This window comes from Rhinichthys klamathensis, unplaced genomic scaffold (genome assembly GCF_029890125.1).
Source record: "Rhinichthys klamathensis goyatoka isolate OS25496 unplaced genomic scaffold, OSU_Roscu_1.1 h1tg000107l_1, whole genome shotgun sequence".
Classification (NCBI taxonomy): domain Eukaryota; kingdom Metazoa; phylum Chordata; class Actinopteri; order Cypriniformes; family Leuciscidae; genus Rhinichthys; species Rhinichthys klamathensis.
Genome location: NW_026606645.1, coordinates 2,268,578 through 2,340,509, shown reverse-complemented (window position 1 = coordinate 2,340,509; position 71,932 = coordinate 2,268,578). Strand labels below are relative to the sequence as shown.

General features: G+C 38.9%; 5 protein-coding genes across 6 annotated transcripts; 4 read left to right on the top strand and 1 right to left on the bottom strand.

Moving 5' to 3' along the window:
- Positions 1 to 22,640: 22,640 nt before the first annotated feature.
- junba (JunB proto-oncogene, AP-1 transcription factor subunit a) lies at positions 22,641 to 24,028 on the top strand. Its single transcript, XM_056253632.1, has one exon. The coding sequence runs from the start codon at positions 22,914 to 22,916 to the stop codon at positions 23,871 to 23,873; it is 960 nt and encodes a 319-aa protein (XP_056109607.1). The 5' UTR covers positions 22,641 to 22,913; the 3' UTR covers positions 23,874 to 24,028.
- A 2,592-nt stretch (positions 24,029 to 26,620) lies between these two features.
- prdx2 (peroxiredoxin 2) lies at positions 26,621 to 33,394 on the bottom strand. Its single transcript, XM_056253631.1, has 5 exons — positions 33,257 to 33,394; positions 32,957 to 33,110; positions 28,832 to 28,954; positions 27,556 to 27,686; positions 26,621 to 27,035 (listed from the first exon to the last, which is right to left on the bottom strand). The coding sequence occupies exons 1-5, from the start codon at positions 33,357 to 33,359 to the stop codon at positions 26,953 to 26,955; spliced, it is 594 nt and encodes a 197-aa protein (XP_056109606.1). The 5' UTR covers positions 33,360 to 33,394; the 3' UTR covers positions 26,621 to 26,952.
- Positions 33,395 to 37,256: 3,862 nt separating this feature from the next.
- On the top strand, positions 37,257 to 40,335 carry rnaseh2a (ribonuclease H2, subunit A). 2 transcript variants are annotated; one of them, XM_056253531.1, is made up of 9 exons: positions 37,257 to 37,262; positions 37,776 to 37,914; positions 37,998 to 38,069; positions 38,154 to 38,280; positions 39,203 to 39,290; positions 39,368 to 39,505; positions 39,594 to 39,681; positions 39,854 to 39,977; positions 40,117 to 40,335. In XM_056253531.1, exons 2-9 carry the CDS (start codon positions 37,788 to 37,790, stop codon positions 40,274 to 40,276), a joined length of 924 nt encoding a protein of 307 aa, XP_056109506.1. In that variant the 5' UTR covers positions 37,257 to 37,262; positions 37,776 to 37,787; the 3' UTR covers positions 40,277 to 40,335. The 2 variants fall into 2 exon arrangements, with proteins under 2 accessions (XP_056109506.1, XP_056109505.1); XM_056253530.1 differs by lacking the exon at positions 37,257 to 37,262 and having other exon boundaries at positions 37,752 to 37,914.
- Positions 40,336 to 41,010: 675 nt separating this feature from the next.
- Positions 41,011 to 44,172, top strand: snrpb2 (small nuclear ribonucleoprotein polypeptide B2). The gene is made up of 7 exons (XM_056253529.1): positions 41,011 to 41,038; positions 41,252 to 41,329; positions 41,427 to 41,599; positions 42,921 to 43,052; positions 43,159 to 43,200; positions 43,290 to 43,378; positions 43,737 to 44,172. Exons 2-7 carry the CDS (start codon positions 41,266 to 41,268, stop codon positions 43,894 to 43,896), a joined length of 660 nt encoding a protein of 219 aa, XP_056109504.1. The 5' UTR covers positions 41,011 to 41,038; positions 41,252 to 41,265; the 3' UTR covers positions 43,897 to 44,172.
- A 17,158-nt stretch (positions 44,173 to 61,330) lies between these two features.
- prokr1a (prokineticin receptor 1a) lies at positions 61,331 to 68,287 on the top strand. The gene is made up of 2 exons (XM_056253528.1): positions 61,331 to 61,841; positions 67,521 to 68,287. Exons 1-2 carry the CDS (start codon positions 61,375 to 61,377, stop codon positions 68,224 to 68,226), a joined length of 1,173 nt encoding a protein of 390 aa, XP_056109503.1. The 5' UTR covers positions 61,331 to 61,374; the 3' UTR covers positions 68,227 to 68,287.
- Positions 68,288 to 71,932: the final 3,645 nt, after the last annotated feature.

Below are 71,932 nucleotides of genomic sequence, written 5' to 3'. Positions count from 1 at the left end.
GCCAGTGCGTCACAGAGCCTATTCCCAGACTCGCATACGCACTCGCTTCACACACTTCTGATCTGCCAGGAGTTAGGAGGGGGATTGTCTGTACACCTCAAAGTGACAGCAGGAAATCTTGTGCCACTCAGATGTCCGCCTTAATTTCGTTTTTTTTCCCTCCTTATTACATCACGATCCCTAATTTCATCTTCGCAGGCCTTCTGCCCGTAACCACAGCAACATGGAGACACAGGCTGCGTTCGAATAAGATAACTAGCATATTATTTACTGAATACTGCACAGAATACTGCACTAAAGTATACACTCTAAAAAATGCTGGGTTGTTTTAACCCAATTTTGGGTCAAATATGGACAAACCCAGCGGTTGGGTTAAATTTATAAATTGCTTTTTTTAATCCAACAATTGGGTTTGTCCATATTTGACCCAAAATTGGGTTAAAACAACCCAGCATTTTTTAGAGTGTATATTTAAAGTCGGCTTGAAATGAAAATCAACAACCGTTGCATGGAACCAAGTCCTGTCCTACTTATTTATTTTTCAATAGTCCGTTTAACTCGGACGCATGTCACAGTTCAGAAGAAAAGATCTTCGCAACTTTGAATAATAGTGCATTATATTATTGCCACATGACCTCGGCATGTTTAATTCAGTGTTAATATTTTGCCGACTTGCATGTCAACTCTTGGCAGTCCAATCAGATAACTCAGGAAAATACCACTTGATATTATTTCCTGTTCATCATATTGGAAATGGAAGTTCAAGTCAAGTTCATCGCTTCTCTGTCTGGCAATCCGATGGGACGGTTTCCAGGAAAACTTGCCCGACTGCACTGTGCCAGGTGTAACGTTTGGTGGAGGGGATTATGGTGTGGGGTTGTTTTTCAGGGGTTGGGCTTTTCCCCTTAGTTCCTGCGAAATGAACTCTTACGATGCAACTGTATATTTTGGCAAATGCAGGGTATTCCAGGCAGAAAAACAGCAAATGCTATAATATACACAGCTAGTATGCTATTCTGAACATATCCATGCTTTCTAAATGATCCGTTTGGTAAGTTAGTTATTCCTTCCCTTTTCTCGTACATAAATTTCAAGAGCCTCTTTTGAGCGCTGATTCAGGAAGTGTTTCTGAGGAATGCAAAAGGCATTCTCTCTCTCTCTTCTGGCCTTCACCACAAAGAAAAAGGAAGTGAAACACAGTAGCCTCTGTATGCAAAGGAAACAGTTAGAGCCATTTCTGCACAGTCCACAGAGCATTTCTCTTCCACAAATGACACAAGACCTAATATCAGGCTTGAAACGCAATATGCAGACTGGGATTGCTTTGAGGTTAAAGTACACGTGCACCTGTTGAACCGATATGAAGAAATAAAGAGTATTTCTTTGAATCAATTGAGCAGAGCAACTCAAGGGGGACAATAAGTGGCAGCAAGGATACATCTGGGAAGCCAAAAGCAAAGCAAATTCCCAGAAGCCTAATGGAAATATAATGGAGTGCAGAAGAATCATCATGAGGAGCCACTTCTTTACAGGAAGTTTTATTGTTCCCAATTATATGAGGCTCAGAAGAGTTCCACATAAAAGCCTGTTGTTTTAATTAACAACTACTTTGTTTACGGTTGTCTTTTTCCTCCTCCTTTAAACGCAAACTGTAAAAAGTAAATGGCTGTGTACTAAAGCACAAAACCACCTCTGGTTTCTCTAGTGCAAACGGTGTCGATCTGCAGAAAATGTGCCGACAGAAGCTCTGGAGAAGGAAGCTCTGATTCATGGATTGCTTCACTCATCTTTTGTCTTCTATTGACGTCAATAACCGTAATGAAAAAACTCTCACCTGTTGAAACATTGAGCCGAATGTGCAAAAGTTTACACATCTGCTCTGCGATTATTGGGAACTTGGAGTCTGTGGTGGTTTCAGAGAAGAAAACATTTTGAAATCATTGTTTCCGTGACTGATGGACCGGCGTAAAAAAATCATATATGTATTTATACACCTTTGATAAGTTTAATAGTATGACAAGACGTGCGTCAACATCCTCGCAAGTACGGCATGAGAAAAACACTAACAAAGATTGATCTGAAATGTCAACTTCAGTCTGCACATCACTTTCATTATCTGATTAATGATGCATTTGCTTTTGATCTGTTGTCAGTGCAAGAATCTACACACACACACACACACACACATAAGCCACTAAATCAGTGCACTGTGAATTAAACATAACAAATAAAAATAATCATATTTTAATTGTATTATTTAATAATAAGAAACAAATATATAAATAAATAAAATTAAGTAAAAAGAATATCAAATAAAAGATAATTTAGTATTTATTAATAGTAGCCATTAGTAATATAGAAACTGTAGGCTGATCAGCGTTGCCAAGCAACTCCATAACATAACATAACATAAAAATAATTAAAGTAAGATAAAAATATCACAAATTCAGTAAAGTTTAACATTATTAATGAGGGGCCGTTTACACAACACCTTTTTCAACTAAAAACAGAACACTTTTTATGCGTTTTTGTCATTAGCCGCGTTTCCACCGCAATTGCCCGGAACAATTTGTCCCAGGAACTTTTTTCCCAGGAACTTTTTTTGCCCCAGACCGGTAGCTTTCTGCGTTTACATCGCGGTCTAAAGTACCGGGTAAACTGCGCGCGACTGCTCATTGCTTGCTTGTGACGGACAGTAGACTGTAAAAGACAGTAATCAGTTTTGAGCGCCACATTTATAATAAATATGGAAGAGATTCACACTGTGCTGCAGTTGTTTGAGATGTATTGGTTTACTAACCAGGTAATTAACAAAACGGCAGAAAAGAGACGAGCACTGATACTAAAGCGTGTTCAGAAAGCTCGTAATGCTAACGTTAGATCTAAAATTAGACAGCGTATGTTATCAGCTATTGCGGACATTGACCGTGAGAAGGCTGGGACGAACGCGCAGAAAATTTCTCTTCCGCAAATACGCTTAATAAAGCCTGAATCTCGTCGTCGGTCCAGCTGCCTTTTTTATTTTTATTAAATTCCATATTTGCAGACAGACAACTCTTACTGCATGGAACTTCATTACTGCATGAAGCCACGAACTGCAATAGATTCTAAAAATTCCGGTTAAAATAAAATGCTGCGCGGAGTTATCCAATCATAATGCGGCGTGAACACAACCAATCAGCATGTTCAGCGCACAAGCCCCACCCGCGAAAGTTCCTGAACTTTGAAAAAGTACTACCTCGCGAGCAGGGACTTTCGGAGGGGGAAATATCTACCCGGAACTTCATTTAGACCCTGGTTCCTGCGGTGTAAACACACCGAGTACCAGGCCAAAGTTCCTAGTTCCTGGGTAAAGTTCCTGCGGTGGAAACGCGGCTATTCATTTACATTAGAGCTGCATTTTGGGGGCCTGAAAAACGCAAAATTTTGAAAACGGGTTTCAAAGTGCAAGTTATTAAAAACCGTTATCGTCTACAAAAACGTGAATCTGTGAAAACGGTGAAATCATGCGCTTGTGTGTTAAACTCGTTTTTAGTACATTGTTGTTGCGTAAACGTACCCTACAATAAATAGTATTTCATTTATAGCTCTTCTGGTTCAGTATGTGAAGTTTGCTGCTTGCTTGTCGGACGGTTCACAGCATTAGGCGGAGGTTACGAACGCTGTGTCGTTTCGCTGACGAGGGCCATATACCTTGTTGCCATGGCAACGATGACCACCGCACAGAGGCGGACTGATTAAAATTGGGCAATTACGCAGGTGCTCGTTACAGCTTGTTAAGGCTAGCCCCTCTGATGCAGATTAACGAGACAGATGTTTGGCCGGTTTAATTAGGACTGGAATTGAGTGCGAAATTTCACTTGAAAGTGAGCGTCGCTGTATCCCACTCGCTGAGGGCCCTGAAGGGTGCAGTGAAGTCTCATATGTGCGCATTTGATACGTGCATCCTATGTCACTGCCACTTCTCTTTGAATTGGTATGTTACATTGACAATGTTGTGGTCTTGTTATGAACATCTCATCTGTGCATGTTAGTCTGAATAAAAACAAGGTTCGTCTTATACCCTCAAAATGTGACAGCCTGCATACTTTTCTTTATGACTTAGCCCCCCCTCCCCCTTCTTTTATTTCAAGTTCATTTTATTAAGTATACTTAAGTAAAGTTCAAGGATATTTTTAAGTATACTTCATGTAGGAAGTATGCTGATATCAATGGACTAGTATGTGTACTGTTTCAATACTAATTGGGACTAAATTGGCCCACTTTTTAGTATATAAAAGTATCATTTTAAGTGTAACAGTATAAAGATTGAGTACACAACTACCTTACAACTACGTTTTTCATTTGTACTGCAACTAAACTTTAACTAACAAGTTAAATACTTGTAGCACATTTTTTAGTTTATGAAAGTACACTTTGAAGTATACTCTCATTAAACTACTTCGTTATTACTTTTATACTGCAAGTACACTTGTGAGTTTGCTTTAAGTGAAGGTATTCATTTTTATACTTGACAGTTGACATATACTGTACCTTTAACTGTACTTTGATTTTGAAGTAAAGTTTAATTGTATTTAAAGAACACTAGTGGACCACACAAAAATTCACATACACTCACCTAAAGTATTATTAGGAACACCATACTAATACTGTGTTTGACCCCCTTTCACCTTCAGAACTGCCTTAATTCTACGTGGCATTGATTCAACAAGGTGCTGAAAGCATTCTTTAGAAATGTTGGCCCATATTGATAGGATAGCATCTTGCAGTTGATGGAGATTTGTGGGATGCACATCCAGGGCACGAAGCTCCCGTTCCACCACATCCCAAAGATGCTCTATTGGGTTGAGATCTGGTGACTGTGGGGGCCATTTTAGTACAGTGAACTCATTGTCATGTTCAAGAAACCATTTTGAAATGATCCGAGCTTTGTGTCATGGTGCATTATCCTGCTGGAAGTAGCCATCAGAGGATGGGTACATGGTGGCCATAAAGGGATGGACATGGTCAGAAACGATGCTCAGGTAGGCCGTGGCATTTAAACGATGCCCGACTGGCACTAAGGGGCCTAAAGTGTGCCAAGAAAACATCCCCCACACCATTACACCACCACCACCACCAGCCTGCACAGTGGTAACAAGGCATGATGGATCCATGTTCTCATTCTGTTTACGCCAAAGTCTAACTCTACCATCTGAATGTCTCAACAGAAATCGAGACTCATCAGACCAGGCAACATTTTTCCAGTCTTCAACTGTCCAATTTTGGTGAGCTCTTGCAAATTGTAGCCTCTTTTTCCTATTTGTAGTGGAGATGAGTGGTACCCGGTGGGGTCTTCTGCTGTTGTAGCCCATCCGCCTCAAGGTTGTGCGTGTTGTGGCTTCACAAATGCTTTGCTGCATACCTCGGTTGTAACGAGTGGTTATTTCAGTCAAAGTTGCTCTTCTATCAGCTTGAATCAGTCGGCCCATTCTCCTCTGACCTCTAGCATCAACAAGGCATTTTCGCCCACAGGACTGCCGCATACTGGATGTTTTTCCCTTTTCACACCCTTCTTTGTAAACCCTAGAAATGGTTGTGAGTGAAAATCCCAGTAACTGAGCAGATTGTGAAATACTCAGACCGGCCCGTCTGGCTCCAACAACCATGCCACGCTCAAAATTGCTTAAATCACCTTTCTTTCCCATTCTGACATTCAGTTTGGAGTTCAGGAGATTGTCTTGACCAGGACCACACCCCTAAATGCATTGAAGCAACTGCCATGTGATTGGTTGATTAGATAATTGCATTAATGAGAAATTGAACAGGTGTTCCTAATAATCCTTTAGGTGAGTGTATGTTTTCATATCTATAGGTACATATCTGTTTTCTTTATAAATCAATATTTTCAAACACTGTAAGTTTATAAGACAGTATGTAAAACTATGTGAAAAAAGTATTTAATATGCTAATCAATCAAAAGAGTAAACACAACTACAACAGTATGGTATACACTACTTAGAATACTTAATTATACTTTTAAGTACTTTAAGATTGAGTACAAGTATAGGCCAGATATACTTAGACTTTTCTGTCAGTATAAGTCGAGTATACTTAAGTGCAATTTTAAGTATGAGAAGTGCATAAAACGACTGAAAGTATACTTTTTTATTTTTAGTTTAAATGAAGTATACTAAAGCACACTTGAATAAACGTCTTTTTTGTAAGGGTTGGTTTCATTTATTTGAAGTATTCAGCTACAATAAAATAAAATATAAATATAAGATGAAAAACTTAAACTTAAAAAAATAGAATTAGAACTCAAATAAGTTTATGTACTAAAAGTACTAGAGATGAAATAAAAAGAAAAAGCTAAATAGAAATATTTCAAATAAATAAATAAATAGTAATATTAAATGAATAAAGCACAGAACAAAATTACGTTTAATTGGAAAATTAAAATGAAAACTGAAAATATAAAAATAAAAACTAATTAAGAAATATTAACATAAATGCTACTAAAATAACACTGGCAAAAAAGTGTGCGGGAAACCTGTTTGAAAACAATAACTACTTCTGCAATTCCATTTGGTGATGGTAATGATGCAAAAATTCAACGTTTCACATCCAAACTTGCCATTTTGTGGGCTTCTTGTCTAGAAAACGCACACTGGATTTGAGAAACTAAAGCAATTACACTGTAAACACACACACACACTAAAGTGTCACTAGGTGACATTTTCCCACCTTCAGCCTAAACCTGGCATCTACAATTCCAGTATACAAGACAAGAGCACACATTGGGCTGTCTTTCTTATTCTTACTGTAAAAGCAGACACGTTTCCTTATAAGGTGAATGATCTGACTGTACAAAGTGAACAGGGAGAGCTATACACTTTAACCGTTTGAGTGCCGGACAGTTTTGAGTGTCCTGTGGTCTGATTGACTAAAAGCTCACCACGTTTTTGTTTCTCTGTCTCAGTCTGAGAATTGCCACCTCTCTCACGAGACCACCAAACACCACACGCCCTGATGCGCCACACCTGCTTTCTGCAGCTCCTCTGACAAATATGCATGAGAGATTGACATATTTAGTCATCGCTGTGCTGTGAAAAAAGACACAGCACTTTTGGCTTTTATATAACTCTTTTAGTGTTATATGAGTTTAGAAAACACAATTAACCACAAAGGAAACATCTTATAAAATAAAAGCATTCTTTATGTATGAGATGTTTCTTTTGCTTGCCTTGAGACTCTTAACTTTGTTTCTCAAATATATCTCCCGTGAGTAAAAATAATAATAGTCTCCTCAGGAGTTTCAAAAGAGATCTCAATAATGTCTCAAACTGTGTTTAGACTCGATGAGATACCAATGTCTGCAACCAAAATAAGAGATCTCAGTTTCGCATCAAAATCTTCCAAGATCAAAATAATCTGAGCTATTCACACATTAATCTTACAACTCTTTACTCAAACGTAATTTTTCATAAGAAATTTTAGACCAAGGTGAATGAAATGTTTCACCTTCATATGTTGTTCTATGACTGAAATTTCTTCTATGGGACAAAAATACAGTGAAAGTCAATGGGGTCCAACAACCTGATCTCGTACAAAAACCTGAATCGTACAAAAATGTACGATTATTAGAAAAAAGTAAGCATGAAGATCCAGCCCAACCAGCTCCTGTCACTGGGACGTAAGTAGATCGTACGAAAACGTATGAATGAGATCATACAAAACTCATACGAATTAGCCACCAATTCGCCAAAATGTAATAGTTACTTTGGACCACAATGACTTTCATTGTATAGGCAAAAACATTAGATAAGCTATCCTTTCAAATCATACATACTGGACTCCATTAAAGGGGACCTATTCTGCACCTTTTTACAAGATGTAATATAATGGCGCTTTTCCACTGCATGGCACGGTACGGTACGGCTCGCTTCGGCTCGCTTTAAATGGTACCACCTCTTTTGAGGTTCCAAACGTACCGCACCGATACTAAAATGTGATGTGAAAACACACTACACATCACTGATTGGTCAGAGAGAATCATCACTACCAGCGTCGTTGGATTTGCAACACGAGACACCAAACCCGATAGATAGTCAGCAACAGCCACCGCGGTATTATTTGTTCGCACAATTTTTATTAAATGACTTGCTTGAAAAAAGAAAAAAAGAAACTGGAAAAAAGAAATGGCTGAATCGTGGTGACTGGTCAGTAAACGAGGTGCAGACGTTCCTCTCTTTGGTAGCCGAGGCGCGGATCCAGCGAGAGCTGGATATTGCGACGAGGAATGAAAATGTTTTTCAGCAACTTTAACGATCAGTCTACATTCCCACCCACTTTGAAGCGGTACTAAACTGCAGTGGAAAAGCAAACCGAGCCAAAGTGAGCCGAGCCGAGCCGGACCGTACCACGCAGAATGTGTCTGTGAAGTTTCAGCTTAAAATACACCACAGATCATTTTTTATACCATGTTGTAAATGCCCATTTCTTAGGGAAAGTAAGAACCTGCTGTTTTCGTGCATGTGTCTTTAAATGCAAATGAGTGAAGTGGGCGGAGTGGGCTTTCCAGAAGTGGGCGGAGCCTTTACAGCTCGTGCATCTGATACTCTGCCAAAACATCTGTTTGGTTTTGATTATTATCTCTATCGTGGTCACGCTCATGTGACATTGCTGTTCTTCGTCATCGTGAACGTTTTTTATTTGCATGCATTTTAAAGCCATATCAGTCTAAACTTCTGATATATGGTTTTCTGAGTGCACGCATCCGAAGAACGCGCACAGAAAGCTGGCTGTCAGACTCTTTCACGTCCTATTGCGCTTAAACAATCAAATACACACAAGGTTATTTCAAAAACACAGTGAACAAAGTTCACAAAAAGCTTGGAAAGAAATCACATGTCTCGTCTACACTGTAAAAAATAAAATGCCATTGTTACGGTAAAATACCGGCAGCTGTGGTTGCCAGAACTTTACCGTCAAAAATATGGTACAGACGTTATTGGTTTTACAGACTTAACTTAAAATTTACAGTAATAAATCGTATTTCATTATCTGATATAGTGTTAATTTACCAACCTATTTATGTATTAATATCTGTTTTGTACCATTGTAATACACTGACAAACAACAATCATCACAGCAGTGATGAAAGTCACATGATAAATCAAAGCTCATCATGAAGCAGCTTTTCCACAAGAAAGTTAATACTAATATAAAGAAGCTGCACACTGTCATTCGCACAAACACTAAACAGCATCATGGTAACAAATGAAATTTTAAAAATGCAATAAACATTAATTTAACAACATTAAATGTAACTTGAAACTCTAATGTATATAACTGATAAGAAAAGAACTAAGAAAACTAAGAAGAAACTTAGTTATTTCAACAAAAATACATCAAATGTGAAGTGTCATGCAGGGAATTGTGGGAATGTCAATTTACGGTTTTTCACTGTAAATTATACAATGAGTTGTTCTTTTTTCATTTTCAAAAACTGTAAATTTAACGGTATTTTACAGTAAAATTACATTAAATGTACCGTTAGATCTATCACAGTTATTTACCGTATGGGTAGTAAGGAAACTTTCCGTTAATCAATTAACAGTCTTTTACCGTTAAAATCACGATAATTTTTTACAGTGTATATTAGATCTGTGTATTAAAGTGACAGCAGCGTAATATACAGTGCTGTATATGCTGTTGAAATATGAACCAAAAAACAAAAGGAGAACAGAAAATCACTAACTGCTCTTGACTGAATAACTTTAGTAGCTTTAATAAGAATATATTTCTTACTTGAATGCTGCTGTTAAATGCGCGGGAGAGGAGATAAACATGGCGGGGAGGAGCTAAGCTAATACGGCAGGTTGGGGGCGGGGCCTGTTCCAAAGTGATGTCACTTTGGATCACATTCCTGAATGGCTCATTTTGAGACATTGTTTCAGATTTATGGAGAAAAAAGTGTCTCGATTTGACCACGGGTTGTGTACACACACTGCAGACACATAAATATGTAAAAAAAAAACGATATAAAAGTGAATTTTGCATAATATAATCCTGAGATCCTCCAATTTGTTTCTCTAGGAGAATACAGCATATTTGTTAATTTGAGATTCGATAACAGTTGCCATCAATTTATCGTAAACTGCAGCATTTGATGTGCACTTGAGATGAGGCTGTTCTTGCACACATTAGTGTGCATTTCATGAGTAAGATCTAGTACTGAGAGGATTACTGAGAAATCAATATTTATAAGTTGTAGAATGATGCTCTTGATGTTCACACCCTGATGTTTATCAAAGCTTCAGAGATCAGCCGCGGAAGAGCAGCAGCCAGCAGTTCACACAGCGCTTTCAGTTTCTCGACAAAACCCACACACACACACTCATACACACGCAGTAACATAACCACAGGTGACACGGCATTTTTCTTGTTGTTCACACTCACAAACAGACTGAGAGTACATGTGTGTGTGTGTGTGTGTTTCTGTGTGTGAATATCTGGAAATTCACAGGGTGAGTAAAAGAGACCAATCTGATTACATGGTAGTACATGCAATCTCATAAAACGAGTGAATCTCACAAAAACAGTCAAGAAAGTGTTAAGGTCATATTTAACCACGAATAAAAGCCCCTAATGAAAGAAATTAAACAGTATTTTGCCTGAAGAAAATGAATCATATTTTTTTATTAATTTATTGAATCCCCAGCCCCCAGTTCTTATTACAGTCATGCAAAAAATCTTATTCTCATTCATGTAAGATGGAAAAAAAGCAATATTTGATTTGTACAGTATTTTGTAATGAAATATTAAATAAATGAAATGTAATAGAACAAAAAATAGGCTTAATTTTCTTTATGCATTTTTTAGACTAGAACCTGGGCATGATCTTAACAGCTTTTCGCGAGAATCGCCCACATGTAGGACAGGTTATGGGAAGATGCATTGCTGGAACACAAACAGGGCGATCAGACCACACTGAGATGACTCGAACATCTGCAAGCACACTGCTGGGTCACACCATTATTACCACAGAACTACTCTCAGGGGAACGCATGCGAACAGGCGAAGGCTGCTTTATTAGCGGATGCACAGCGCAGACACTCGCTGATGAGGAACACGTGAGATCAGTACTGGCTACTGATCACCTAATTGCTATTCACGTCACATTAGCTTCTCAGTGAAATCGTTCTCTGGAAAAGGTGAATATGTACTGTATAGGCATGTTTTGTTTTGTCATTGTGGGGAAACATGACCCAAGAATCAAATGAAGAAAGAAGTAGTAATAATAATAATAATAATACCTGAGCCACTATTTCACCAATTATGGGTTGTAAATACTGAGCTATGTGCAACTATATGCTAATATTATTTTCTAAACAGTAGGTTACTGTGTTATTGGGTCATGTCGATCACATTTACTCTCCACCATCTAATTTATGAATGCTCTATTGTTTCCGTTATGCAATATATATTTAGCCCATGTATGTGCGCTTGTATCCTTTTTCACATGCATCACCTAAGTGCAATGCATGAAGGCTGGCCAACCACACTTCCTCCAGACTTCACTCTCTCTCTACATCAATCTCTCGCACATACACACTCACACTTCTTTGAAACCCATCTGCAGGGAAGTGAGTTGACACTAGTTTCTGGAAATGGCTTTCACTGTTTTATAATATTGACCGATGAGTCTGCCGGGCCAGAAATCCATACAACTCAATCAAGCGGGGCATCTGAGCGCCACACTCACGGTAACACTTCCAGAACATGAAGAAGATAAGTGATAACATGAGATGTGACAGAGGGCGGCTTGTTTTTGATGTGTTTTCTGGTTCATAAGAAATTAAACTAAAACCGCATTCACTTCTACAATGACAGTTCCTGCTCTTATATTTTGTCATTACCCTGCTGAAATATCCAGCCTAGTTAGTGTCTCCCAACCTGACAAGCAGAAAATGACCCCAAACCCCCCTAAGGGGCCATTTACATGACACCGGTTTCAACTAAAAACGGAAAACTTTTTAAGCGTTTTGGCCGATCATTTACACGACGAGAGTTTTGGGGGCCTGATAAATGAAAACTTTTGAAAATGGGGTTCAAAGTGCAGGTTTTTGAAGACAATACGACTGTTATCGTCTGACATTGCCATTGACTGGCCTGGTATGAATAATGCAAGTCGTTTTCCGTTAGATCCGTGTGAACTGGGGTTCGTTTTCACAATGTTGTCGTCTGAAAAATGCAACGGAAAAACGTTTCCGTTTTTAGTACATCGTAGTCGAGTAAATAATATGGTCAATAAGTTATGAACTCATCAAAATAAGTCAAATTTTTTTTATAGGTTATACAAAATTCAACTCATTTTTGTAAAGTAAGTTACAATTTAAGTTAAAATTACGTAAACATCCAAGTTGATTGTACCTAGGTTGGTTTAGGATTTTTTTCAGGTTCCAGAATAAATAATGTTTGTCTTTCTACTACTTCATCAAAATGAATGATCTGAAACAGCTTTTCTTTTTAACTGACATCACATATCTGTCTTAAAGCTGCAGTCGGCAAGTCTGGCAGATTGAGTGGACTTAGGCAAAATTTTGAATGTTTACAACTCTCATGCCCCTCCCCCACTATCAACGAATTCCCACCGAGTTCGTGCTCGTCAGTGCGTGTGCACCAGATTTTCAGTGAACGCGTCCGTCTCATCAGCATCCATCAACACCATGGAGTATTTGGAGGCATGCTGTCCTGGCTAATCTACCGATAGATTGCAATTGCTAACGTCATTTATACTCTAAATGAGCTTACTTGATTTTCCGCCATCACTCTTCGTTACTGCCTGAACTTCCGCGAACTTCCGGCGTGTGCATGTGATTGTAACGTGCGCGAGGGGTGGCGTGTGCCCGATCTGTGATTGACAGTCAGATCTCACACACCCCTGCGCTGATTGGACCCGATGATCCGGGAGCTGTGGATTTTTGCAAAACAAATAACACGCTCCAGGTGGAGTTAGAAGCTCGGGTTTTTTTCTAAAACCACTTTGTGTTGTTCTGTCGGATTATAGTGTCGATTTCACTGAATATGATCAAAAAAATATTGCCGACGGCAGCTTTAATGAATGAACCCCTCCATTTCAAATACTTGGCTCCATTCTCGTAACACACACTTATCTTGATCCAATCAACTCTCGTTCTACAACTGTTGCACCTCCAATTTTGAAGGTGTTCGCAGTAAAACTCATTCAGTAGTTTGCCGTCTACATACGAGGGCTGCTAAAACATTGCATGTTGTTGGCTTCCTTTACACATGTTGAAATGAAACAATGAAATAGTAAACCTTTGTGGTTTCTCATCCTTATACTGCACAGACAGAGCATAAATCAGTTTATTAAAGGTGTGTTCTTGTGTGTATTCGGGGCTGTGCTGGAACACACACATACATACATACACACTTCTGCTAATTTCAGAAAGAGGAAGCACTCCAAGGTTAGTGAAAAAAAAAGCCAGACTAATGGCTAATTGGGGTGGTCGAAGAGCACATTTCTGGTTTTCTTTTCCTTTTTTTTCTCTTTTGTTCCCTTTCTCTTTGGGTGGGTGAATTATTGAAAAACTCTGGTTGCAACACTGTATGATGCAACAGGGCACATTGTGGCCCTCAATAAAGACAAATGTGCTTCTGTCAATGCTAACAACATGCATGTGGATGGAAAGAAATGTACAAAGGTGCATTCATATGCATGCATGTACAATTTTCAGTTATAAACAGCATTTAGGTGAAACTTCACAGAGAGCCCAACACCACAAAGGGAAATCACCATCACCTCAGAGAGCTAAATATATTTCCACGCAGTGTCAGTTGCAGACAATGGCTGCCGCCTAGAAAATCCTCTTTACACAAACACTATAATAAATAATTGAGAAGGAATGCTGCCTGAAAACAATCAACGCCTTTTTAGTGTCTGACGTCATTTAATTGAACCTAAAACAGCTTTATCTGCAACTGAAACACAAGTCATGTCATTACGAAGGGGAAGGCCTTACAAGACTTTATGAACATTTGAGCCAAGCCTGGAGGTGTCTTTGGGTTACAGAAGGAGAAGTTTAAGGGAACCCAAACAGTGACTGATGTGCTTCCAATGGTGTGAATAGTCTCTCACATGTGTGTAATGTGATTTGTTTGGGTTTGTGTGGGACGTTACTCACAAAAAACACTCACTGATACACTCGGTCTGATCTCATATCATCAGAAAATGACATCACTTTTTATGACCTGTTGGTGACCCGTAGTTGTTCCTAGATAAGAGCTCTTAAAAAATGGGAGTAATACAGGCAGAATTTATTTTAAGGAACATACATTTTTATCAAATTGGGTGGGGCTGAGATAACATTTCTTGATCAGTGTTTCATAATTCTCAGAATCAAAGCCAATAAATGGTGCAGCTCTCTGGAATTCACCCCTGACAAGTTCTGGCATAGCACAGCAATTCAGATCATTTACCACAGACACACAAGTTTTAAATGAGTTTCTTAAAGATCCTTAATTAAGAACAATAAAACTGAAAGAACAAGTGATTGTCTTCAATAAATTACTTAAAAACCACAAGAAAGAACCAACATCTATTGCAGACGAAATGCCTTCGGTTCCCAAATATAAATATTAAACTTGTATCCAGTTGTGATACGGTGAGCGCTGACATATTCATGTTCTTAAAAAGAAACAAAAAAAAAACATGGCTACCTTTATAAGTGTGCGCCCTGAACACTTCTTAGGCCCTGTTTTACACCTGGTATTAAGATGCGTTTTGGTCGATCGGATCACAAATGGACAACGAAATACAGGTGTAAACGGGGTCTGAAAGCTTATGGGAAGTGCGCTAGCCAGACGGGATTTAAACTTTATCAGCTGGAGACCCAAGTTTGGTTTGAAGATGAAAAAGTACCAAGCACAATGTTCTCTCTCCATTCCTGATGTCTAACACACACTCACAGCGTTCCCAGTGATCTTTTGTCTGTCAGAGTAGAAACAAAACAAAAGCTTTTTTCTGTCTCCGGACACGTTTATATGTAAATTTCCGAGCTTATTTCGTCCATTAGATCGAAAAAAACATTCATTTAGCCGCCCATAGACCCTCGCCTCGAAGAAATCAGGACAGAAGTGTTTGAAAGTGGACAAAAGAGACGGATTAAAACACCAGGAGTAAACGGGAATGTGTCTCCCTCGTCTACTTGTGATCCGATTGACCAAAACGCATCTTAATACCAGGTGTAAACAGGGCCTTAGAACTCAAAAGTTGTCAGTATTTTTTTTTTAATTATCTATTTTGCTTATTTATTTATTATGGGTGAGTAAATAAAGGGTGAGTACATGAGGGTGAGTAGCCTACATAAATTTCCAAAAGCTTTTCTACTTCCCCACACTCTTTGGAGAGTAGAAAATCTTTTGCAACTTTATGTATTCACCCTCATGTCGCTCCAAACACACATGCTTTCAAAGGAGAAAAACAAGGATGAGTTGATTGTAACCGTCAAGCTCCAAAAAACAAATAATAGAAGTCTATAGGTTTCCTATGCAATATTCGAAGTCTTCTAAATGTATTTGATTTGATTGTAAAAAATTAGGTGTGAATTTAAGTTGTATTCACTCAAAATCTGTCCCTCTGTAGAAGCTAGCATGCACGGCTGAGTTATTGTTTATTTACACAAACGAAGTGAACGTGCTCGGCGCTATAAACGAAAAAAACTGCGTTCAAACCCCAACTTAAAAACGTAAAAATAAATGAGACTTTCTTCAAATGTTATAAATATTCAAGTAGACTATTTTGTAACAGTAATCTTTATTTGAAATGGCAAAAACCTATTTCTACTCATATTTCTTCTCCAAATGTTGTAAAAATTGGTCAGAAGAACATTACACCCTATTTAACTGGCTTCTGGCATGTCGTCAAGTGGCTTCACTTGTGCTCTCTAAATATTTCCCGTCCTCATTGGCGTCCATATGCCCGCTGTCTGTCTGCCGTGCCCTCAAGTGGCAGGGCAGCGTCGCGCGGCCTTTTCCTGCCAATTTCGTTCATCCCGCTGACATCCGCGTGCCTTGTGCTAAAGGTCTCCGACTGCTACGAGGCTCCTCTGCGCATCACCTGCAGCAATGGGAGCGTTCCCGCGCAGTCACAGAGCGCTGATTAGCAGAGCGTTCATTAGCACGATTAGCCGCGGACACAACAGTGCCCTGACCCATGGCACAGCGGGATAATGAGGGCTGAGTGGGGAAATAAGGGGGGGCTTGAGTTTTAAATGCTAATAGCCATATGTTAGCACTGACAGTAAGACTCCAGCTAACTCAAACTTTCTTTATGATGTTGTTCCTCCATTAATGTGCTTGTGAAGGACTTGTACGTTGTTCTCCTTGCCCGTGGGGACAGAAGGAGTCACTCTTACCTGACTCATGACTCCTACAGGCCTCTCACGGGTCAGTGCGAATGCTAACGCTAACCTTGCCCAAGATGAGGGAGAGATGTGCTCAACGGCACAGTAGTTTTCTGGGAACAGTCCTGGTTGTTGGTGTCCTGTCAAGGTTATGAAGTACTAACTATTCATGTTGAATTTAAATAATACTGTGTGTATGCTCTAAATGGTTTAGCTCGTCAGTACTTGTGCGAGCTATATTGCGTTATAGTCCTTCACGTTTATTGAGGTTTCAAAATTCTGGCCAGTTGATCATACCTAGAATACCAAAATCCACAAAAAACGTTGTGTTCGCTCGCAAATCTTTTTCTTCTTTGCGAGCGAATGCAAAATATATTCAAGGGAATGCGAAAGTTTTTGCGAGCAAATGCAAAGTTTCTCAAGGGAAAACGCATAACTTTTGATCTTTTTTCCACCTACATGTCTCTTTAGGGTCTTCATGGTTGTTTGACCCTTTTTACAAGTGGAATACCCCAGTAAATGATTGCTGATAAATCCTTATGAGTCAAGATTATCATATACCAACCTGAGAATCGTTTTCTCTGAGAATATTTCAGCCATCAATACTTCTTTTCTATCAGAAATAGTAGATTTGCAAATAATGTCAAACTGGTTTTCAAATTCTTGGTGATTCGGTATAGTCTCACTATAAAGAGTGATCAGTTGACTTAATTTTTAAAAAGTGAGGAATGTATTGTCTTAAATGTATTAAATAAACTTCATGCGTAATTGAAAAAATTAAGGTGTGTGGAATAGCCAGGTTCACCTAACTTAATTTTTTCAAATACGCATGAAGTTTATTACTCAATAATTTGAAGACAATGGGTTTCCTCACTTTTTTTAAGTTAAGTCACCTGATCACTTTTTACGCAACACATGCATTATATTTGAAGTCTTCTGAAGCTATATGAATATGGCACTATATGGGCTACTTTATTTTTTGGTCCTTGACAACCATAAACTGTTAGCTTTTGTGTTCCACCATACGACCCACGAAGTTCAAATATTAGAAATTGAGTGAAATTGTCACAAATACAACATGAATTTCTTCTTCACTTCAGATGAACTGTGAAAAGCAGCTGTTTCATAAACAGATTTGAAGCATCTGATACACACTTCTAGAAGGAATGTGCTCATATAGAGCATATTTAAGGTAAAATTAGTCAAAATATTGGTATACTTTGTAACATTAAACACACATTGGATGAAACTTCATACAGCTTCAATACTTAACCTTAATTGTTCCATATTTAACATGCCGAAGTGTGGGGTAATGCATGCACCAGTTATACTGTTTTTTACTTCAGAAGAAAGCGATAAGAATTGTGACCAACCAAGGTTTACGAGACCATACAAATAAAGTGTTTATAAAACTGCAGACTTTGAAATTTAAAGAGTTGGTCAAATTCAAAATACTACAAATTATGTGGAAACTAAGTGAAAAATAATTTGGTGCCAGTACATATTAAAAACAAATTCATGCTAATCACAGACAGTAACAACAGAAGAAAAGGCCATTTTTGTGTACCTTATTCACGCACCTCACAAAAACAAAAGGGGTTTCTTGTAATCGGGATTAGTTTATGGAACTCATTGGATATGGTTCAAAAATCATGTAACACGATTGTTCAATTCAATAAAATGTATAAAAAAAAATGTTCTTGAAAAATACAAAGGAGGTGAAGCATAAGAACCAATGTTTGATAAATTGGAAATTCAAGTAATATTGTATCTCGACAGGGATAAACGGAAAAGAAAAGAAAAAGAAAAAGAAAACAGCGAGCCATCTGTTCTGTGCTAGCTCAGATTATTGAAAAAATGGCATTAAATTATAAGACTGTCTTCTTTATGCTCCTATTCAGTATTGAACGTTATCACTCTAAAAATGCTGGGTTGTTTTAACCCAACTTTGGGTCAAATATGAACAAAACCAAAAGTTGGGTTAAAAATGTAATTAAAAAATGTAACCCAATGGCTGGGTTTGTCCATATTTGACCCAAAGTTGGGTTAAAACAACCCAGCATTTTTTAGAGTGTATTATTTTGTTGTTGATGTGATTATTTTTGTGTTTGTAATAATGACTGAATAAAGAACTTGAATGTTTGGAAATCTTGCTGCCAAATTAGACGTTGCGCTTCTCCCGTTCACCAAGGGAACATCCATCCGCTCTTCCTCCGTCTCTGGCAGGGAAGTGAGCAGGGATGTGCTAATAGTCGGTGAACATGTTTAAGCGTTCCCTCTCTCGGCAAAGCCACAGGCTCCATGTTCAGCAGCTTGACTGATATGACCACAGGCACTTTCTCTCGTTTCTTCAGCTTTTCTCTTTCACCCCATGCCGTACCTTCTTCACTGCCTTAAACTACAATCTGTCAACCCAGATTATCTTTTCACTCCGGGAAAAAAAACAGCGCTTAGATGGAAATCGCTTACACGAGCCGTGAATGTAATTGTGTATTTACGCTTCTGTGTCTTAGAACCTCAACGTCATGAAATGATGATATGAGAATTATCAATGTTCTTTTAAATGTTTTTTTAAGGGGAAATACTTTTTACAACTTCTCATGTGCATCTGCCTTCAAAGAAAACAGGAGAACTCTTCTGTGTAACTGACTTTGATCTGGACTTGGGTGTGATGAAACTGACAGACGTCTGACGTCAGGCGAGTGGGATCAATTGATAGCGAAAGCTGTTTGATGGGAAAATGCAAATACACATCTACAAATATGGCCCAGGACCACCTACACCCTAAACAATGCTGGGTTGTTTAAACCCAAATTTGGGTCAAATAAGGACAAACCCAAATGTTGGGTTAAAAATGTAATTTAAATTTTTAACCCAACTTTAACTTTCAACTGTAAATTTTTGAATTACATTTTTAACCCAACATTTGGGTTTGTCCATATTTGACCCAAATTTGGGTTGAAACAACCCAGCATTTTTTAGAGTGTACGTTACTTTAAAAAAATAGTATCTTGACCGATGCTAAATAAATGGTGTGGCAAAAAGATCAAATAAAGGTTTTAACCTTTAGTAATGGTTGCTGAATAGCAAATTTGATCAATTCTATAAAGGACTTCTATGCGATTCAGCACATTCTTAAAAAGAATGATATCTAGAATAGGAATTGAACTTTGTGGTGGTGGAATGAAGAGAGAGGAAGCCAACTTCCTGTGTAGCCATTTTGATTTCAAGATATCAAAGAAGTGAGGCGGAAGCCACTGCTCTCTGTGCCGATACCACATGGTTACGGTTGGATGTATTATCTTCTTCTTGTCTTTTTTTTTTTCTCTAGCCTCACACTTTCACTATGACTGGCTCATTCATGAACATAATTTTGAAATGAAAAAAAAAAAGACTTACTCATTATTATGGTAGACAATGACTGTATCATTTATTGTGATGCAAACAATATGTCAGCTATAGCTAAACTGAACTTACGCTGCATTTAAACTATGCACATCTATAAATATAAGATATGCATTTTTATGAGTCTGTGCATTCCTTAAAAACTGAACCTGTGACCATGAGACTTCTGAAGAAACTAAGTGTGCTGCCCTTAAGTTGAAGAATGACCTCCCTGATCTCAACTGATGACACAACTAAAAGTCCACACAGATCATTGTCAGTGAATCATTGTCACTCAGATGAATTATTCAGAGGACAAGAGAAGTAGTATATATATAGGAGTTTATATATATTTAGCATGTTTATATAGGTTGGGGTCAAATATGTTTCTTGAGCATCAAATCATCATATTAGAGTAATTTCTGAAGGATCATGTGACAAGACTGGAGTAATGATGCTGAAAATTCAGCTTTGATCACAGGAATACATTACATAATATAGAAAACGGTTATTTTAAATTGTTAAATGCAATCTTGGTGAACATACAGATTGATTGTGTAAACATAACAGTGTGTGTATACTCAACAGTGTATATAACAAATGCCCAAATACAAACAGTCAATAAACACTTAAATATATATTTCTATATTGTAATATTATCAATAACTCCAAACCATAATCTCATTACTTAGTTTACATAATTGTGGAAAATTTTGCAACTCTGTTTTTATTATGATTTCTATAAATGTAACTTAATTTTATGAATTTTTCCAGTTTATTTTATATTTTTTGCACACACACACACACACACACAAAATGCAGGATCACAATCAGGGTGTTAAACTGTATTTAGTCATACCTCAGATTTTGTTAACAGGATTGCAAAAATTGCAAACACAAATGTTAAAAATGAACCTAAATAAAACATCTCATATATTTAGTTTGACCACCTTATGCTGGCAACGGAAAACGGTAAGCCCCCTTTTTTTCACTGAACATTTGTTATACATTTTGTTTAAAAAGTCTGTTTACTATAGTTGAATATTTTACGGCCTGCATTAAGAGAGGAAGTTGAGTGTGTCGTCTTGACAGGAGTGTGTGTGGCGTACCTGAACATGTATAGGTGAAAGGTTCTGCGCTGCTGCTGCCGAATGGCGAAACATGGGTTTGCACCTGGCTTTCAGCCCATGATGATTCAGTCTCATTAACATATTGAGGAGACAGTAGTGGCTTTCTTTCTTTTTGTGCAAAACAGGTGTTGGCATGTGGTCGTGTGAAGGTCTACACACACACAGCAGGTGTGAAGCGCCACTGTGTCCTGACCTGATACATTCCCTTATATATAAAGCATGAGAGACCTTGACTATATTGAAATAGTGTTTGCATTAAGGTGTCACATTAACGCTGGTCTTTCGATCTCCCAGTCTTGCGACAGCATGTTGTGTGTGTGTGTGTGTGTGTGCTGCCTCTTCTCAAGCGTACTCCCCCTCCTCCACCTCTCCATGTGCGGAGGCGTTGCCTCTGGAATCAGGCCCACATGGGAGAGGTTTCCCGGTCCTTCACTAAAGAGGAACTACTGTGTGGTCTTGCCCATATATGGGACTAATATCAGTTGCCAAATCGTGAGTAAGTTTATTCCTGATCAATAGAGAGCTATGGTTATGCTTTTGCTTTAATGTAAGAATCTCTAAAGACATACAAAACATGTTATAGTTTATCCGTGGACTCTTAAATGAAAAAAGCCTATTATTACTCATGTTTTGCATGTTATATGACTCAGTGAGTAAAATTACTCAAATACAAATGGTCAATAGCCCTCAAATAAAAATGCATATAGTGTCTGTATTACTCAGACACTTAGGCCTATTTTATATTACTCATAGCTTTTTCTCCCCTAAAAAAAAAAAAAACACACAGCTTAAACTAGCCTAAGCTGGTTGGATGGATTCAGCTGGCCTCCCAGACTGGTTTTATAGGGGTTTTGGACACTTCTTTTAGTTTAAGTGTGTCTCTCAGCCTTGAAAAGCTGGTCTTAGCTGGTCAAGCTGGGAGACCATCTAAAAGACCAGCTGAACACCAGCTTTGCCAGGCTGAGAGACACACTTAAACCAGGTAAGACCAGCCAACCAGCCTAGGCTGTATACGCTTTACAATCGAGGGCCTTTATAATGGGCCCCTCTTGACTTTTCAAAAGGGCCGGTATGATGTGGTTGACCCTGACACGTTCATCCGGGTTAAAATTATCCAATCCCATTTTACGATCCTGTATTTAGGCTACTTAAATGGCTAGTGTAGTTCTGCCACCTAAATTAAAGGAATATATTTAGAGCTTGACATTTAAAATAATTTCCACTTGTTGTAGGATAAAAGAACTGCTTATGGCATTCTACCTAAAATCTCTTAAGAAAATAATATTGGGTTGAAACCGTTGAAACCAATTGGGGTTTTCCATTTTTGGACAAACTGTTTCTTTAACGATACAAATCTGCTTATAAGATTCTTTATAACACCGGTTTAGAGGTGTTTATTTTTCTCTCTCTCGAGACCACAACAGTGTTTCTGTTTTCTCTATGGCCATGGGAATTTTTTTTAAAAGTGCCTATGCAACAATTGCGGCTAGTTTTTTGCGTCTTGTTTGTGGAAACAAAAATAGGAGCGCAACTCTCCCTTCAGTTTTGCACTCTCGCCTCCAGCGTTGTTTTCAATCTCAGCGGTTCCTGGCAACAACGTCATCGCCCATCTGACAGCTCGAGGAGCGGAACGAACTCTCATCCAATCAGCGGCCGCGACACGCCCTCGAAACGCGGAGTATAAAAGGCTCGGAGGCGCACTTCTCCAGAGATTGAGTGCACACGGAGCCCGAAGACAACGCGTACTGCTGTTTGTAAATAACTCCGGGAACAGAACAGAAAAAGCACTTTTTGGACATCAGCTGTCAAGGGAAAACACCTGTCGACTTGGTACAGTAAAAAGTTGTTCAAACTATTTTGGACGTTTCTTTTCTCTTCTTTGACATCTTTTTGCCTCATGTAATATTACGGAGAGAACAAGATTAACGGACATTAAACTGTACAGTCAACTGTCAAAAAAAAAACGTCCGACGTAATTTCTGTTCACATGTCAACAAAAATGGAGCAACCGTTTTATCATGACGACTCGTTTCTTTCTGCTTATGGTCATCCAGACGCTGCCCTGCACGACTACAAGCTCCTAAAGCAGAACATGAGCGTGGGCTTCGCCGAACCTTACCGGAACCTCAAGTCCCTCCGCTCCGAAAGCGACTTCTACACCGCGGCGACCGGAGACGTAGGCTCGCTGAAACTCGCCTCTCCGGAGCTGGAGAGACTCATCATCCAGAACGGTAACGGTGTCATCACATCACCCACCCCGGGGCAGTATCTGTACACCCGGAGCATCACAGAGGAGCAGGAGGGCTTCGCTGACGGCTTCGTGAAAGCGCTGGACGAGCTCCACAAAATGAACCAAATGCCCCCGCCGAACGTGTCCATCGGAGCCGGAGGACTGTCGTCCTGCTCGGCGGCTTCCGTCTTCGGCGCCTCCTTGCAACCGGACACCCCCGTGTACACCACTCTAAACAGCTGCAATCCCAACACTAACCTCACACCTGCAGCCAACTACCCGACAGCCACCATCAGCTACTTGCCTCAGTACCACCACCACCACCATCACCACCATCAAAACGCGACGCATCCTCATCATTTCCAACACGCGCTCCATCAACAGCGCCTTAAAGAGGAGCCACAGACCGTTCCTGACCTGCAGAGCAGCGACGGCTCTCCTCCCATGTCCCCCATCGACATGGAGGACCAGGAGCGCATCAAAGCGGAGCGCAAGAGGCTTAGGAACCGGCTTGCGGCCACCAAGTGCCGGCGACGGAAGCTGGAGCGCATCTCCAGGCTGGAGGACAAAGTGAAAATCCTAAAGACTGATAACGCCGGACTGTCCAGCACCGCGTCCCTGTTGAGGGAGCAAGTGGCCCAGCTCAAGCAGAAGGTCATGACTCATGTGAGCAGCGGCTGCCAGCTGATGTTAACGCCGAAGATCAAGTCGTTTTAAAACGAACTGCTGCAATTACACAGACTCTGACAAATGGGAAACACTGGAAGAGCAGATCATGTTTGTGATGTTTTGATGCAAATGCTAGGGACCCTTTTCACACACAGGCTGAAACCAGGCTACTAGGTTATAGCGGTGAATGAGAGACTACATTAAATATAGCTATATATTTGTTTTGTGTTTCCATTTGCTCAAATAGCAAAAGATTTTTTTCAAATGACAATTGCGTGATGACGGTCAGACTGTGATGACGCGTTTTAACGATCATCAACATCGCAAGTCCTGAAAAGTTTTTTATATTTTCACATTTTTTTTAATGTCTGTGAAAAGGGTCCAATGCAGCACTGAATACGAGCGTTGTATATTTCTTAAGTGTTTTCTTGTAGAAAACTATAGTGTTATTATAGTCGTTTTTAAAAAGCATCTTGACCGACAAGGTACTCCCGACTGGACAATGAAAGCACTTAAAGTGAACCCTGAGTAACTTTGGTTTTGTTGTTAAAAGTGCTGCCCTATGAAAACATTCCAGTAAGTTATTATTGATATTGTGAGTCAGGTTGATCCAGACATTTAAATGTGTTTCTGTTTGTTTTGTTTATATTTTTGATATTTAAGTAAAAGAGTTTGAAAATAATTCTACTGTTTGGGTTGTTCATTTCAAGCACAGAGAGAAAACGAATCGTTCATTCTGTAGCATTCATACGGGTTTAAGTTTACGTTGAAAACGTGCCCACGTTGGCTTCTTTTTCCTGCTGACGCAATGCCCATATATGGGCTGTTTTGCTGCATGTACGTCACTGAGGGTAGACTTGCGGGAACCCCCGCCCACGCTACCGGCCAGGAAGTCCGCGCGCTTTCGTGTCTGACGCTCGGATGAATGAAGCGCGTGTGAATGAGAGAAAATTTAGCAACTCGGGGTTTTCCCCGCGCGCAGAAACCTTCCCAAAACAGTTTCAGCGAAAAGAAAACTAGAGATAAAAATATGAGCACGGGCATTTTCCAGGTACTTTGCAAAAAACGGAGCCATCGCAAGCACAAAAATAGAATAACAAAAAAAAAAAAAAGAGCTAAACTTGTAAACGAGAAGTGACACTTTTCCGGTGAATGCCGTAAAACTATACCGGTAGATTTGTGTAACTGTCCAGTACTAAAACCACAAGCCCACGCGCTTCAAGTCCAATTATCTTGTTTTGTAACATCCTTTATTCTTTCACAAGTTGCTGCTTTTCTTCATTTTAGTCAGGCCCAAAATACAACACTCAAGTCTTTCATTTCTTAGGGATTATTTGGACATTCCAACTACCTTTCAAATTATGTGTGAATAAATGGCTGTTTCCACAAGTCCTACATAAACCGGTAATAGATAGTCCAGACGTCGGTGCCTAACCCACATCTATATTAAACAGAGATTAAATAGACAGAAAGGACACAATTTTAAGAACATATTGATTCAGATCTATAAATAAAAGCAGTATTGTATTTATTTTAAAATTTAGATTAGCGTATTAGATTTTAGTGGACATTTTGTTTTATTAAAAAAGACTTGAAGTGATCAGTTTGAAAACAAGATATTCATAGAAATATTACAGCATTTGCTAATAAATGACCTTGTGGTGTCATGACCTTGAGCAAAAGTCTAAATGAACTGTAAAACTTTTTAAAGACATACTGAAGCTCAACATAACATTTATAAATTTAGCTTGAGATGACACATTGATATTAGCACTTAAAGATATTATTTGTGATTATTTACTTTCAAAAGCACCTCAAACTGATTTCATCCATGATCACATATCAATTAATCTTGTTTGTGCTACTCATTTGATGATTATAAAAAAGAACACTGGTGTTGTTGAACACTGGTCTAATTTTAAAATTAATTAAAAGCAAAAATGCAGTGTGAAATGCTCAGATTTCCTGTAGCCTTCGATGCAATATTGTTGCTTTGGGTGTTTTATCAGCAGAAGATTGCCACTATCAGATGACGTTCACTTGACCACACGGTCTACAAATCACTCTGATGCACAAACACAATCTTTTAGACACCACCAATATGATCAACCTCATACCATAATACAATTCTAACATTTAAAAGACAGCTATACATTCATGTAAAGACCCCATGTATACTATTAAAATGTATAGGCTATTATAAACATGTGTAAAACATTAGTTGGAAATTACTTAGTTTCTGTTACGCTACATTAAGGTTTTTTTCTACTCGTACTCATTCCAAACTTTTCCATGGAAAAGTTCTCAGATCTGCTAAATATATATATATATTAAAAGCCACCTTGACATAAATTAATGTAGCAAAATTATACTTGTCTATGAGGCAATTCACAATAAGCAACAAGTCGCTCCAGCCGTTGACTAGTTCTTCCAAATGCAATGAAATACTGCCATCTACTGGTCTGATTTGTCCCAACTCAAACTTCACCAAAGCCTTTGTGGCATATTTATCACAGACAATACGGTTTACTTGTCCACTTTTTTATCTGATCACCACTAAAACGCTTACAAAGCAAGTAAGTGTTCTGGAAGATTTACAACCAGAGATTTGTTCAGATTTAGTGAAAACTCATGAGAGCCATGAAGCGGATTACAACTCCCTTGTTTAAGTTGGGAATACTTTTCTGGGTGGGTGAACCTAGTCAAAGTAAAAAAAAAAAAAAAAAAAAATTTTTTAATGAACTTGGACCATACCAACAGCTGAGTTATATTGGTACAATAAAACAACTGCAATGTTACGCAATAACAGCCTGTTTATTTGACAAAGATACTGATGAACAACCAGAATGTTAAACAACTTGTGACAATTCAAAATGAATCAAATGTTCACTTAGTACTAAATATGTAATACAGATTAACTAGAGCTGCAAACAAACTAAAGACATTTCAGTGCATGAGGGACGCTGACTGGAACAGCGTCTTTAGACAGAGGAAAGAACGAAATCAGTCTATCAGGTGCATTTAAACACCGAAGAGTTTGTTACGTTGGCTAAGAGAACTTTAAGAAATCTCAGGCTAAATTTAAGTGCACTAACACCCCACTGAATGGGGGAACACGGCGAGACTGTTACTGCTTGGAGAAGAACTCCTTGCTCTTCTGCACATCTGGAACAATAGTGTCACTTCCTGGTTTCCATCCAGCAGGACAAACTACGGAGAACAGAGAGACATGTTATTATAAATTATAAATCAACACCATGTAACAGATACTGGTGTGTGTGTGTATATATATATATATATAATAGACACACAAAACCTGAATTGAACATGAACAACTGTAATGTGACTAAGTTACCCAACACCTCTACATATAGGCTGTCACACTCTTATTACGTTTCCTGAGATCACGTGATCAGATTTCACTGTTACTGCATGAAGCAAAAAAAAAAAAAAGTTGCCACACTGTTGCTCTCAAATATTATTGACATTTCAAGAAAAACGTGTGTAGATATCAATCACACCAAAGATGTTCTGTGAAGTGTATAACGGTGTTATTCGAGTAAACGGTTCTTTGTTGGCATCAAGACGCATGCGTTTACACTACATATACAGGTTTCTGACTACCTCCAAATGCGGTTTGAGTGAAAAATGTTAGACACCAGTTTTACACACGCTGTCCCAGTCAAGATTTCCAGAGACAGGACATTGAGGAAGAGCAGCCGTCTCTCACCTTCTCCGTATTTGTCAGTGTGCTGGAAGGCCTGCACCAGTCTCAGTGTCTCGTCCACCGAGCGCCCCACCGGCAGGTCATTGATGGTGATCTGCCTCAGGATGCCCTTATCGTCAATCACAAACAGACCTCTGTGAGAGCAGGACGAAAGGGTTTGTTCAGCAATCTCGTCCGTTTACAATAACACCTGTATGACGGCTGTTAAACTAGTTGGACAACAATGGAGGAACGTTTCAGGTGCAATTCAAGCTGAGCACTAAGCATACATGTTGCATGTTAAGGATTACTACAGAAAATATATAGAACTCATTTGTTCCCTAAAAAAAAATAAACTTAGTATAACGTGGACACAATTTAGTACAAATTATTATATCCTGTGAAATAAAAATAAATAAAAAAAAGACATTCCCACCTTACTTTAAAAACAAAAACTTTGACTTTGCCAAAATGTTTGTCTGTTTGTTTTTTTTCTGTACGAGTACGAGTTTTTTTTATTAATCCAGGACAAATTAACTTGATCAAAAGAGACAGTAAAGACATTTTTAATCTTACAAAATATTTATATTTCAAATAAATGTTCTATTGAACTTTCTATTGATCAAAACAAAAAAATCTGTATCGTTGTTTCCACAAAAATATTACACATCACAACTGTTTTCAACATTGAGAATAATCAGAAATGTTTCTTGAGCATCAAATCATCATATTATACTGATTTCTGAAGGATCATGTGACACTGAAGACTGGAGTAATGATGCTGAAAATTTAGCTTTGATCACATTACATTTCAGAACATTCAAATAGAAATCAGTTATTTTAAATTGTAATAATATTTCACAATATTACAGTTTTTACTGTATTTTTGATCAAAGAAACGCAGCTTTGGTGATAAGAGACTTCTTTCAAAAATATTTTAAAACCTTACCAATCACAATTCTAAACAGTAGTGCATACTATTCAACACTGCCATATAATATAATATAATAACATAATATATATTTATAGAACAAAATTCTCTTTTTTTTTTACTGAGGCATGAGTAAAAATAATTGGTGGTAATCAACACTGTGCCAAATTCTGCTAGTTGAACTTAACTTGGATAATAAAAGCGGTTTAGCAGTTACGTTTTTTTTAGGGTAGTTCTGTACCATGTCCACACTGCGGGACACGTGTACGTCATCAAGCGCACTCGATCTATCTCCTGTGGCAATCGTACACTGCAAGCGAGAGAGGAAAGAAGCTGAACGTGTGCAAACATTAGCAGGACATCACAGACCTGTAGGCGATGCCCTCCTCCTCTTTCAGAACGCCGTAATCCTGGGAGATGGACTTGGTCAGGTCAGCCACCAGAGGGATGTTCATGGAGCCGAGTCCACCCTGCTTCCTGGGGGTGTTGATCCTATCAGGAGCCAAGTCACAACAGGAATGAGGTTTGATTTAAAACGTTAATTCTTTCTCCCCCGTATTCATAAAGAATCTTAATGCAAAGAGTCGCTCCTAGTGACAAAGTTCTAAGAAAATACACTCTTAAAATTAAAGAAAAAAACCTAGTAAAGAAAAAAGTAATTCAGAAAGTATCTTAACCCTTAAAAGAGGTCTTAAGGTCAAAATTGTTAGCAGTACGGACGAGGACTTTTAAGAGGCTTAAGAGTTTCTTTAGCAGAGGAGAAATGGCAGAAAGACGAAGAGGGAGAAGAAATGTGTTGCAGACAATGGATGACAGTGAGTTAATAAAACGCTATTGATTGACACCCGGCCCGAGTTTTCCTTTAAGGATGGCCTTGTGTTCATCCACTAACTGGGCTAACAGTAAACACTGTTCCTCTGTCCAGTCGGGCTTTCTCGTCCTCCTTGGTTTTGATTCCATGTTTGTTACATTAAAACCAACATTCAAACAACCACTTAAATAGACATGCCAGCAATCAGTGTAATTGGAAAGAGTGGAACAATTTTTATCATTCTAAGCCAAATACCTTATAGGAAATTAACAGCATAATAAATAAAAAAAAAGGATTTATATACACATATATAATGTGTGTAGAGCTGTCGCGATAGTCAATATATCGACTTATCGCACGATATATGGAAATGAGCGCGATCATTTTTGGTGCCGCGATATATTGCAACTGATAATTTGTTTTATTATTAAAAATAATAATTAGATTTATTTTTACATTACAATGAATGTCACCAACATTTTAGTTGATCGCGCTGCCTCTGTCATCTTGTCTGCACTCTGTGTCGGAGGCGGGGCTCAGGCAGCGTGTCCCCACACACACACACACACACACACAGAGAGAGAGACACCGTCAGGTAAAGAGAAGGCGTGAACCAACTGCATTTTAAAGTGTTCTGCGACATCTACAGCGAGCCAGTTAGGAATAACGAGTCCAACATGGAATTGAGCCATGTGAGTGATTTTATTCAGAGTGAACACGGTGAATCTGACTGCAGTAACGTTAGATGTGAAAGATATGAATAAAAATGATGTTTATTCAGCCAGCTCACATACCTGTATTTACTTCCTTTTTTCGGTCGAAGTCCACAGTAGTCAATTGTCGAGTTCGCGGGCGCGATCATTAGTTATCTTAGTTACCAATGATCGCGCGCGCGAACTCGACAATCGACTACTGTGGACTTCGACCGAAAACAGGAAGTAAATACGGGTATGTGAGCTGGCTGAATAAACATCATTTTTATTCATATCTTTCACATCTTTATTCATATCTTTCACCGTGTTCACTATGAATAACATCACTCACATGGCTGTTCACTTAAAATGACACATCAAGGATGTTAACAGGTTTAAAACTAGCCCCGTTTAAGTCAACAGTGTGCACATTTTAAAAAGAGGATAACACGGTGTAGGAAACACCGATTTTTGCCGTTGTTCTCTGTACTGACAGCACTCCAAATTTACCAAAAAAATGAGCTCAATGTTAAAATTGACCGGAGTTCTCCTTTAAGCCCCACAAGGTAAACATGTTGGTGTTCCTTTCTCGGAATCTGCCTAACAATTAAAAAACGAATCTGACAGCAGAAATGTCCTGTTGATGCATCTGTGCCTTTGTGTGAGACACTTTAAAAGTTTAAATTGACATATTACTTTGTTTTGATCTAGTTCTTTATACCTTGCACTTTTTTGTTAACGAAAGTGTATTTATTTACTTGTTTTATTTATTTGGGATATATTTTTTCACATTTCACAATGTCTAAATATTGAATAGATTAAGAATAAAATGTTCTTTGAAACAGTGTATTTGCATTATTATGCTATTATATTGTCATTATGTAATCAGTGGCATAAAATGGTCTGAAAATTACAATAATATCGTTTATCGCAATTAATTTTGGTGCAATATATCGCACAACAAAAAGTAGATATCGTGACAGCTCTAAATGTGTGTGTGTGTGTGAGAACAGTCAAATAGGAAAAATGACGCATGTAATTTCAAAGTGAAGGCTTAGAATAGACCCTATACTTAAATCACTATTTTTTTTCCTTTTTTTGGAAAACCAACCAATCACAGTCTTCAAAAGATTGTGTCACACATAGCAACGGGGTCAACCCCGCCTCCTCACTAAGATGAAAGTTTTTGTCTTTTCCTTACTCACAGTTGCTCTCAGATCGGTCCCGAATCGCTCTTAAGCTAAGACTCCTACGTAAAAGTTTTTAAACTAAATTAAGAGTTTTCTGAGAGGATTCTTAGAATCTTTATGAATACGGGCCCCGATGTTTAAGATTATTTTTTCCTAAAAACCTTAAGACTGAGTCTGGATTTACTTGGTTAAAAACCCTTTTCAAAAGTATCAACAAAATTAAAAAAAAAATTCTCAAAGGGGTAGAAGTATTACAGTCCAGCAAAATATATTGAATGGACAGTGGATTCTGACTAGATAAAACTATATATATATATGTATATGTGTGTGAGTCTTGAGTGTCCTATCCGGCAGATTAATTCACTGAATTACAGATTAATAAAACATTACAACATGGTTATTTTAAATGTAAACCATTTTAAATTTTATGTATACGTGTCTGTGTAAATATATATAATTTCTTTCTTTTTTTTTTTTTAAATGTCGGGGGGTTTTAAACCTAAAAAAAACCCTATTATTATTTTATCTATTTCATTTATTTAAGTTAGCACAAAGACTAATGCTCTTGATAAAAAGGTCAAGATGACTTCAAATGGCAATTTCTAGAAGTACAATAAAACGCTACACCCTTCCTTTATCTGCGCTTCTCTCACACACACCACAGCAGCTCTTATCAATGACAGGCTGGTCAGAAGCACATTAGATAACCAATAACTGGGTGAAGAAGCCATAGGAAGCCCACGGAGAAGCACGTAGCAGAAAACCCAACGGTGAAACCGAATGCTGCTATTGATCTAGAACAAATACCTTATTATAATCCGTTTAAAATATATTCAACATGAAATAACTGCCAACTAAATAAATAAACAAAGGTGCTTGATATTTTTACAGCATTTTAACGATATTCAATATACATGTTTCTTGATATGGATGTATGCATTTGCTCTGAAGTGACCATTAAAGGATTAGTTCACTTTTAAAAAAACTTTTGCTGATAATTTACTCACCCCCATGTCATCCAAGATGTCCATGTCTTTCTTTCTTCAGTCGAAAAGAAATTAAGGTTTTTGATGAAAACATTCCAGGATTTTTCTCCATATAATGGACTTCAATGGGAACCAGACGGTTCAAGGTCCAAATGACCGTTTCAGTTCAGCTTCAAAGGGCTTTAAACGACACCAGACGATGATTAAGGGTCTTATCTAGCGAAACGATCGGCCATTTCAAAAATAAATAGAAAAGTTGAAGTTTAAAAAGCACAAATGATACACGTTCGTGACTCTCCTGTTCGAACTCGTTCATCAAAATGAACAAATCTTTTTTCGAGTCATTTCGTTCATTCAACGAACGAAATGAACGAAATGACTCGAAAAAAGATTCGTTCATTTTGATGAACGAGTTCGAACAGGAGAGTCACGAACGTGCATCACAGAACAGAGCAAGGCCAGCATTTTTGTGCTTTTTAAACTTCAACTTTTCTATTTATTTTTGAAATGGCCGATCGTTTCGCTAGATAAGACCCTTATTCATCGTCTGGTATCGTTTAAAGCTGCACTGAAACTGTCTTTTGGACCTTGAACCGTCTGGTTCCCATGGAAGTCCATTATATGGAGAAAAATCCTGGAATGTTTTCATCAAAAACCTTAATTTCTTTTCGACTGAAGAAAGAAAGACATGGACATCTTGGATGACATGGGGGTGAGTAAATTATCAGCAAAAGTTTTTTTTAAAGTGAACTACTCCTTTAAGCTCCTCCGATGTGGAAGATGTAGGAATAAAAGCAGCCGACAGGATCCCTCACCATGCCAGATGGCTGAAGTGAGAGTCGGTGGAGGCAGCGATGAGCTCACAGCCGATTTTACGAAACTCGGCAGCCCGCTCGCTGAACGCGATGATCTCAGTGGGACACACGAAGGTGAAATCAAGCGGATAGAAGAACAACACGACATATTTCCCTAGAGAAGGAATGAGAATCAGGATGAAGTGACAAACAGGTTACACCTTAAAAACAGTTAAATTAGAAACAGCCAGTGTTTGATGCCTCATATCATGAAGAAATGTTAAGCAAAAGTAGTTTAGAATGAACAAAACAGCTGCTCACCTCTGTAGTCCAAGAGCTGAACGTCTTTAAACTGTCCGTCTACCACAGCCGTGGCCTTGAACTGAGGAGCAGGTTGACCGATCTTAGCGTTTCCGACAGACATGATGATGAAGACACTGGGGACAAAAAAACCAAGAAAAGCTTTATGGCACTGCTGCTGCTTTAGGGTTTGATCACCAAAATTACTATTGCTACTACCATTATCACACTTTTTATTACAAACTAAACACTTTTAGAAATATAACAGTAAAAAACATGTTTCTAATGAATAATTTTTGATCGCATAAGCAACATTAAATAGCAAATTGACTAGACAGTTTAAACAAAGCCAGAAGATGCAATAGTCTTTTCTTTAAATTTGTAATGTATATCCGAGTTAAACGGCTTCTCGAAAAACAAATTTAGGACGTTCCCTTTGTCTATAGGGAACTGACTGGATCATTGTGGTTTGCTATTGGTGGATCTCATGTTGAGTGACAGGTTGCTCCGCCCTCCCGCTAGTAGATGCATCAGAGAATTAAAATAATTATGCGCACAGATCAATCATTTAATATAATACATACTGCAATATTCCATGAAAAACAAGATTGTCCATTTTGATTTCATGGTGACTTTAAAGGAGTAGTTCATCCAAAAATTATCCCATAATTTAGTCACCCTAGGCGTATATGACTTTCTTCATTCAGCCGAACACAATCTGAGTTACATTAAAAAATATCCCGGCTCTTCCCAGCTTTATAATGGGAGTGAATTTTTAATAACAACCGATTTTGAAGCCCAAAAAAGCACATCCATCCATTATGAAAAGTTATCCATACGGCTCCAGGGAGTTAATAAAGCGAAGCGATGTGTTTTTGTAAGGAAAATATCCATATTTATAAATCTATCAACTATAATCATTGGCTTCCAGTAACAGCCGTACACTAGTCTATATCCGGTGACCTCTGACCCAATGATTATTATATTAGACTATTATATTTCTTACAAAAACACATCGCTTCGCTTCAGAAGGCCCCACAGAGCCGTATGGAGCACTTCTATGATGGATGGATGGATGGATGGATGGATGTGCTTTTTTGTGATTTAAAATCTAAGGTGCCATTCACTCCCATTATAAAGCTTGGAAGAGCCAGGATATTTTTTTAATATAACTCCGATTGTGTTTGACAGAAAGAAGAAAGTCATATACACCTAGGATGACTCCAGGGTGAATTTTTGGGAGAACTTTCTCCTTTAATCTGACGAAATTGTGCACGCTTTTTTAAAAGTTATAAAAAGTAAATAATATAATAGCATTACAAGTACTAAAATTATAAGTGAACAACACTTAGCTTGTAATCTAACACAAAAAAGTAACTTTTCGTTTTTGAAACGCAAGTATCAATGCACAAAGCATTGAAGCCTTGCAGTAGATCACACGCTGCAGGTCACATGACAGTCAGTTGTTTGAACAATGGGCTTCTTGAGAAACTAAACGCGGCCTTTCATCGACTCCAGATCAAATACATAAGCGTTTTAGTCATTTCTACAGTTAAAATATGGACTTTACGCGCGTTTTATAAAGTATACTTGGCTCAGACGTCGTGTACACGCCGGACATGGGGCCCTGTAACCTCTGATAGCGCCTGACAGATCAGTATCTCTGCAAAAATCTGATAATATCGAACCCATAGCAAATACACGAATGAGTCAACGACCCCCTGAGACTTTGACCTGAAAACTGCCAGGAGACAGAAGATAAAATGATTCAGAAAAGGTCGAGACAAGTGCGTTAATAAAAGTCTTTGCCATAATTGGTAAGAGGTTTGTTCACTTACAATAGTGACTGGAAACGTGAGACGAAATGCATATCAAGTATGCATGATAAAGTCGCTATTACTAGTAGCTAATATATTCAGAGAGTTAACGTTATTTAGCAGCTTAGCCACGCGAGCTAATCCAGAGCAGTGGGATGATGATATTACATAAAAGTAGCATTGCGCGAAACATAATAGCTGCAATATAACAAAAATTCACAGCAAAGCCGCCTTCCCGGAATTAAAGGTTGAATGCGTGAAGATATTTCAAGCAGTTGTTAATGTACAAGAGCGAAACATAGCCGGCGTTTTCCACGCGCTCTTTTGTTCAGTAACAATCGGCAATTAAAACTATTCATTTAGCATTCGTGCATGTGCATAAACGTTAGGATTGTTCGCAAAAGAGCGATATTTCAAAACTCACCTGTTCTGTAAGTGGAAGCGAAACCTCACTTTCTCTTGATGCACGAGCACAGGAAGACCAGGAACCGTCCGCGCGCGCGACCTGCTGCAAAACTACCGAGCGCGAGCTTCGGGTCCACTTAAAGACAAGAGGGAGGGTCCATGTGCTTCAGTTCGGTAACTGCCTTTATCTACTCTACTACAAATACTAGCCACATTTTGCGTTTAGTTTTAAGATAGATTACAGATGGGAGAAGATTGGGACAAGATTTCGGAAAACAATACAAATCAATCAATCATTTATTTATAGAGCACGTAAGACACAACTGAGGTTGACCAAAGTGCTTTACAAAGAATAAAAGAAACACACAAATAAACCTAATATACATACATAAATACCAGACAAGCCAAAATAAGCAATCAATAGAATAAAAGAGAAATCCAGGAAGAGAAGGTGAATAAGTAGCCTAATAAGTCTTAAAATGAGATTTAAAAGTTCAGATAGATGGAGCATGCCTAATAAAGGGAGGAAGGCTGTTCCACAGTTTCGGTCCAGCAGCGGCAAAAGAACGATCATTTGTTTATTCAGTTTTACTTTAGGAACTGTGAGAAGGCCAAGGTCACAGGATCTCAGGTTTCTGGATGGAGTGTACGGATCAAATCAAGAGATCTGTTATTAAGTATTGAGGAGCCAAATTATTCAGGGCTTTGTAGACAAATAATACATGTTTAAACTCAATCCTATACTTGACAGGAAGCCAGTGTAGGGACATTAAAATAGGTGTTATGTGGTCATACTTTCACTTCCCTTCAAGCAGTCAAGCGGCTGCGTTTCGAACCAACTGGCAGACGAGAGATGGAAGCCTGAGAAATACCATAACACAGAGAATTACACTAATCAAGCTGTAACAAATGCATGAATAGCTGTTTCCAAACTACTGCTTGATAAAATGGCCTTCACTTTACTGAGAAGGCGAAGTTGGTAAAAGCATGCTGACAACAGCTGAAATCTGTTTGTCAAATTTGGAGTCGAAAAGGAAGCCCAGATTTCTGGCACACTTTGTGTTATATGGGGTGAGAAAGCCAAGATCAAAATCAAAAACACATTTTCCTTGGGGCCGAAAATAATAAACTCTAGATAAACTTTCATTTAGGTTTAAAAAATAGCTTGAAAGCCATGACTTAATTTCGTTCAGGCTATCTAACAGCGGCTGAAGAGTATATATTTATTATTGCGTGTATTATTTGATGTACATATCAGAAAATGAAAAGTATATTCTAAATATATTCATTATTTTAGCCACGTTCTACATCCACAGCATGAGAACAAAAAGCACAAAAATCATATGTAGCCTATGTGTTTTGCCCATAGACTCTAAAAAAATACTGACCTCAAGACGTTATACTTAATTATGTACAATTTATCGCTATTAACGCTATATCGTTTATAATTTATTGCTCCACTCACTGTTTATGTTTTGGTGTTATACATTTCTGCACTGACTTGAATATAAAACACTGATTTAGAGGGGAAATCTACGTTGCCAAACGTTCTCTGAACTTCATTTCCCACAAACCACTGCGATTGAGAGATGTGGAGGCACAAATTTAAACACGTTTGGTGCACACTTTTAGAAATTAGATGTATTTTTGAATACGTTTCCGTGTGTGTAGTATTTTTTTTAATGAAGTAATAAGTACGTTTTGTCCATCAAATATTGTCGGTCAAAGGTCAAGCAGCAAAACTCGCGCCAATTCTGTATTTCCGGGTGAGGCGCGCTACACACACACACACGCAAGCACACAGGTTAGTGCAAGTTTGTTTATGCATCAACTTTCTCACATTGTGATTAATCACATAGTGCTATTATGTATTTGAAAAACCCAGTAAATTATTTGATAAGAGTTAATAAACCATGTTCTCTACACTTATTTTTGTACCGTTTGGACTGTACTTTTTTTTTTCCATCTCGCAATATTGATCGATTTTGTGATTTCTGTTATACAGTAACATTAACTTATATGGGAAAAATAATACTTGTGTTGGAATTAAAGAAGGTGTTTGTATATACTTAGAAATAACTTGATTATTTACATAATGGTAAAAAAAATGGGCTTTAAAGTTAGTTGGTTGTTAGCTTGTAGGTTATTTTAATGTTTTTCTTAACGTTCTTTTTTATTGTTTGTATTTTATTTATTCATTATTTGCTGTAATACTTATTATTATTTATATTCATCCATTTAAATCAAAGCTTAAAATTCATGCCTATTATTCAACAATAACCTGTGATATATTCTTATGTTTTATTATTTTATCCACGGAACGATCAGACATGGATCTGGGTGATTTTGAGGCGGATAACTCCGTGAGCTGCCGCTTGTCCTCGTCCATCCCAGATGTGTGTAAGACGGAGGACTGTTGCCTGGGCATCGATGAGGCGGGCAGGGGACCCGTCCTGGGTAAGTGACGTCGTCGTCTTTGGAGAAGGTCTCTTTTTAAAAAAAATTTAATTGGAGTTTACATTAGATGTACTGTATTTCAGGACCCATGGTGTATGGGATATGCTTCTGCCCTGTATCCAGAAAAGAAGACCTGAAGAATATGAAAGTGGCCGGTTGGTTCGAGTTATTCGTCTGACGTTACAGAGCAAATCTTGACAGAAGTTCGGATTGCTGCAGTATTTTTGTTGTGTGTTTAGACTCAAAGACGCTGTCGGAGGCAGAGAGAGAGAACCTGTTTCTGAAGATCGACAAGGCCAAAGGTTTTGTGGGCTGGGCCCTTCAGGTCCTCTCGCCCAACACCATCTCCACCAGCATGCTGCAAAGGTACACGTCGCACACATGATGTCACTGCATGCACAGTAAACGTCCTTCCTTCCAATGCACACCGAGGCCGAAATTTTTGTATGCCTTTTTTCATTTTCGTCATTCGCTGGCTCTGACTTGTCAGAACACCTCTCAAAACGCTTGCTACGGATGCGAAAAATGCAGAAAATTCGAATTTCTTTTTTATGACGGACGAAAGTTTCGGAGGCAGTGTGTAAATGTGATTGACACAACATGAGGTCGTATTTATTTTTTAACGTGTGAAAATTTCGGACTCGGACATTAAAGGCCCACTGATGTGCCTGAACACGCAGCTTTGTTTGATGCGTTGATGTAATTTCCACTGAAACAGGAAGCTAAGGTGGGACATATTGAATGGCCCCTCCCCCTTCTCAAATAGCCAATAGCGTTCAGTTTACCTCACAGACTGCAAGTCGTGCTTGACAGCACCGTGGAAGCGAAGCCGAGCGCTGATGATACGTTGGATTCAATAGTAGAGGTGTGAATAAATTCTGGCCGTTTCAATCTTAACCAACGTACAGTTAGAAAACGGAATAAAACTCGAGTGTTTGAGCAACAGAACACACATCTCTTGGTCAGGGGTTTGTTTTTATAGCATAGGTGGCGGAGCTTTAGATTCTAGAGGGCATTTGATTGGACAGAAGATGTGATGAGAAGCTGAAGTGATTTCATAAAAATCCGTGATACATTTTAGCGGAAGTGAGAGACGAAGTTTTGAATGCTTATATCTCCTAAATGCCAATTTTGTCATTGTTTTGGAACACACCAGCTTATTCATTACCTTAAAGCTAACATATTCATACTATAAGCTAAAAAACGTCAATTTTGATTTCAGGGGGCCTTTAAAGCTGGTAATTCTAGTCAGAAGAAACATTTTAACCTGTCGTCCTTTTGTTTTCAGAGCGAAATACAATCTGAATGCTCTGTCCCATGATGCTGCTATTGGTCTGGTGCAGTACGCGCTGGACTGCGGGGTGCAGCTCAAAGAGGTACTAAACCAACGCCTGTGTGATAGACAGCAGAAATGGTGATGATCCCATCCCGACGTGTCTTTCATTCCTCTCAGGTGTTTGTGGATACCGTGGGTCCTGCAGAGAAGTATCAGGACAAGCTCTCGCAGCGCTTCCCCGGGGTGGAGGTCACGGTGCGTCCCAAAGCTGACTCGCTCTTCCCCGTCGTCAGTGCCGCCAGCATCTGTGCCAAGGTAATCGCAAACCCTCAACGGTTTGCTAATAAGGAAAGATTTACACACCTGATTGGATTTTTTGTACAGTAATTTTTACTTTTTATAGGTGGCCAGAGACCATGCGGTCAAATCCTGGAAGTTTGCAGAAGATTTGGGCGACGTGGATGCAGATTACGGCTCTGGGTATCCTAATGGTCAGTAGATGTGAATTTATTGCATCATGTTGAAGTTATAATTTCAAAAAATTCCAGTAATTTCTTACTTTTTTTTTTTTTTACTAACCCTAAACTTTTGAAAGGTAGTGTATACTTGGCTCAATATAAATGTATCATGATATTGTGTGTGTGTGTGTGTGTGTGTGTTAAGATCCTAAAACTAAGAGCTGGTTGCTGAAGTATCTGGACCCAGTGTTTGGTTATCCTCAGTTCGTGAGGTTCAGCTGGAGCACAGCGCAGACGCTCCTGGACAGTAAAGCTGTCGCTGTTCACTGGTGAGTCTGACGGCAGGGGGCGCTGCCTTTTCATCTTCAGACCGGCTGTTATTTACAAAATTGTGCATCATACAAAAATATTTCTCTTTGCATATGTTATGTACTTTGAGTGCAATATTAAATGTGTTTTTATGTGTAGGGATGATGATGAGGAAGATGGTGAAAAGGCAGCTGCGCGTCAGAATAACGCCTCCATGCTGTCCTATTTCAGCCGCAGCAAGCCGTCCGAGCTCACACACACACGAGACACACACCGCTTCTTCACCGAGCGCAAACTACAGAGCATCAACACACTCTGAACACACACACATACAGGCAGTCAGCGAGAGCAGCGGTCAACGTGTCACAAAATACACATCTCAAATAATGACCTGTGCACGAACCAGCCCAGCAACAAAATGTATTATAATGTCATGTGTGTGTTTATTGTTCATTTACTGGATGTAAAATAAATGTGAATCTTTTTGAATGTGTCTCAGCTTTTTAAAAAAGGTATCCATAGGTGGTACGAAATTCCATGAATAGTCAGAGTCATATATTAGTGATTATTCATTAATAAAAAAACAATTGCAAACTGCCTAGCAACCACTCAGAACATTAGTCTTGAAGTATCGGTTAGGGAAACCATTAGCCAAACATAAATGGTTGTATAAAAGTTTTAAACTTGGGGTCCAAGCTATGAGACTATGGCCTGCTTTCACAGACAGGGTTTAGATTAGGCCTTAGTTTAATTAGGAAATTTAAGTAGCTTTTATAAACATACCTTAGCAAAACATTACTGGTGTGCATCTTGAGACAAAACAATGCCACACTGACATATTTAAAGATATCTCTGGGCAAGTTGCTTTCAGTTAAAACAGCTCAAACGTGCATTTTAGTCTGGGACTAGAGTAATTTAAGTCTGTGAAACCGTGGGCAAATTTTTAGAAAAGCTACATATTACGTGTTTGGGTTTGGCGCGGATGTTGTATCACTCCGCGACAACAGGAGGCGCAACAACCCGGAACTGTTTCTCAACAATAAAGGAGAAGAAGCAGTTTCCGCCTGAATTCAGCAGTGTGGTAAGTTTGAGGCGATTCATTCAGGTTTATTGTTATATTAGTGTTTAATAAATTACGTTTTATAATTTATCAGATCGGCACTGTTATAAACACTAGTAGTTAAGACTAGTCTGAATACTAAATAGAAGGTAATACGTGTGTTTTGGTTTTGTGTACGTTAGTTGCTCTCATTTATTGGTATAATTGAATTCAATCTCTTTCTCTGTGTTGCAGTGAAATTATTAATCATGGACATACGACCGAATCACACCATCTACATCAACAATGTTAACGATAAGATCAAGAAAGAAGGTAAAATGGCTTTGAGTGGAACAGCTTTGACATGTTTGCTGTGATCATATGTTTGAGGACAGAATCTGCAGTTGTGTGAAACTTGTTTTTTCTCCAGAGCTGAAGAGATCGCTGTACGCCTTATTCTCGCAGTTTGGCCAGATTATGGACATTGTTGCTCTGAAGACTGCGAAGATGAGGGGTCAGGCGTTTGTGATCTTTAAAGAGCTTTCTGCAGCCACCAATGCCCTCAGACAACTGCAGGGATTCCCCTTCTACAACAAACCCATGGTCAGTGACACACGCCTCAGATCATCTGATGTTTACGTATCTCGAATCTAACATTTTAGAAAATAATGAGGGAATTGGTACATTGATTCACCATAACCTCTTTAGCTTTTATGTTGTAATTAGATCTTCATCACCCAAGGAGAAATTCATCTACAAAGTAAAAACTGCCACCATTTCCTCGCATTGGCCCTGTTTACACCTGGTATTGTGATCCGATCGACCAAACGCATCTTAAGTAGACGAGAGAGACATTCCTGTTTACTCCTGATGTTGTAATCCGCCTCTTTTGTCCACTTTCGTCCTGATTTCTTCGAAGGGAGGGTCTATGGGCTGGTAAATGTATGGGCTTTTCAGATCTAATGGACAAAATAAGCTTTCACAATGTACATATTAACCCTCCTGGAGACGACGGAAAAACACAGAGCATCAGCTTTAGTTTCTACTCTGATGTCATAAAAGTGTGTGTTGGAAATCAGGAATGGAGAGAGAAAATTGTGCCTAGTATGTTTTTCATTTTCAAACCAAACTTGGGTCTTAATGCCGACAAGGTTTTATATCCCGTCTGGCTAGCGCACTTCCCATAATGCTTCCTCATTAGGTCAGTAGGCGGAGAGAAGACGGTCTTTTGTGGCTGTTTGAACACATTCACATGAGTTTACACTACGAAAGCAATCCGGTGTGATGCGTTTTTAACTAACTCTGGAAGTGGTCGAAAGTGGACAAGCTCAAACCGCATTCGATCAATACATATCCAGGCTTGGGGGGGAAAAAAAAACGTTTGATTCTAACAGTCTCTCGGTAACGGTAGCAGTAAATAAAGAATTTCTGCTATTAGAAAGGAAATGTAATAATAAATTGGTGTTTATTTATAGTGATGTAGATGTGGGATTTAATGACGAGTTAGAATTTGAATTCCTGATTTGGTAAACTGTTTAAAGTCAGCATGAAATGGAAGTTGCGATAATCTTTTTTTTCATATTGTGACGTATATCCGCGTTAAATGACTAGCGAATAGGGCAGCGTTTAAAGCTCGGGACACACCAAGACAAGCCCAAAAAAAATTACGGTGTCTAATTAGAGCCAATGGTACAGAACTCACCGAAAAAATTAAAACGTATATGTGGACTACATTTATGCCATTTTTGCACTGTGATTGCGTAAATCACTTTTTAAAATAATGCAAATGTTGGCAGAATCTTCTCTAGTGGCTGAACTGCTCCTCTGATGGGTGGATGTTTATCAGATGTTGTCAATTCACATTATAAAGAATTAGAAATACTTGACACATTTCTCACTTGCTAACCTTCGCATGTACTTGTAGCGAATCCAGTATGCAAAAACTGACTCGGACCTGGTCTCTAAGATGAGAGGCACGTATGGAGATAAAGAAAAGAAGAAAGAGAAGAAAAAGAAAGCCCTGGAACAGGCGGCCAATCTCAACAAGAAACCAACGGTGAGTTGAAATGCATCATGTAATCAGAAAGACACTGGCCTGAAAAGCATATTCAAAGAAAAACCAGATCAACTGAGCAAATTTTGCTTCTGCATTTTTCCTGCAGGGATCCGTAAACAACCAACCTCCTCCACCGGCCACAGTCCAGGTACTGCACACACTTATTCTGTGATTTTATAAAAAAAAAAGTTGTTTTATGTACCCGAAAATCCCATAAATGATTTTATATTGTTTTAGGTCCCTGACAACCCACCGAATTATATTCTGTTCCTGAATAATCTCCCAGAAGAAACCAACGAGATGATGCTCTCCATGTTATTCAACCAGTACGTTTCTTTCAAATCTAGTATACAGTAGAGGAAAAACAAAGTAAATGTTTTAGTAATATATGGCTGTTTATTTCAATCTATTTTAACTGTTGTTATATAGAATTTTACTGAGAATATATGAGAATTTTAATATGAAATATTCTTCTTTGTGTTCTTTTAGTGTGGAAAACATTTCACTTTTGATAAACTTTAAATCTACTCAAGAAAAAAAAAAAACACTCTTTTAAGCCGTGTTATCACAAATGCATAAATATTGAGATGTATATCATGTATTGTCAAGCTGAAAATAGCTCTTCCAGTGAGATTTTCTCTGATTGTTTACTCATCGGCTCCCTGTCCTGTTCCATGTTTTCAGGTTTCCTGGGTTTAAAGAAGTGCGTCTGGTCCCTGGAAAGCATGACATTGCGTTTGTGGAGTTCGAGAGCGAGACTCAAGCCGGAGTCGCGAAAGACGCGCTACAGGGATTCAGGATTACAGCGACGTGTGCCATGAAGATCACTTACTCTAAAAAGTGACCCGGCTCACACTCATTTCCCGGGAAATGCAGATTGTACTGGACTGTGTCTGAGGCTTTATCAGTGGATCCTCGGTTCGGATTTGTGTTTGTCTTTTTCAGTCAGTGAGTCTAATCTTTTTTTAAAACCTTTGTTCAGTGACCGTTTCAAAAAAAATTGTGAGTGGAAATTATTTGGTCACTGAGGAACATTATGATATTCCAGGACAGAACTTTATTTTGTATTGTAGACTAATAAAATTAGCCTGTAAAATAAATCTTAACTTGCCCTCCCAAATTATTGATGACGTTTTTGTTTTCAGCTTGATCTTAAAGGAATAGTTCACTTAAAAATAAAAAGGTGTTATTTAGTGTGTGTTCACACTTGGCATGTTTGGTTGGATTAAAGTGAACTCTGGTGCGATTGCTCTGTTAGTGCGGTTCATTTGAATAAGTGTGAACGCTGCCGTCTGAACCCTGGTGCATCTAACAAGAGGAGCGAGACGCTGAAAAGATGAGTCTCTGTCCGCTTCCAAACCAACTCTGGTGCGGTGCGACTGAAATATGAACACAACACCAAAGACATGTAAACAAACCAAAAACAGGAAATGATGTCACCAGAGGCAACCTTAAAAAGGACAGAATGCTCAAGCACACCTGTTTTTTTCGGCATAGTCGTGATGTTCCTCATCACAGTTCAGTACAGGCATCAGAACCGCCTCTCCTCACAGCAGGTGTGTGTGTGTGTGTGACGGAGGGATTCCTGCCGCTGTTTTGACACATTTTATAAGCTCTTCACGAGTTCTCAGCTACTCAAAATACCATCATATGAAGCTACGCACACACAGCGAGCGCATTTATCCCAGAACACAGCATTGGTTTGGATGTTTGAGAAGTTCAGTCGCAAAATATGTCATTAAAGCCTTTTTTTGTGCATCTTTAGGTTTGGTGTTAAAAATAACTAAACGCTAGGTGAACCAGTACTAAATGTATTGTTTTCTATTTTTGGTCCGAATCAAAAGAACAAAGAAAACCGAACTACGAGCGTGAACTCATGTTGTTCCAAACAATTTTCAGATGCACTGTTCCTTTAAATCATAACTATAGGGTATATATATATAACTATAATTTGGACTCAAGCTGACCGGTGCATTGATAACATCATCAGCATGTTATTGCACTGACTTCTAATACAACATTGACATAAAAATCCTATGGTTGCATGGCATGCACTGTTCTGCATTTATCAACTCTTCAACCCGAATGTGTTTTGTAGTTTAGAGATAAACGTGTCTGTTTTGTTGGTAATATTTTAATTACAATGGATGTGCATTTTATTGTAGGGAAACTATCACCAAGCAGCAGAGTGTTCACACTAGAATAATCTATGCATGTTTATATTTATAATCTGACCACAGAGGTCACTGACATTTCCAAACATGCTGCTTTTCAAATGTCATGATGAGAAGTTTGCATAATAATTGACAGAAACAATCAAATTAGTCCCAGCACATAATGAGCCGTCCCTGAAGCACAGTTTCATAGAATGACACAAAAACTCCATTAAAAGCTTTTTTTTTTTTTTAAAGTGGGTTGAATGGAGAGAAAAATATATTTCCCTAGAGTTTTTTTTAAACAGATAAATTTAATTGGGAAGCTCGAACCGTAATAAGCTGAACTTTTGCTCTCCGGCATCAGGAATATTAAGTCATGGTTTCAACACTTGTGCAGCAGCCAATGAAAGCAAAGACAAATGTGAAACAGACTAAATCAATTCCTATTAAACAGAATCATTGCTCTCTAAAGTATAGGAATATAAAGGCCAAGCAGTAAAAACAGATCTTAATGAAGTTCTTGCACAAAACAGCTCACTCATAAATAATATGCCATTAAACCTCTAAGTGCTGGACACGTGGCAGTCACAAATGACCTTTTTTATTAATTCAATGAAATGATTTTACAATATTTTAGTTGGATAATATTTTTATTTAATATTTTATGGGAGTTATATTTATTAGTAGTTATTATCCATTTTTCACTTTTTGAGCATAGTCCTGAAAAGGAAAAGTCGTAAATCTTAAATGCTTTGGAGCATATACTTAAGTTTGGTCTCTTTTTAAAGACGATTATTGCAGAAGTTTAAAAAAGTTTAAAAGCTTATTTTATGAAAAATGCACACAAATACTATTTAAATTTTTTACATGAAATATATATTTTCCAAAACACATTTTACTCTTAAACTGTGAGAAAATCAAAGCCATTAAATCTAAACAAGTTGTGTTCCAAATGTGAGGTTGATATCTCAAAAAATGAGATTTCAGTCAAATTTTGTTTGGGCGCAGTACCGAACGTTTCCACTAGATGAAATTCGTCTCATTTTTGACCACGAACAATACAAGTGTGATTATTTTTTCAGGACCATTTAAACTTTTCAAATCATATCAATAATATCAAATCATATAAAAGCAAGTGCCAATACCTTTACCAAGTTTCGTACAATTCCGATGAAGTAAAAAAAGAAATATATATATTTTTTTTTTAATTACAGAACAGCCCAAGAGAGTTAAATAGTGATATTATAAACCTTTCATCACTCTAAAATAATCATGTATCTTTCAACACTCTGACTACTGGTGGCCTAGCAACCACCCAGAATACCCTTAATACCACCTAGCAACCACTCGGAACATTCTTGCAACAGCCTAGTCTGAAGGTCTGGACTCCATAGCAGTTTTCATTGGCCACGGACCGCCCAGAGGCCGCCTGACTGACATGTAAAGCAACCAATCACGGTTCGTTTTGTTCCACGTCAGGTTTAGGGGCGTGACAATGTAACGTTGATGTCCCTACAATAACAGAACAGTGTGTAAAACTCTTGGACGTATTTTAAAGAGTCTATGTCATGAACTGTCCAGCATTTAGTTGATCCTGATAAGCGCTCAGCCACAGCGTTCTTCTTCCATGAGGGGGCTTGGCTTCACAACATCTTTGTTTCCAGGGGAATCGTTAAAGAATGAGACTTGCACGTCTCCCAAACATCCTGTAGAATTCAATCAGATGACGACTTCAAAACTCCTGAGGTGTTTTCAGTTGCATATGCAGGTGTGCCATACGCATTATGGAATTATTTTTGTGCCGATAATAATGAACGTAACTTTTCAAGAAACTAATGAAAATATAAATTGAAATTGAATAAATTATCTTTGAAACTGAAAAAGAATGAATCGCAAGCAATTTTTTTGACTTTGTTTTTAATACACTGCATGTTTTGCTAACTATTCCTCATATTTCTTTTACTGATCTAAACTTACAAATGCGCTTCCAGAGTTTTCATTTATGCTTCTGAAGTTTTCATTTACGCTTCTGAAGTTTTCGTTTACGCTCCCTGAGTTTTCGTTCGCTGTTCTGACACAATTCTCTCGTGGGGGGCGGGGCTAGTAGCAGTGTGTTCTCATTGGCTACTGAGTTTTTGATTGACAGCTTCTTGACCTGGAAGTGAAGACGTCAGTGTTGCGTTTACTTGTGTGGATGTGAGCGTCTGTAAGCGCAGCTTTCTATTTAATTTTAGTAATATTAAGTTATGTTTGTTTTTGAATTTTATCTGTATTTACCTGCTGCTGCTACTACTTTGTCAACAGAAACTTTTAGGAGCGCAAGAGATCTCTTCAGTCTATTCAGGTGTAATTCTACATCAAAGTAGGCCTACTGTATATGCCTACTTAAAATATTGTGTCCAATGTTTTAGGAGAATATTTGTTTATTCCTGATGATTCTTTTGCATGTTAGGCTCTGATTAGGTTGTGCTATTACAATTTAAAGAGAATAGCCTTCTAGTATACGTGTGTGATATATTCAGCCGTCAAGAAAGTTTCACTTCAACCAGGTAATCAAGGTTGGCAACCATGGCCATCAAATTTCTCATTGTTACCATATGCATTTACACCATCAAAATGTATGATCACTTAAATAAGAGGAATTTAAACTATGAAAATTACAATCGTGGCTTGCTGTCAGATGATACAGACCTCAAAGGGCATTTCATTACATATTTCATACAAAGAATATTTTTGTTGCCATTTTTTTAATCATGCTGACCAATAATTTTATTTATTTCATTTAGTTAATATTATCTTCTAACATTTAAAATTGTAAATATATTTAAACAATCATCAACAGGTTCAATTATGACTTATAAAATCAGTTAAATTAATTTAGATAAAAAATCAAATAAATTTACATTCTTTATTGTCACTACAGCATATACACAAGTATCAAAGTGAAAGTCTTGGATGCGATTATGTTGTGTCAGGAAAGACCAGAAGCCACAAAACATTAACTGCATACTATACATGTAATGCACAGTATTCTCATAATATACATACAAAATGCATAATTACAAAGATTTTTAAGGAAATAATCCATCTCTGTGAGTCCATATAAGACAAGTGGATTGTAACCCATGTATGACACTTGGTCGGAAGTGATTTTTAATAGTTAAAACAGTTTACATTATTAGTATTTTTCTTATCCTATTGTTTCCCTCAAGAAGGCATTGATTCATCCACTGAGGTCGCATGGACATCACGGTCACTGTGTGTGGTTTTTAAAGCATCTTTAGGACTCGCAGAGATGGATTACATTCCTTAAAATCTTAATTCGTATTTATCTGTAGAAAGAAAGTAAAATGCATCTGGGACAGCATGAGGGTGAGTAAAATAAGTGAGAATTTTATTTTTGGGTGAACTATCCCATTCATATGCTGTTGGTATGCTAATCCATGATCAGCATAGACTAATAAGAATAAACTGCAACCTCTTGTGTACTTGTAAACTGTGTTTGTTTTAATCTAGAGCTCCAAATAAATTAAAATATGTGAAAATAAATTAAATACAAAAATACATCGTGTTTTTCCTCGATGAGATCTTTATTACAAGATAATCAACTTGCGGCAGTTAAACTGGACATTCGGCTAAACTTGAAATATGCGCTGCGGTGCTCTAAAAAGCAACAAAACCTGCAGCTGCGAGTTGGCGTCCTCAAACAGAGACCCGATCGTTTGTTCCAAAATAATAATAAAAAAAATCATGTTAAACAATAACTTAACCAAAAACATAATAATACTCAATGTAACTCAAAACTATCCAAGGTACGAAGTCGAGAAAGAGTGTGAGAGAGATTAGCCTACCTAGCAACAAATTAGGCTACTTAACAAAGCCTCAAAAAAAATATCTATTAACTCACATAAAACTTCTGCACCAGTCTACTGATTTTTGTTGAGAAAGATAAACATGTTGATGACATGGACTGGGCCTGGGGTCAGACGCGACCGCAACATGGTGACCGTCAAGCCTCGTTTATACTTTTGCCTGCCTGGCTCTGCAGCGCGATTCTCCGCAAACGGACGAGGCGTTTATACTCCACGCGCTCGCCTGTAAAACGCCGAATACCGCAATGACGTCATTTTTGCCTCGCGCACCTTTGCTCGTGCTTGTGCGGACGCGTCGAGGTCGAGTGTAAGGGCCGTTACATAGTCAACGCGAGCAACGCGAGCAAGCAACGCGAGCGACGCGAGCTAAGCGCTCCTTTTCATAGTACACAAGCGTCACCGGCGATGCGTGAAATGCAATACACCGATCGCGCAGCAGGGGGTAGTAGAGTCTAGAGTCGGGTCACGTAATATTCAGATCAAAATGGCAACTGAAGAGGAGTGCATATTGCTGATTTTACATCGGCGGCAACAAAGGATGTATACGAACAAGCTCGCATAACTTTGCCTCTTCGCCCGCCATTGTATTCAAATCTTCTTCTTCTGTAAACATAATAATATACCTTTTTATGTACATTACTTGCAATGTCGCCCCCACCGACAACGCATAGTATTGCGTGCATCGGCGCGTCGCGTATCAAAAACTAGGATGACACATTTGGCTACGCATCGACGCATAATGGCGGCCGAAGCGTAGCGATGTGTAGCCTTGCGCACGCGTATGCGTACCGATGCGTTGACTATGTAAGGGCCCTAAACAAACTCTTCAGTCCAGCCGCCGAAAACACCCGCTCTGAGGGGACTGACGTTGCCGGGATGCACAGGTACCTCTGCACTAACTTGACCAGCCCGGGAAACAACTTATTCCGTTCACTTTCCACCCGTCTGCAGTGGTGCAATCCAGCGGTTCATTGCTTCAAGGCTCACATTACGCAACGCAACCATATTAGTTTTATCTGCTGGGTTTTCTCAGGATTGCTGGCGCAGCAGGCATTTATGCGTGGGCGACCCTTCTTCTTGGAGTGGTGCAACCTTTTGGGTGTAGTGCGCACCTTGCTTGCTACGAGGGCGTGGTCCGTATCGCAGTCTGCACTGTGGTAACTGCGGGTGAGGAGGACGCAACCAATGTCCGCTCTTCTGGTGATGACTAGGTCAAGCTGGTGCCAGTGGCGGGATCGGGGGTGCCTCCATGACACCTGGTGGATCTCTTTACACTTGAAGAAGGTGTTGGTCACGCACAGGCCGTGGTGGCACAAGAGCTCGAGCAGTCTCTGGCCATTCTCGTTTATCTTCCCCCTCCCAAAGCTTCCGAGGCAGGTGGGCCAAGCCTTGTGGTCAGCTCCTACTCTTGCATTGAAGTCTCCTAAGAGGTAAAGGCCTTCAGTGCTGGGCCACCTGGATATCGCTTCATCTAGGGCCTGGTAGAACTCATCTTTTTCCTCGGCGGTGGAGCAGAGGGTTGGGGCGTACACGCTGAGAATGTTGACTGGGCCAGAAGACGTTGACAGCCGGAGGGTGAGTATCCTCTCTGTGCCTGCTGTGGGGAGCTCGGTGAAACTGACAAGTGTGTTCTTCACAGCGAAGCCAACACCATGTTGCCTGGGTTGGTCTGGGGACTTCCCCTGCCAGTAGAAAGTGTAGTTTGTTTCCCTGATGGTGCCGTTGTCAGCCAGCCGGGTCTCCTGTAGGGCGGCAATGTCGACGTTCAGTCGTGACAGTTCCCTGTCAATGACGGCCGTCTTCCTTGCGTCGTCGATCTGCAGAAGGTCTGCGGTTAGTCCTGGACACATGGTCCTGACGTTCCAGCTAGCGAAACGAAGAGCTGGAGGCTTCTTTCTTGGTTCTTCCTTTGACTTGCCTGGTGCGAGTGTTTAGTGGCCCACTTTTCGAGAGATGCCTCTCTAATCCCCACGCACCCAGTGGGGCAGGTGAGCCATGGCGGGACGGCACCTTACTGGCTGGGGGCTGCCCAGCTTGAGGCGGGCGGTAGCTGTCCAATGAGGCGCGATGACCTCTCCCACCGTCGAAGGGGACCCCTGGCGCTCGCTTCCTTCGCCAATCGGACGAGCTTATAACCGGTAACTGCCCCCTCCCGTGTTGAGTCGACATCTTGCGATGGCGCTGGAGTGTCCTCTCCAGTGGAGCTACAGAGCCTGGGCAGGGTTATATGGAGGGCCAGCTGTTGCCCATGCAGCAGGCCCCCCTCTCCGCGAAGCTGAAGAATCCAAGGGAAAGACAGAGTCGATACAGCTTGGCTCCAGCTGCGCCGCAGGAGTTGCCGGTGAAGACGATACTATGTCAGGCCGCCTTAGGGACTCCAGCTCCGGATTTTCTGTCAGGGTTTACTCCCTTAGCCTTTCCCCTGAAGGGGTATACCGCAAGGCAGCGGAGGTTTGGAATCAGAGTTGCCTTCTCCTAGATGAGCTACCATCCAAGGTTGACGAGCCCCATCTGCCCATTTGGACATATATTTATTATGAAAGACTATTAAAAATTCAACATTTTTTGCATTATTATTGCTCAAATATGGACACAGAAAAAGCATTTTGTTGCATTTTGCATAATAAATATTGCGCCCAGGGTGATACTTCAAAATAATTGAGTGTTTACATATTATGAATAGAGACGTGAAATGTGGTCAAGTCCTGTCTCTCCTCTTTTAAAAACTCTGCATCGCAAATTAATCATCAATTGGATTTACACTGGTAAAGTTGAATCGGGCAGTGATTGACAGCACTCTGGTCCAATGGCATCGGTCATTGTCTGATACAGTACTTTTTGTACTGTAGGCTACAGTACAGATGCTGTACAGTACTCTAGCCCAATGTTGTTTGGGGTGGCAGGGGGGAAATATGATCTAATCGAAGACTGTAATGTAACCGTATGTAACGTTAGATAAACAAGTCATGTAATGATCGGGCTAACTTACCAATTAAATCAAGACGACACTGCTGTATAATGTTATGGGCTCTCACTGAGCTCTAATATGCCTCTCCACCTGAAAAAGCAAGTACTGTATTATAAATAGTATTAGTTTAGTATTAATTAATAAAAATAAAAATAATAAAAAAAAATCTGACTTACCATGAGTAGGCTATCCAGTATTCTGATATCGACGATGACAAATTATATCATTTGTCTGTACTATTTCTTCTATAAGAAATCATCTCAATAATATAGTGTAGCAGTAAATTAATACAGATATAAACTTAATATCACCTAAATGAAATAGAAAGCTGCGCTTACAGACGCTCACATCCACACATGTAAACACAACACTGACGTCTTCACTTCCAGGTCAAGAAGCTGTCAATAAAAAACTCAGTAGCCAATGAGAACACACTGCTACTAGCCCCGCCCCCACGAGAGAATTGTGTCAGAACAGCGAACGAAAACTTCAGAAGCGTAAATGAAAACTCTGGAAGCGCATTTGTAAGTTTAGATCAGTAAAAGAAATATGAGGAATAGTTAGCAAAACATGCAGTGTATTAAAAACAAAGTAAAAAAAAATTGCCTGCGATTCATTCTTTTTCAGTTTCAAAGATATTTTATTCAGTTTCAATTTATATTTTCATTGATTTCTTGAAAAGTTACGTTCATTTTTATCGGCACAAGAATAATTCCATAACGCATCAGACGTTCAGCCAGCGGTCCGTGGGTGTGACGTCTGAGGTTGAGACTAGCAACAGCCTAACAACCAGAACACCCTAGCAAAGGTGCACAAAGGCCCTAGCAACCACCTAGGACACCCCTGCAACTAGAAACCACCTTGGAACAGCCTTGGTAACCACCGAGCACACCTTAGTGACTGGCGACTCTAATGGCCTAGCATTCACCCAGAACAACCTTTCAACAGCCTAGCAACACCCAGTACACTCTAGCAAACAACCACAAATGCCCTAGCAACCAACCAAAGCACACTAACAACGATATAACAATGACATAGCAACCACCCAGAACAACTTAGCAACCACATAGTAACCACTCAAAAATCTAACTGAATCCAATGTCGTAACAACCACCCAGAATACCCTTAAAACTGCCTAGCAACCACTTGAAACACCATTGAACAGCCAATAACCAGACCAGTCTTTCAATACCACCTAAACCATAGGACACCCTTGCAACCCTTTAACAACCACCCAGGAAACGCTAGTAACAGACTAATAGACTAGTAACCACCCAGAACACCGATAAAACTACCTAGCAACAAATTAGAATACCCTTGCAACACCCTAGCAACCAACCAGATCAACCATATAGCAATGTCACAGCAACAACCACCCAGGGCACCCATTAGCAACCTAAAACCGCACTAGTAACAGACTCTAATGGCCTAGCAACCACCAAGAACATCCTTGAAACTGCCTAGCAACCACCCACACCTTCAAATGCCCTAGCAACCAACCAGAACGCCCTAGCAACATCATAGCAATCTCATAGCAACCACCTAGAACACCTTGACAAACTAAAAACAACCTAGTAACAGTCAGTAATGGCATAGCAATCACCCAGAACACCATTAAAACTGCCTTGCTACCACTCAGGACACCTTAGTAACCAAAATACACCGTAGTAAAAGACTCTAATGGTCTAGCAACCAGCCAGAACACCCTCGAAACTGCCAAGCAACACCCAGAATTACAAATGCTCTAGCAATCAACCAGAACAACCTAGCAACCACATATCAGTGCTATAGCAACCACCCAGAATACCTTAGCAAAGTAAAAAAAAACATAGTAACAGACTGTAATGGCCTAGCAACCACCCAGAACCCCCTTGAAACTGCCTAGCAACATCCAGAACTACAAATGCCCTAGCAACCAACCAGAACACCTTAGCAACCTTGAAACACCCTGTCTATACAACTTAAAGGTTTCAAATGATTTAACATTTTATCAGACAAAACAAAAAAAAACCTGCCATTTCTGCATTAGTTGTATTTGTGGTCAGTAAACTGTGTAAAATAGTTTTGAGCAAGTCCTTTTATAACGACAGTGATCTAACTGAGAAGATATCAGCTATACCGTCATCCTCGTTTACTCTCTAAACGAGCTGATGTCTCGTCATCATGACAGCCTAATCATCTCTGTTCACACCTCTCTGATCTGGGGTCAGACATCACATCAGGTAGCCGCACACAATCTGTGAAGTAACTCAAGCGTGCTGGACACTCAGACAGCGTGTTTGGAAAGGACTTGGGAGGCGTCTGCTGCTGCTATCAAACGAGTTCACCGGGTCTGCAGTGTAATGGAGGTACACAGCTTTTCACTAGAGCTGCACGATTCTGGATAAACTGATAATCACGATTCTTGTTTCAAACAGAGATCACGATTCTTCCACGATTCTGAAGAGACAACTTAACAAAATAACATGTGATTTTCTAGAGGTTCTGACAAAATGTTAATTGCTGCAGTCTATTCAAAAATGTGTATTTAATTTGAATTATTTATTTATTTTAAACAGTGTGAGTGAATGATTCAATGACTCAGTCTTAAAGATTTGTTTCATTATTGGACGAATCAGCATTTTTGAACAAATCTCTTGAATGAATGATTCACTGACCAATACATTTATTAACAGTCACTTGTCGCCACCTACTGGCGTAACGATGTAATTGATACAATCGTTATTTGAAGCGCCCAGTTACTTTCAAAGGTTGAGTAAATGATGACAGAATTTTCACTTTTGGGTGAATCGTTTTCATTTAGGGAAAAGATGGCGTGGGTTTTTGAATTATAACACAATCTTTCAACGATTAATCGTACAACTCTAACTGTCCACCATTAAAGCCTCACTGCTTCTTCACTTCCTGTTATGAGCTTCACTTATTATGACTGGAACATTCTTATTCTGTTCTGCTATGTTGCTCATAAATCTCTGTAAGTTCTCTGTTTGATATTCAGCTGCTTGTAGCTTCAGTGCTGCTTTTATGGCTCACTTTTACCAGGACACTGTGTATGTGTGAGTGATTTAGAGAATGGGATGGATATTTTTGTTCGCGCAGCAATCTACCCTCCTCTCCTATCAGTGTCAGAGCTGTAAATTTAGAGGATGTTCAGGAATGATTCTGTCGGGAGTGAAAGATTGTGCGTGTGGACGACAGCATGATGCTCTTTGATAGAATCTGTGCTCTACATGTGAGTAAATCTTTAACACGACACCCGTTTCACTTTCTTCTGCAGGTCCAGATGCTTGTCCTGCAGGAGCTCCTCTCGTGAATCCCACGAAAATGCGTCTAGGTCACTTCAAGCCTAAATTAAAGGGGGGGAAAAATAATATAATAAAAAAATTTAAAAGATCACTTTTTTCCCTCGCAATTGCGAGTTTATATTAGGCTTGCCGCGATAGACGGTGTTGACGGTGTTACCGGTTTTAAGCCCCATCACCGGTGACATCACTTTCCCACCGTGACACCGCGATGTCTTGACTTTTTTAAAGTATTCGTTTTTGCTAAAATATTTATTTGAATTAATTAAAAATAATAATTATCAATTATTTAGTTCAGAAGAGAGCATACATTATAATTAAAAACTGAACTGCGCAGTGCGTGCCAAGAGCCAGTCACGTCACAGATCAGCAAGCATCAGGATTCCATTTAGCACGTGTGGAGATGAGAACGAGTCAAATTACAGAAAAGCAAGATAATGGCGGAATGTGTAATTTATTTAGGCCTGTTTTATTTTCTTATTCGTTAATAAACGTTTTATGGTTCTTATTTGTTTGGGCCCACAGTTTGACGATTTTCAGCCTATGCATGGGGTTATTTTTATTAGTTCGTTATGCTAATAAAAGTTCTGTCTATAAATAAAAGTTTTATAATCAGCGAGCCGAGTTGTTGTTTTTTTGTCTATTCAAGCAATTGACGCTGAATTGCCAATTGACGCTTATTTCGAAAGTGAAAGTATAACACGCAGGCATTTAAAAGCTATTTAACCCCCCCCACCCCCCCCCCCGCCCCCGCCCCCGCTCCCGCTCCCGCCCCCCACGGTGACACCGGGATTACCGGTGTTGTGACACGTCGATTAACCGGTGGGAAATTTTCCTCACCGCGGCAACCCTAGTTTATATTTCGCAATTTTGACTTTTTCTCGCAATTGCGAGTTTACATTTTGCAATTTTGACTTTTTTCTTGCAATTTTTGACTTTTTTCTTGCAATTGCGAGTTTATATCTCGCAATTCTGACTTTTTTTCTCGCAATTTTGACTTTTTTCTTGCAATTTTTGACTTTTTTCTTGCAATTGCGAGTTTATATCTTGCAATTCTGACTTTTTTTCTCGCAATTTTGACTTTTTCTTGCAATTGCGAGTTTATATCTTGCAATTCTGACTTTTTTCTCGCAATTCTGACTTTCTCACAATTGCGAGTTTATATTTTGCAATTTTGACTTTTTTCTTGCAATTACGAGTTTATATCTTGCAATTCTGACTTTTTTCTCGCAATTCTGACTTTCTCGCAATTGCGAGTTTATATCTTGCAATTCTGACTTTTTTCTCGCAATTATGACTTTCTCGCAATTGCGAGTTTATATCTCGCAATTCTGACTTTTTTCTCGAAATTTTGACTTTTTCTTGCAATTGCGAGTTTATATCTTGCAATTCTGACTTTTTTCTCGCAATTTTGACTTTTTCTTGCAATTGCGAGTTTATATCTTGCAATTCTGACTTTTTTCTCGCAATTTTGACTTTTTCTTGCAATTGCGAGTTTATATCTCGCAATTCTTTTTTTCTCACAATTCTAACGTTTTTACAATTCTGACTGTTTTCTCGCAATTGCAAGTTTATATCTAGCAATTCTGACTTGCAACTGAGAAAAAAGTCAGAATTGCTAGATGTAAACTCGCAATTGTGAGAAAAAAGTCAGAATTGTAAGATAAAAACTCACAATTACCTTATTTATTTGTTATTCAGTGGCGAAAACAAGCTTCTATAGTAATATGCTTAATAGTTATGAAAAAAAATTTATACAAAAAGTATTTTTTTGTTTTTAAGTGAAATAAATCTTTAAGAAATAAGAAATTCAGTCTTTATGCCTTTTATAGAGAAAAAATGGAGCTGGACATGTTTCGAACTGTTGATTTATTTGCCTAATGAAATTATCTGATGAAATCTCTTCTCATCGGGTATTGGGGTCGATTGCTGACCCTTTAACACCATATTAGTAATTTATGTCTAAGGTTGAACTAGATTGTGTCTCTCAAGGTTTTCTTAGTCATCAGTCCTGCTAAATCGGAAACAGAACGATATCAAAGGACGAAATGAGAACAGAAAAATGTATTATGACCAGACTGAATATCATGTTCCCTATCACACTTTCCAATGAACCGAACGAGACCAAGTCAAGTCACCTTTATTTATTCATGATTTAATTCAGACCACAAAAAATCTGGAATGGAATTATGGAAAAGAGCACTTAAACTACAACATCTCTACAAATGCGCATTTATTGCTCCCAAAGGGCCTTTAAATAAAAACACTCATAAAAAGACATTTACCTGGACTATAAATAATGAATGTACTGTCAACTCTTTGCAGCTGATCCAGAATGCTGCAGCAATAGTGGTCTTTAACGAGCCGAAGAGAGCACGCGTCACTCCTCTCCTCATAAACTTGCACTGGTTGCCAATTGGATCAAATTCAAATCACTGATGTTTGCCCATAGAACAACCACTGGCCTTGCACCTTTATACCTTAACTCACCACTTCAGACCTATGTGCCCTCCAGAAGCTCGAGTTCTGCAAGTGAACGGCGCCTTGTGGTGCCATAATCCCAAAGAGGCACACAATCCAAGGACCTTCACCTTGACTGTTCCAAGCTGGTGGGATGACCTGCCTATATCTCAACCCGAACTGCTGAGTCTTGAGCCATTTTCAAGAAATTGCTGAAGACGCTTCTTTTTCGTCAACACTTGTGCCGTTATGACGTTACTTTGTAGGCTAATTGGCAGTTAGCATCAGGCTGGTTCCCTGGACAAAACCCAATAAGAAATACTTGTTTATCTGTATTTATCAATGCCATTGTAGATGTATATTTTGTTTTTGTTTTCTTGGTGTTCAATAAAACAAAAAAACAAAAAATAACAGGATTTTCCCATAGACTTTTGCTAAAAACAAGCTCTTTGATCAACAAAAGTTTATGATAGTTAGGCCTACACGTTTTGTCCATCAAAATAATGATCACAGATGGAATCAAATTTTATGAAATTTTGAAGCCTAATGCAGTCGCCAGAAGTAAAAAGCTAAGGGTAACTGTTAGGCTATAAACGAAATACACCACGGTCGGTCCCACAACAGTTTTTTTTTATCTAAAAACATTTTTCCAGAACATTTTAGTTAGAATAGTTTATAAGAGTACAATTATAAGCATAATGAGGCTGTAAACGCGGACTGAGTTTACCTTTTCTGCGTGATGATGTTTAATCTCCTCACAGCCTCTGTTAGCAACGCCGTTTTCCAAGACACAACTGTTAACAGCTTAAAAAAAAATCACACGAGTGGGGTAATATTTATGTATTTTATGTCGTAGAATACATTTTAATACAAAAAAAAAACATTTTAGGATGCTAATGCTAATAATAATCGGAATAAACAAATATTCCGCCACGCAGTTCACTGTAACGTTAGCCGTTTGCCAAGCAATTAACTTAGCGACTTGACGCGTTTATTGGCATATTTTACGATTTCGTTGTTGGTCCAGTCAGAATTTACTGTCGACGCTATCTGTTTTATAATAAGCATGCATACATGTTCATTTTTAGGAGCTCTGTGTGTGCTTGATTTATTTATTAAGATATAGGCCTACGTTTGTAAAAAGTTGACTTAATTCGCGAAGAACTACGCGATCATGTGACCCGGGCTGCAGACACACGCACTGCCGCTAGAGAGCAGAGGAGCTGCTTCATTCATCACCAGCTGAGTGAGTTTATATACAACATCAACATCAGCACTGCGAGCACACAGCAGAAACTAGAGGAGACTCGTCTGAAGAAGATGCTCATAAACCAGAGGAGACTTTTCTGAAGAAGATGCGCAGATGTCCTCACTCCGAGATCAAGACGAGTTTAATACTGTGGGATTAATACTGTGAAGGTAGGACATTTTCATTTCTCAAGGGAAAGTTAAATCGTTGTGGGAGTTTTCCTGCTGATCTGCGCCCTTTTCCTGTAACAAAAAATATATTTTAATAATAAATACATTTTAAAAACAATTGTTTGACTGTATAATGGCGTACATAATACAAAGAATGTATCTTAGAAGTTTGTAGCCAATTAATTCTGAAGCTCTCGTTGACCGGTGAACCACGAATAGCTCTCAAAAAATAGTTTTAAATTTAAGAGCAGAATATATTTACATCTCAGACTGAAGTGCGTGTATTGTTTATTAATTGTGAACGATTAGATTGTGAATAGTTTATTATGTGTTTGCTGATTGCATAATGTAAACGTTTATGATTTCCCTTTATCTTACAGAGCTTGTTTTGCCCATGACTGATCAACTTAAATATAATATAATCTCATTATAGTGCCATTCCTAAATTGGGAGTCTCATTTTGGCTGTTCCACAAAGTAGGCTAATTGTAAATGCATTTTAAGTATACATGCAACAAAAAAATAATTTAAATCTGTGTTGTGGAGCTTAATGCAACCTTTATAGTCCAGTCATGCATTTATAAATATTTTGAAAAACTTGTTTGATTACTTGTCATTTCAGAGCACTAAAAGCACTATTAATTTCTAGTTTATGTCACTCTAGCTGGGACTGACACTATATTTGTTATACCAGCCTCATACTGTACCACCAGATAACAAAAGAAATCAAAAGAAACAGGAGAGGCAACTGAAAATTAGTACACAAAAAGTCTAGTGAATAACATTCTGTTTTAAATCAAAAGAAGCGCAGCTAAGTCTTAATTAAACATGCTTCTAAATCTGAGCATTATCATAAACCCATCCCTAATGTGGCCATCTGTGAGCTCTCTGAAAAATAAAAATCTGTAACTGCCAGATAACAAGCTCATTTTCACGGAGAGTGGGTTGTGAATAGCTATATTTTCTTCCATTAAAAGAACTCACCCAAAGTGAATATTTTGTTGTCATTTATTCACCCTCATGTCAGTCCGACCCCATATCATTTTCTTTCTTCCATAAAACACCAAAATGATAGTTTGGCAGAATGTGTGAGCTCTTGCTGACTATACGCTCTTAAAATAAAGGTTCTTTATTTGCATCAATGGTTCCATGAAGAACCGTTAACATCCACATAACATTCCCTTTCCACAAAAGGTTCTATATAGTGGGTCTTCAGATTGTTAAAAGGTTCTTCACACTAAGAATTTTTTTTTTTTTTTTTTTTTTAAGAACTGACCACTTTAAGTTTCTTTGGGGAACCAAAAATCATTCTTAATAAAAATAAAGTTTTTTTTTTTTTTTGCAATGATGCCATAAAATAACCATTTTTGGTTCCTCAGTGAATCTTTCAGTGAACAGTGAACAGTCCCCCAGTGGTAAAAATCAAGCTTTTAATGTTGTTTATATGTCTATGTGGTGTTTTTAATACGTTTTAAGACAAACCATGTGTAAATTCATAAGTCGACAGCATTGCTGAGTATTTTCTCCTTAAAACTGCAGTGAACCAAAGACAGTCTCAAAAACACGGTTTGAAATCGCTGGTGTTTCTGACGTCATAAACGACCTTGTAACCAATCAGATCAACGTGTGATCGTCAACGACTGGATCTCTGAGCTGGTGTGAGTGAGTGGAGGCGGGGCTCATTTGCATATTCATAGAACCGCGTTTACTAAATGAGACAAGGGTGTCGAGTTACATTCAAGATATTTTAAGGCATGAAGAATTTTTTTTCAAGGAAAAAACATTTAAATGTGTCATTTTGGTGATCAAAGGTGAGTTTTAAGGGATACAATTATTGACTTCAGGGGGTCTTTAAAATGTGTGTGTGAGAATAACATTTTAATGATCTGAAGATCATAAAGAACATTTTGTGCTATGGAAAAGTTGCATGGAGCTGAAGCTTCTTCATGGAACCGCAAATGCCGTTAAGATGCAGATGATTTTTAAGAGTGTGGCATCGCTATGAAAACTACCAAACTGTGAAAAATGTCTTTTAAAACTATGTGGTGGAAGCTAATTTTCTTAATTTTGCAGCTGACAACAGATTGTGCATTGGGGAAAGAGTATGGAAGACCCTGGTTCTTTAACAGACCAGTAAAAAGAGAAGATGGGAGAAGACAACATGAGCACCTCCACCAGCACATGGACCCTCATCCACCCGTCAGGAAGCCCTCATGACCTCATGACCCCGAATTACGACATCCCTCTGGACTACGAGGTCCCGGTGGACGAGATCCCGGACACGACTCAGGGACGCGCGTTCTTCGTGGCCACCATTGTCATCGCGGTGGTCTTGGTCTCCATCATGCTGGTCTGCGGCGTTGGGAATTGCATCTTTATTGCCTCATTGGCGCGTTACAAAAAACTCAGGAATCTCACTAATTTACTCATCGCCAACTTGGCAGTATCAGACTTCCTGGTGGCGACTGTGTGCTGCCCGTTTCTGGTGGATTATTACGTGGTCAAACAGCTGTCATGGGATCACGGGATTGTGCTTTGCGTCTCCATTAACTACCTCAGGACGGTGTCTCTCTACGTGTCCACCAATGCCCTGCTAGCCATCGCGGTGGACAGGTGAGTGTGTCTCTCTGAGCTAGTGCTGCATGAGTGGGAGTTTCTTTAACCCAAGACTTTAAAGGTGCAAAACGCAAGTCTCTGAGTTTTTGCAGAACTACGCCCCCTCTGGCGACAAGCGAAACTGCAACCAATTCTGATTGTACATGTATCTAGCTTACGCTAAAGCATTACACATTTTACGCATCGTCAATTGTTGTCATACATAGATTGGCCGTATCAAACATTAGAGACTGGGCTATATCTTACCGTTTTATCAAGAAAAAAGCCAACTGAGGATCCCGTTTGAGACCAAGAGCAGACCGGAGATCTCTCCATTTGTTGAATGCCTTCCCGAGGTTGACTCTCGTCTTACTCCGACGCCTGTCTGACTCCAATTAGGACCTTTTGGTGGCACTAGACAACATTTTTCTTTTCTTTACTTTACGTGGAGTTTGCGTTGGGGTTTGGAATGGACTACAAGCCGGTCTCTTTGAATCCATCTTCTACCTTTGACGCACGAGTTGTCTTCGCTGATGCGGAGAATGGCGGCGCCGGCGAATACACAAACCTGCGAGACATAGCCTGGTGAGCGTGAACGCGCATGACGTCACGCCCAGTCTCAAATTCGAGCCCGAATCCCTCTTATATATTTTACTGTACAGGATTATAGAGGCAATCTCAGTGCGCAGAGAAGGGCTCATTCAGCCCATCAGGCAGTTCCTAAAGCATGTATAGGATAGAAAAACAGGTATTTTTAACATGAAAAGTTGCGCAATGCACCTTTAAGAGTTGGGATTTGTTTATGGCAAATTGGTATTGGTCAGAAGGCAACAAGCTTGTGAGACCTAGGCTGCGTCCGAAATCGCATACTCTCTTGAGTAGGTACTTATTTTGAATAAGTAATCACTCCACAACCGCTAACAAAGTATGTTCTCTATTATGAATGTAATCTGGACGTACTACATTCGCCATGTTGTCATTGTCATGTGACCTACCAGCGTCAGTTGCGTCGCTTCACTGCCATTCACAAATCCTCTCCTGTGGCCTCATGGGACAGTAAAGTGTCCATCGTACGCACACTTCAGAATATCACTGGAAGTAGTATGTCATCCAGGTGATGTTAGCCTACTCTTTTATACTGTGTACTGTGAATTCTGACATACTTCTTTTGTCACATACTGTTTTTCGCCTATTATATAGTAGGGAAGTGTGTGATTTCGGATGCAAAATAGGGCCTGAAATTCTTAGTCATTTTTTTCAATGTCATTTTGAAAGAAATTAATACTGTTTTATTCAGCAAATACACATTAAATTGATCAAAAGTTATAATAAAGACATTTACAATGTTACAAAGGATTTCTATGAACAAATATGTTGTTCTATTGAACTTTCTATATATCTTCTAGAACTTTCTATACATCTAGAAATTTGTATATATACATCAATGAATCATGAAAATAAAAATATTTCATGGTTTCCACAAAAATATGAAATGGCACAACTGTTTTCAACATTGATAATAATTATAAATGTTGCTTGAGCATCAAATCATCATATTAGAGTGATTTCTGAAGGATCATGTGACACTGAAGACTGGAGTAATGATGCTGAAATTCAGCTTTGATCACAGGAATAAAATACATTTTACAATATATATCCTCTCTTAATACATCTGAGATGATTTGACAGATCTTCTAATCATAATAACTGGCCTCTGGCTAATTTGGTTCTTCAAAGGAATTTGTGGATTTGATTAAAATATCAATGGCTGGGAGTCTGGGACAGACTTCCACTAACAAACCCATCCTGGATCCCCAAAACAATCCTGGATCATGTCGTCAACAGTGAAATCCAGATGACAGAGTAATCCACGGACGAAGAACGGGCCCTCGGCACGGCTGTCTAGTTCAGTTAATTGTATGTTAGATAATACTCTCTCTTCAGGTCGTTTCATTTCTGTCGTATTCGTGGGGGGTGCCGAGTGAAAAAGAGAAATTGAAAATCGCTTGAACACACGAATTCCTGTTTATGACTTCCAATCTTACCAGAAGGAATTTCTCAGAAAGGCTTGAAGGCAGGATCAGGTTCAGGTTTAGGAGAGACTGCAGAAGTCATTCATGCATTCGGATGCTTTCTGAGGTACAGCTGCACCTGCATGTGAGCAACATGCGCTCGCATCACATTTGGCCATTTACTGAGGCTAAGCTAGGCCATTTACTGAGGCTAAGCTAGGAAATTAGCATGTCAGCTTGAATGGCCTGGCAGAACATGCTGTATTTATACTCATGTAAACCGAGGTCTTAGATGTCAGGTTTGCTAGCATGTCGTGAAATCAGCATCTGGCAACAGTCTCGCCGCCTCTGAAGATCTTAATGTTAACCCGTTCGTCAGTCCGTGCTGCAGTTTGGTTATTTTTGATCAATCCATTCTCAAGCACATTTCAGTAAATAGCAGGACAGATATTCCCTTTAAAATTACAATAAAACTTAATAAGCTGAGTCTCTACTTAGGCAACTACCTTCTAAGGTAACATCCTAACTGAAATTAAAGGGATAGTTCACTTTGGAATTAATTTTTGGTATGTTTTAGCTTACCTCAAGGGCATCCAAGATGAAGGTGTCTTTGTTTCCGCAGAAGTTTCAATTGTGATATTTTTAGGTCAAACCGTTCTTGTCTGTCAGTCATATAATGCAGGTCTATGGTCACCACCTCAAAGAGCATGCACAGAGAAGTACAAATTAAACATGATTTAATGACTCGTAAATGTAAGTACAGATTGATGGCCTAAGACACGAAACGAGCGGTTTGTGTGAGAAAACGAACAGTATTTATATCGTTTTTACCTCTTGTAAACACAGCCACGTCCAAGTGATCTGAGGGCGCGGGCGCTTCGGTCTTTTCCGGCAAGCGCCGGAAGTGATCTCTCGCGCGTGTACGTCACTCATACAATTGTTTTATTTTGTATTTATTTTAATTGTTTTCTTTTACGATGGTTTAAACATCCCGGATAAGCGCAAATTAGTACCATTTTAATTACTTAATTACCGTCTTACCTACAATCTCTGCTCTGTGTAAACAATGAGTGACGTACACGCGCGAGAGATCACTTCCGGCGCTTTCCGGCGCTTGCGCTTACCTTTAAGCCTTGTAAGTTTCATTTATTGCTATAGAGTTTGACAAAATGACACTTTAATAAGCATCCAAACACATAGCACGCTGAATATATATTGGCTAAGAAGGCGTTTACATGATACTGTTTTCAACTAAAAACAGAAAACTTTTTATGCGTTTTGGCCGTTAATTTGCACAACGCCGTTTTGTGGGCCTGAATACACAAACTTTTGAAAACGTTTTTTTGAAATGTTAACGTTATCATCTGTGTAAACTACAAAAACGCGAATCTGTGAAAACGGTGATGTATGAATGGATCCGTATGAATGAAGATCGTTTTTGACAACGTTGCCGTCTGAACGCAAAAAAAAAAATGATGAAGGCTACATTTTTAATTAGACTATTTTAGCAATATTTTCAGTATTGAACAAAAAATATTTGTAATTGTGGATGGTTTTTACTGAGCTGTGCATTGCAATGCATTGTGGGATTGTCTTTTCCATATAATGCAGTATTTAGCCAAAATAAGTTACCTGGGATAGACTATAATGCCTTTAAATGCTCACTGCCTAGGCAGCTCGCTAGGTTTTCGAACAGAGCCGCTCATTCATGAAATCATCCAACCTGTTGCTCCGAGCAGAACTCCGACTTCTTATTTGGGATCAAGTAGCACAGATAACACATATCAATAGTAAATTGAATAAAGTATAAAAGTCTTTAGTCTGCCCATGCATCTCAGTAACCGAGAGTACGTTCTGTTCACTCCTGCCGATCTAGAGACTCCGCTCCTGAAGGTTTCCTATGGGAAGAACAGAATACCTTGGAACATCACAATTTTAAGTTACATGCAGATGAATTAACACATTAAATTTGGATTTACCGGTAATACATTTGGAATCATTACAGAGAGAGGGACAGATTTCAGACCTCAAAGCCAGAGCCTTGAGCAAAGAGCTGTTCATCAAAACGGACAGAGTATAAATGTGTAGAAATAGTGTACCTTTGATTTAGAGAACAAGAGATGCTATTCGCCGTGAATGTCAAAAGATTATGTGATATCTCATTAAGGACGGGGAGCAGTGATCAGATCAGACAGAGAGATCAGAGAGTCAGTGCGTGTTAATAGACCGCTGTGTGCCAGACCGATAAATAATCCTGATTCATTTTCCACGTTTGAGCCTTGAACAGAGATCCGCTCTGAGATGTTTAATAAACACCCACACACCAAACACCAGATCCGTTCGAAATGCTCACAGTTTCCTGATCCACACCCAGTCCAAAATTCAGAATTTAAGAACTGGCTACATAATGGTAATGCCATTTTTGGAAAATCAAATACCAGTCAAAAGTTTGGACACATTATGGTTTTTTAATGTTTCTGAAGGATCGTGTGACACTGAAGACTGGAGTAATGATGCTGGAAATTTCAGCTTTGATCACAGAAATAAATTACATTTTAAAATATAACACAGGATAATTTAGGCAACTTTAAATCTCCAATATGTACATTTCTCCCGAGTAAATCATATACTTTATGAGCTCATGTGAGCTTTATATAAAATATGATCCTTGCAATTTTGCTTTTTATCTCTGGAACATTGTCCCTGTACTTCTTGGCAACTATGTTACTGATTTTTCTTGTTAAAATATTTATTTTTGTCTTATTTTGCAATTAACTAGAAATGAATAAAACAAAGTACTTGAGAAGCCACACAGCAGAAGATATTAAGACCTCTTTAATTTTGCTTTACTGCCAAAGTAATTATTTTCAGTTGTTTAAAATATAAACAACTAAAAAAATGAGTGAAGTAACACAAAATACACTTTTATTCAAGATACAATATTGAGAAAAGCAAGCAATGTTGCTTTTCAAGTAGATTTACTTGCTTTGCTAAGCAGTTTTTTGGATATTTTACTGAAAAAAATAAGTTAAAAAAACTAAACAGTTTTTTTGCATTGAGAGATAAACTGTCATGAGTCACAAAACTATGGAAGCTTGTTTCCGCCACAAAATAAAAAATAAAAAAGGTTATTGCGACTTTTTTATCTCACAATTCTGACTTTTTGCTCACAATGTCGCAATTCTGACTTTATAACACGCAATTGCGAGTTATAAAGTCAGAATTGCGTGATATAAAGTCGCAATTGTGTGTTATAAAGTCAGAATTGTGAGATCAGTCAGTCTTTTTCAGTCTTTTTGTCAGTCTTTGTCTCGCAATTGCGAGATTATATCATAATTCTGAGAAAAGATGTCAGAATTGCGAGATATAAACTCGCAATTGCGTGTTATAAAGTCAGATCTGCAAGCTATAAACTTGCATTTGCGAGAAAAAAAGTCACAATTGCGAGTTATCTTGTAATTCTGACTTTATAACACGTAATTGCAACTTTATATCTTGCAATTCTGAGAAATAAAGTCAGAATTGCGAGATGTAAACTCGCAATTGTGAGATAAAAAGTCGCAATTATCTTTTAAAATGTTTTATTCTGTTGCGGAAACAAGCTTCCATACAAACCCGTTTCCCCCCTGTTACAAATAACCATGTGCATTCGGGCAGTTTTCTCAAAGTTTTCTGTATTCAACAGGTACATGGCTATCGTTCATCCTCTGAAGCCCCGGATGAGGTTTCAGACAGCGTACTGGCTAATTTTTGGGGTTTGGATTATCCCAGTCCTCATCGCGGTGCCGTCGGCCTACTTCGCCACCGAACACGAGTACCCGCACAGCGCGCTCGGGCACGACAAGAAGATCTTCTGCGCCCAGATCTGGTCTGCGGACCAGCAGGTCATGTACCGCTCCTACTTCCTCTTCATCTTCATCGTGGAGTTCTTGGGGCCCGTGGTCACCATGTCAGTCTGCTACGCGCGGATCTCAAAGGAGCTTTGGTTCAAGAGTGTCCCGGGATTTCCGACGGACCAGCTGCGTAAGCGACTCCGGCGACGGCGCAGGACAGTCGTGGCGCTGATCGCGGTTCTGGTGGCGTATGTGTTGTGCTGGACGCCGTATTACAGCTTCACGTTGTTACGCGACTTCTACCCGGCGCTGATCACGCGCGGACGCAACTCGCTGGTCGTCTTCTACATCATCGAGTGCATCGCTATGAGCAACGGGGTCATTAACACTCTGTGTTTTGTGAGCGCTAGGAACAATGCGGCAAAGTGCCTCGGAGCCGTCAAACTCTCAAACTGGCGCTCGCTAACTAGGGCGATAGTCGGCAAGATGGCGGAAGACGACATTAGGACTTCATCCTTGAGAGTGACCGAGGATGTGGAATGTACACAAATTAAGTGAACGGATGAGACGGGACAATACACAGAAGGTTTGGTGGTCTACTTTGGAAGGATCCGCACAGCATGAACATATGAATTACAGGCCCGAATAAATTAAGAAGGACTTAATCAACTGAATTACCAATGAAAAGGTTCAGATCACAATGGCTAACTGAAGACCCTAATGGGGTTCAGCCAACTGCTGTGATTGTGATATGGAAAATGATGATGATGAGAGACTGAACTCGTTTTATGAGCAACATGAAAGAGAATGCTCCCAGATTAATATATTCATCGCTTCAAAGACCCACCTTACGTCAACAAGCATTTTCAGTGATCGGGCCATAGGTTCTGTGATCAATGTAGATTTTAGAGCAGAAATTATGTTGCTGGCTGATTTGAACAGAAGTGCCAAATAAAATGTCTTGTTTAGCAATTTCCTTTCAGACTAATGTTAAAAAATGGCTGCCTCTACCCAAATTTTTCCTTAAACTTCAAAGACTGTACCGCAGATTCCAGCTGAAATGATCATAGTGCCAGTAAAACACCAACAACTTTTTATTGCTTTTCACACAAATTATGATTTCAGGAGAAAATGACCCATTAATAAAGACTTATTTTTCCTGTTTCTTTGCACAATATACATTATGACCAGGGATTGACACAGTAACTTTTTTGCTCACCAGCCACTGTGGCTAGTGTTTTTTCAAAGTTTCTAGCCACTACTTATTTTAATATTTTTAATATTATCTCATAATTTGGTGGCAGGAATATTAGGCTGCTGTCACTTTAAGACCTGAACCACGGATCCATTATACTGTTACACATGCGTTTTTCTCTCTCTACTGTTTACATTCACTTCAAACATAACTGACTGTTTACAAGAACACTCCCCATGACCGACATTTTGTGTGTATTTGACTGTTTAAGTCTCTCCCCACCCTCATCCCGAATGCAGAATCCCTGTCAACATTCAAGACAACTGAAAACTCATTTCTTCCGTGAGCACTTAACCTAATAAAACAAACAAAAAAGAACTTTCCTTATCCTTTAATATGAATCCTTTAATCCTCCCTTGTCTGGCTTATGCTACTCTGAGCAATGCCTGAACTTTGTATTTTGAGCACTTCTTGCGTTTGTTTTTGACTCTTCCAATGACTCGCTTGCTTTAGTCCTCATTTGTAAGTCGCTTTTGGTCCTCATTTGTAAGTTGCTTTGGACAAAAGCAAAATGTAAATGTTTAAGTGCAATAAGTAGCGAGAAAGAGCTCAATTTAGTGCTGAGAGCCGGCTTTATTTGCATCACTTTGAGTGTAAGCAAAAAATCTGCGGGAATGAGTAAAATTATGCACAAAACACGTAAGGCTGAAATTCAAGCCCTGTAACAGCAACACTATTTATCTGGAGCAAATTAAATGAATGAGTGAGGAGAAACGGGTTTGTGTGTATTGGAAGAGTTTCAGATATTTCATTATCGATAGGCTATGTATCGAAAAAAAAAAAATTGACAAGATTGTACTTAGTTTATTATTTCAGATGCCTTTTTAGAAGTCTACAACTGTAAAATGTATATATTATTTATAAAATTCAGCGCCAAAGTGGCTAGTAGGAGTGACTGCGTTACACGTCACTGCTGAAATACACGGGTTGGTGGCTCTCACATAAGAGCAAAGTTCAAATAAAGCATTTATGAAACAAATAAACAGTTGTTTTAAGTCTTTTTAATGACCCAAACATTGACAAATCAGGCGGAATATTCACTTTTCTAAAACTTAACATGCATGAAAAAAGTTCGTTCTGGATGATGCAACAGCTACAATAATATCTAGCCTAGGGTTTTCTCTAGATCAGAGGAACATTTCAAAAGACGTAGGGTAAATCAGAGGTTAATTTAGAAATTACAATTGTTATTAATCTGGGAATTTAAAAATAAATAAATACAAAAACAGTAAAGTAAATCTAAACGGAGGAAGCCCATTTTCCTTCATCAATCCAGTATATGTGCACGCGTAGGTATGCACTTTTGTTTCCGTACATGACAGTCAAATGCTTTGACTTGTTTTGATCGGTTTTAAGACTTTCCTAGTCGGTTAACGCACTGAGCAAATAGAAAAACAAGCAGACGGCTTGGGAGAAATAAAATGTGCGTAAACGAGTCGAGCGCAGGGAAAAAAAAGCCTTGATTAGAGGAACAATGGGTCCCCACACACTCCATTAACAAGGAATTATCATGTGTGCCTGAATCTGAAAAGCACATTCGTTCTGTTCCCGGTCAACTGCCAACGTAGGCAGTGTTTTAAGATGCCACGTTGCCTCCCAAGATACCTTTAAGGCCAATTTCAAAGCAGAATAGCATGCGTCCTTTGAAGAGAAGGCAATCCCATAATGCATTGCACAAGCTCTTTGAAAAAACTAAATTCAGATGTCGAGAAAAACGTTAATGAACAGTGAAATAAAAAATGAATTACTAATCATTAAAATCAAATTAACTAAAGGACGATAATTAAAAACTTTTATACCCAATATTTTTGTTTTGATTATATTATGCGGTGTCCATGCCGTGTTGTAATTAACACCGTGACTTTTTTACTCTGAGCTATTCTCGGACTCGCAATGGCGACGCTATCAACGCCAAGATGAATATGCAGGGGTCCTCCTGAGGTACAAGTCAGAGCACTCCGAAATTTCAAAGTTGTAATTATGAGTTCTACGGATCTCGAGGAGGTGAACAATTTTCAGAAGTCAAAATCTCATAATTACTGGAATTCCCTGATAGCGCACGTACATCTCGGAGTCTATTTGATGTGCGTGTTTTCATCTGCAAGACATTTCCGGTCAGATGTTAAATAGACATTTAAAACGATGTTTATGATTTAGAATGTAGCCTATGTAAAACTGACTTTTTAAAGATGTTTATCAGATGTTTCAGCAAATGCTTTCATGCGCTGCTCTTTAACAGACATCTAGGGAGACGTGTGCTATCTAATTTCGACATGGCGTGAACGCACCTATAATACCAAACTTTTGTGAAATCAATGGATTTTAGTCTACATTTCATGATTTGCATTATTTGCATATGAGGTTACATTTCATTTAGGATGCTGGCTAAGAAGGCAGCTGCCTATGTAGACCGTCCCTTTGTAGAAAACTCACCGTTTTCGGAAAAAAGACATTGTGCTTTATTCATGAAACATGACGAGAACAAATTTTCAAAGTAAATCATTTTCAAAGCCATTCTTACATAATTGCTGCATCCAATTCAATGCGACAATTTACGCAAGAATGGAACTACAAATGCGTTAGATGCAGATTTGATCTGCTTGTGTGTCAATAAAGTCACCTTTATACACTCACCTAAAGGATTATTAGGAACACCTGTTGATCACATGGCAGTTGCTTCAATGCATTTAGGGGTGTGGTCCTGGTCAAGACAATCTCCTGAACTCCAAACTGAATGTCAGAATGGGAAAGAAAGGTGATTTAAGCAATTTTGAGCGTGGCATGGTTGTTGGTGCCAGACGGGCCGGTCTGAGTATTTCACAATCTGCTCAGTCACTGGGATTTTCACGCACAACCATTTCTAGGGTTTACAAAGAATGGTGTGAAAAGGGAAAAACATCCAGTATGTTGCAGTCCTGTGGGCGAAAATGCCTTGTTGATGCTAGAGGTCAGAGGAGAATGGGCCGACTGATTCAAGCTGATAGCAGAGCAACTTTGACTGAAATAACC

Excerpts from the sequence above, each read along its gene's own strand:
- junba (XM_056253632.1), top strand. The coding sequence starts at position 22,914 with ATGTCAACAAAAATGGAGCAACCGTTTTATCATGACGACTCGTTTCTT.
- prdx2 (XM_056253631.1), bottom strand. The coding sequence starts at position 33,359 with ATGTCTGTCGGAAACGCTAAGATCGGTCAACCTGCTCCTCAGTTCAAG. Across the intron at positions 28,955-32,956 it reads CACTTCAGCCATCTGGCATG|GATCAACACCCCCAGGAAGC; the intron begins GTGAGGGATCCT and ends GGCTCCTGATAG. Across the intron at positions 27,036-27,555 it reads CACTGACAAATACGGAGAAG|TTTGTCCTGCTGGATGGAAA; the intron begins GTGAGAGACGGC and ends TGTTCTCCGTAG.
- rnaseh2a (XM_056253531.1), top strand. The coding sequence starts at position 37,788 with ATGGATCTGGGTGATTTTGAGGCGGATAACTCCGTGAGCTGCCGCTTG. Across the intron at positions 39,506-39,593 it reads CCGCCAGCATCTGTGCCAAG|GTGGCCAGAGACCATGCGGT; the intron begins GTAATCGCAAAC and ends TACTTTTTATAG. Across the intron at positions 39,978-40,116 it reads AAAGCTGTCGCTGTTCACTG|GGATGATGATGAGGAAGATG; the intron begins GTGAGTCTGACG and ends TTTTATGTGTAG.
- snrpb2 (XM_056253529.1), top strand. The coding sequence starts at position 41,266 with ATGGACATACGACCGAATCACACCATCTACATCAACAATGTTAACGAT. Across the intron at positions 41,600-42,920 it reads CCTTCTACAACAAACCCATG|CGAATCCAGTATGCAAAAAC; the intron begins GTCAGTGACACA and ends ATGTACTTGTAG. Across the intron at positions 43,379-43,736 it reads CTCTCCATGTTATTCAACCA|GTTTCCTGGGTTTAAAGAAG; the intron begins GTACGTTTCTTT and ends CCATGTTTTCAG.
- prokr1a (XM_056253528.1), top strand. The coding sequence starts at position 61,375 with ATGGGAGAAGACAACATGAGCACCTCCACCAGCACATGGACCCTCATC. Across the intron at positions 61,842-67,520 it reads CTAGCCATCGCGGTGGACAG|GTACATGGCTATCGTTCATC; the intron begins GTGAGTGTGTCT and ends TGTATTCAACAG.